The sequence below is a fragment of the Brachyhypopomus gauderio genome, unplaced genomic scaffold (genome assembly GCF_052324685.1).
Source record: "Brachyhypopomus gauderio isolate BG-103 unplaced genomic scaffold, BGAUD_0.2 sc34, whole genome shotgun sequence".
NCBI classification, from domain to species: Eukaryota; Metazoa; Chordata; class Actinopteri; order Gymnotiformes; family Hypopomidae; genus Brachyhypopomus; species Brachyhypopomus gauderio.
In genome coordinates, this window is record NW_027506866.1 from 436,286 (window position 1) to 508,374 (window position 72,089).

General features: G+C 43.7%; 3 protein-coding genes across 3 annotated transcripts in view; all 3 read left to right on the forward strand.

The window, feature by feature from the left end:
- Positions 1 to 1,523, forward strand: part of LOC143485487 (TOG array regulator of axonemal microtubules protein 1-like) — an 11,574-nt gene extending 10,051 nt beyond the window's left edge. Inside the window, exon 6 of the mRNA XM_076984934.1 lies at positions 1,497 to 1,523. Within this exon, the coding sequence (XP_076841049.1) occupies positions 1,497 to 1,523 (27 nt within the window). The remainder of the gene's footprint in view (positions 1 to 1,496) is intronic.
- A 38,715-nt stretch (positions 1,524 to 40,238) lies between these two features.
- LOC143485488 (uncharacterized) lies at positions 40,239 to 43,373 on the forward strand. Its single transcript, XM_076984935.1, has 7 exons — positions 40,239 to 40,246; positions 40,350 to 40,547; positions 40,866 to 41,030; positions 41,149 to 41,311; positions 42,911 to 43,018; positions 43,131 to 43,233; positions 43,360 to 43,373. Exons 1-7 carry the CDS (start codon positions 40,239 to 40,241, stop codon positions 43,371 to 43,373), a joined length of 759 nt encoding a protein of 252 aa, XP_076841050.1.
- Positions 43,374 to 49,748: 6,375 nt separating this feature from the next.
- Positions 49,749 to 50,994, forward strand: LOC143485489 (TOG array regulator of axonemal microtubules protein 1-like). Its single transcript, XM_076984936.1, has 3 exons — positions 49,749 to 49,822; positions 50,051 to 50,286; positions 50,766 to 50,994. Exons 1-3 carry the CDS (start codon positions 49,808 to 49,810, stop codon positions 50,992 to 50,994), a joined length of 480 nt encoding a protein of 159 aa, XP_076841051.1. The 5' UTR covers positions 49,749 to 49,807.
- The last annotated feature ends 21,095 nt before the right edge of the window (positions 50,995 to 72,089 follow it).

A 72,089-nucleotide genomic window follows, 5' to 3' on the forward strand; every position in this document is an offset into this window, starting at 1 on the left:
CGTTCCTGCCACACAATCTAATTGGTTAAGAACTGCTCTAACCGATCAGATATTTCACCATAACGCCACAGCTGTGATGAAGAATACAATAGTCGTCTTTATTTCGTGTCTGCATTATCACACACTGTTAACCCTAATAAGTCCAATCTACATTAAAAAACAGAGGTATTGAGTTGTATGGATACAATTCATACTTATATGATTTAAATAGAGTGAACTAATTAAAAGTTGAAATTACTCAATTTAAAATTACTCAGTTGCTTTTACTTGTTAATTTAACTACACAATTACAAATAACTTAAACTATTAAGAAAGAACTGCTTACAGTTAATACATCAAGTTTTTAATACTTTTACTTGTGAGATTTTTTATTATTAATACTTAATTGTTATAATTATTGTAAATGAACTTCACTGACAAAACTGGTTTCATAGATATGAACTTGTTTATTATCATTTGGCATCAAATAACATTTTAAACCATTACTGCTTTCAGTCAAAAGCAAAACAGTGTGCTTCATACAAAAGATCAAGTGAATGACAAGACATAGGCTATAACGTGACATGAACAGAGATTCTATAATAAAGTTATTTTTGAGCAATAAAATGCTTGCTAACGTTAGCAGCAAGCTAGCATTATCAGCAATCTCTCCAAATTAATACATTGCTAACACATCTATAAAAGAGTTAGTTCCTGCCACACAATCTAATTGGTTAAGAACTGCTCTAACCGATCAGATATTTCACCATAACGCCACAGCTGTGATGAAGAATACAATAGTCGTTTTTATTTCGTGTCTGCATTATCACACACTGTTAAATCACTCACTGCTTCTCCAAGTCACGTGTTTGCCAAAAGTTTAATAGACACGAATTAGTTCGGCGCCCCACACACAGGACGTATACGGTGTACATGTAATGTCACAGAAATTCAGTGGATAGAATTATTAGTAGGAAGTATCATGTATTGATTTTTTATTGCAAAGGCCCTAATGGAGAAAATACCTTTATATATTTCTAATCTACTTCCATTTCAATCTAATTTATCTTATTTATATAATACAAAATCACAAAATAAGTTGCTCTTAGATAGCCCATTAGAAAGAACAGAGTTGGTCATGGTGAGCGGTGTCGGCCAGAGGAGGATGGGTTCCCCCCCTGAGTCTTGGTTCCTCTCAAGGTTTCTTCCTCATGCAAAAAACTAGGGAGTTTTTCCTTGCCACTGTCGCCTTTGGCTTGCTCACTGGGGGCTAGGACTCGGCACTTGTAAAGCTGCTTTGTGACAACAACTGTTGTAAAAAGTGCTATATAAATAAAATTTGATTGATTGATTGATTGAGTTGGGGAAAATGGCTTTTTCATTGTATGCGCCTTATGTTTGGAATGAGCGTCAAGCTGTCTTAAACCTAGGCTTCTTACCCTCTCTGAAATTGTGTTGTGTATAGAAGTATTGTATGTCATTGTGTATAATTGTTTTGTTCTGCAAATATTGGCCAGGACTCCCTGGGAGAAGAGTTATTGTAACTCAGTGAGATTCCTCCTGGTTGAATAAATGTTAAATAAAAATAAATATATAAAACAGATGATGCATCTGAAATAAACATAATTTAAAAACAAAATACTAAAATAGGCTAAAACAAACAAAAATGGACTAACAAACAAGCAAAAAAGCCCAGACACTGCAGTATTGAAATTCTGTAATAAAGTCATTTTTTTCAGGTAAGAAGAGCCTGCTGAGGGGTAGTTCAAAGTCAAAGTCTACTTTATTGTCAAATCTGTGATACGTGCGGGACATACACAGGATTGAAATTACGTTACTCTCAGACTCCATAGTGCAGCGGTAAACATTTACTTAAAATTAACATTAACTAAAACAGTAAAAAAAGGAATAGTACAATAGTAACGGTAAGTACAATAGTAAAGATAAAAAATATAGCTGAGTTGTTTATATATATAATAAAATAAATAGAGGTCTCTGAAATTTACATTCAAGTAAGTGGCGTATGCAGCAGTAAGTAAACATACTGTATGTGCAAAGTGAATGTATGAGGAATCTGGTGTAATTACGATTAAAGTGAACGTATGCAATGAATTAGAAATATAATGTGCAAATGTAACAGGAGTGCAAATTGAAGAAAGAGCAGGGAGTGAGTTGATCCTCCTGACTGGTGGACTGGTGCCAGGGGGATCTGCCTCCTGAACTGTCATGAGATCACAACAGATCCTGGACCTGTAGGAGGAGCCAAGACACAAAATGGCAGTGAGATATCAATACTCCCAGCTGAACTACTCTCTGGACTACACCTGGTTGCAGCATGTGGATAAGACAACAGGGCGAAGATAAGATTTTCTATGGGGCAGTGTGAAGTGTGACGGCAGCTGCAGCGTGAGAAGGCAAACTGCTCTACAGACGCTCTACCTGGCTCAGAGAGGCTGAAACTTGGAGGACGCGGCTCTGTGTCTCTCGGCGCCGGGCAGGGCTGCTCTGGCAGAAGGCACAACCGAGGTCTTTTTGGACCATCCCGGAGGCCGCGGCGCTCGATTCTATAAGGAGATGCGAGACAGTGATCAACGACTGCGACCTGTCGACAGAGCCGGAGGGGAGGGAGAGGCAGAGCGCGTGGGACTCACCCGGTGGGATGACCATGGCCAGCGACTTGGGCAGGGTGGCGGCGTTTTCCACAAAGGTGGGCAGGCGCCTGGGGCTGAGCGGGCTGCAGGTGTCCGAGTCCCCCACGGTCACACAGCTGTTGACGTCCACCCGCTTGTTCACGCCGCAGCTAGGGAGGAGTGTTTAAATCCACAAAGTGAGCAAACAGAAGGGTGACCGTTTCAACACAGAGCAAACACAGAGCTCAGAGGCACAGGAGGCGGAGCAAAGGAGTTCGTGGGGAGGGCACCTGGTGGGCAGGATCTTGGCATTGTCCTTGCCCTCGGTGTCGCTGGAGATGGTGATTATTCTGACAGCGGGGTGGAGTGTGTCCGAGATGACGATGGGCTGAGATGGGTGCGTGGCAGAGGACACACACACAACCAACAAACAGGTCACATGTACTTAATGGCAAGACCCTTCAAACATAGCTGAAAAGCACATTTCCGGTGAGTAATTTCTTATCTGAACACCTGCAGTGTTTAATGTGAGCTGTAGGTTTGGGGATACTGGTGCAACACACGACAAGCTTGTGCTGGCAGGCCCACCTAGCTGTGTTGGTCGGGCTGGCTGCTGAAGGTGACTGGAAGGTTGGAGTTGGTGCTGGCCCCCGCCCCCAGCCCCGCCCCCAGCCACGCCCCCACTGCCGAACAGGCCTCTGCTGCCGTCGAAGCCCGTGCACCTCCGCTTACAGATCTCCATGTTCTGGAAGCAAGACTTTACACTGCAAAGTGAGAGAGACAGAGAGTGAGACAGACAACGAGAGTGACACACAGAGTCAGTGAGACAGAAAGAGGTGAGTCACAGCACTGTGCTACAGCAAGTTACAATAAGATGGCGTTCCTTAAAAAGAGCTCTTTGGGGTTTTCTTCCATTTGCATGCAACTTTAGTGTGCTTCCAGTTGGAATTCTTAGCTCCTTGTCTGAATACATTTTACACGAAAGAAGCAAATTATGGAGCGCCCAGCCCTGCATAATGATCGACACGCAAACCATCCTGCCCGCGTCGGAGCTGGAACACAGGCTGGACTGTGTGAGACGGAGGCACGGCCCTGTACACACTCACTGTGCACTGTGAGGGTAGTGAGAGAGGTGAGCCATGGTGACTGTTGCAAGGACGGACGGCGGTGGAGTGGACAGAGATGCGAGGAAGCTTTTGTCCCCAAAGTAATGCGTATTTTATTATTTTTTTTCTTTTTGACCACTTTTCTTCAAACAGTGCATAATAATAAAGTCAAAAAAACAAAATGCAGACCAAACTAAATATCTCTGAAATACAAAAATAAACAGGCTTCAGGACTGCCAGGCTAAATCAAAACTAATGATCCTGAACAATTCTTTATACACAGCCAAGTCACCGTACCAAACACCACTCAACACAACTCCCCTGTTCTGGAGCCTCTCCTGGGCTTCTATACCCATAGCCCCTCCCACAGATGGGCCCATTTGCCCCAATAAATCAATCAATTTAAATAACATCATTTTAAATGAAAAATGACAACAGAAAAGAATAAACACAAAATACACCAACACCCAATATGTTTCACTAAAGAAAAATCCCCACTACACTTTATAAAATACATTTTCCCCCAAACTCATTAAAACACCCCTGCTAAAATGGTCTGTGCCGCCCAGAGCGCACTGACCCCCCTAATAAATTTCAACATGGACTGATCCCTCGGTTTCGCCCACAGAGAAGAAAATGTTTGGTGTGTTGGTGAGTCTATTGAACCTGTGATGTTTGTAAAGATTGCTTAAAACCATTAAACTTCAAACGGACCTGTGTGTAAGTGTGTTTATTACTGTACTAGGATTTAAATCAGATGGATGAATGTTTAGGACTATTGAAAATCTGAGTGGTGAAGTGAAAACAAATGGTACAAAATGGCGGTAGGCCTCCCGGCACAATGTAACAAATGTGAATTAAATGCTATGGAAAATGGTGAGATGTGGAATGCTTAAACCGGGTAAACAGGGACAGCAAACAGGAGTGTAAATGTAGTGCGACACACGCAGTAGGTCAGCCTAAGTTTTTAAAAATGCCGGCAGATAGCTGCCTCTGCGCCTGTGCGCTTGCGTGAATGGGTGGATGTGGTGCGTGTGCGTAAGCGTCACGGCTCCTCCGTGACAGTGACGAATGGGTGTTTGAGAGTCTCCAATGGCGTGATCCGTTTCCCTGCGTCCAGCGTCAGCATCTTTTTAAGCAGGTTGATGAACTCCCACCGGTCAGCCTTCTCCACCTGAACGTCTGTGCCTTCCAGAATGGGCATGTTGACCTGCATGGGAGACGAACGGGTAGGTCATATTATGTGCCAGCAGAGGGCGGCGATGTGCCTAAGACGCTGTTTCAGCAGCAACATTGCCGTGTCTTCCTCTGCATTTCACAGGCGCTGTTGTGACTTACATACACTTCTTATTATGACAGCACGAACCCTCGAACCCTTGAACTCAAAACCAAGACCTTGCTCTACATGCTCCACCAGCAGCTGGTGCGCTTTGTTCTTCATTTGCATGTCACAGCAGTGATGCTAAGCGTGCAATAAGGTGTACAAGAGCACAAATAACCTGCTTCATGTCATCGAGACGGTCGAAAATGTATCTCCTGGTCTCTTGGGACTTGACGCCAATCTCCACCTCATGCTCTAAAGGCGTCTGGGGAACATAGAAGGAGAAAAAACGTTCAGGTGTACTGTCAGGTGCCATTACAGATCTCTTATGAACCGAACACATGGCACAAGAAGGATGGGGGACCTTGAGTCTCCACAGATGGTAGCTGGAGCCAGAGCCCCTGTGGAAGAAGCATCTGGTCTTGGTTCCCGCACTCAGGAGGTTCTCTGCTGGAAGGCCCTGCGTCTGGGAGATGTACCGGATCTGCGGCGACAGCGTACAGGAGGGATGATTTTATGGTATGATGGGATGACTTTATTTTATGTTCATATATTGATCCTGAAGACGAGCTAGCAAAGACAACTACTCTATCCAAACCCTACATGTCCCTACAGCCACAAAGCCACCATGGGTCTGCACCTCTAACACAGTAAGGGCTTCGCTTTCCTAAAACACCTTGCACCAGTCAACCCTGTTGTACTGGGAGCTTCACCTGGACCCATCTTAGAATTCCACTGTCATGCAAACCTGAGATTTTTTCCCACTGCAAGACAGTATTCCTAGCACTACTGTAAAGAGCTCTTATTAGATTACCAATTATAGCCAGCAAACACATCTCAGGCCTAAAGGGCCCACAGATCACACTCTCAACACATTTGAGTTAATTGTTTTGTTGGTTCCCCAAAAATCATTCATAGTCTCTTCTTTGCCAGTCATTACAGAACAGCTAGCAAGCTGCATAGTTAGAATAAAGGTGGCCATCACTGTTAGCAACTCCACTCTTCTCCCAAACAAGATTTACATCTTTATTACACAGCGAGGAAGTTCTGGAAAGGAGGTGGGAAAGCAGACTCTAAATCAGCACTGTTCTTCGATGCTTCGTGAATAAAGACAGAAGCGTGAGAAAGGCGAGGTTCGGGTCCGAGGCCCGTGGGCTGACCTGATCGTATTCAGATGCTCCAGGATACAGGGGACAGCCCAGGAAGAGCTCGGCGATGACACAGCCCAGGGACCACATATCGATGGCCTCGCAGAACGGGAGACCCAGGATGATCTCGGGCGATCTGGACCAAAAAGACAAAAACGTCCATCATCACGTTTAGCATGATACTGTGGTTTGTGGTGATTCAAAGGTACTCACTTTAACACAGAGTGATGAATTAATGTGTGAAAATGTAAAAGCTTTAAGAAGTATTTTTTTTACTACCTGAAATATTCTTTTGGTAAATTGGTAGCACAATACTGGCCTGTGCATTACCCATCTACTACTGTAGTGTAACCTGACACTGACACTACACTGACACACTGACACTACATACTGATGTGCTGTTCTCCACTACGTAAATACAGAACAACACTGCCATGGTGTAACTACAATGGAGCAGTGCGGGTACCCTGTACTGATATTACCAAAGCCTGAAGCATAAAACAAACCAAAAAAATATTTTTATGTGTGCTGAGAGCATCTTAACTTCTCAGGCACTGAAGATATTAAGATATTCTTTGGTGTTTGGATAAATGACAACACTTACATGATCCAGTTAAAAATACATCATTTATAAATCAAATGGCAATCAAACGCGTTGCAGTTCATCGTAATGCTTATCACAATCTTAATGTGCAGCCGTGTCACCATAGCCATCCACAACGGGCAGTTCACCTCTCAAGCACACTCGAGCGGAAGCGATTCCCACAACCATGCATCTGTTTCCAATATGCCTTAGGCCGCGCCACTCACCGGTAGTATCTGGTCTGCAGGTAGGAGGAGCACACGGCCTTGGAGACGTGGGTGGCGGAGCCGAAGTCGATGACCTTGACCCGGTACGGCTGCCTGACGGGGTCCACCAGCATGATGTTGTCAGGCTTGAGGTCGGTGTGGATCAGGCCCAGACTCTTCATCTTCAGGAGCGCCATGGCCAACTGCTGCACTATGGGCCGGATGCACTTCAGCGGCAGCGGGCTGTGCTTGACGAAGTCCTGCAGGCTCTGCCCCAGCATCTCAAACACCAGGCATAAGTGGTTCCTGTGCTGGAAGCACTCGTACGAGCGAACAATGTTGAACTCGTCTACGTTCTCCTTGTTGAGACGGCTCAGGATGCTCATCTGAGCAGATGGGGGAAGATGGGACAGGCGTTAAGTTATGTGGGCACAGCATTCAAGGGCTAATATGCTACGTAACTTCAATAGCATCAGCCCAGTTACTGCATGGCTCCCTTCAGACATTTACTTTTGCTATATTTGGCAGATGCTCTTTTCCAGAGGGAAATGACCCCTGATCAGTGGCGGCTGGTGCACAAATAATTGAGGGGGGTGTAAACAAATTAAAAACAAATAAAGCAGTCTTATTGCCCTTTATTTATTTGAACATGAATTTTGCCCTAACGTTCTTCAAGTGAATGCTTTGTGAGAAGATTATTTTGTAAAGATAAAACTGAATTTTCTCTCATTTTGTATGAGCTGCTGCTCCAGCCTGCTGATATTCAACATGAACCGATTTACGTTGGAGGTTCGCGCGAGGTGGGCGGAGTCTCGCCCTACGATCACTCGCGAAAGTATAAACCAGCTTTAACGAACCGCAGCTGACTGACACTACCAACAAGAGTGGGTGTGTCCAACAAGAGTGGGTGTGTCTGAAACCGACCAATTAAACTGCAGCCTCAGATCAGTGCTTGGCAAAAGTTTATGCCTCTCCATGCACTCTCATTAGACCGGTGCCCCGCACACAGGAAGTGTGCACAATGTAACCAATTAAATACAATTATGTGTTTACACTTTTAATAAATTCAAACATGGCAATTAGACACACAGTGTCACTAAATAATTTCCTCACTATCGCAGTTTATAATGAACTCATTTTAATATCGGAACAATATTAAGGGGGCGGCGCCCCAGCGCCCCATATTGACCAGCCGCCACTGCCCCTAATTACAAATTGCAGTGTTAGCCAATATCAGCCTATTACATCTTATTAGAGCAGGAACAAAGCAACATCACAATCAGGGCTACAATTGTGTAACGCGGGAGTACAGGGAGGTACTTGACGTGTGAAAAGAGAAACAATATAAGCCGTGAGAGCATGGTAAAACAATAAACAAAACTTCAGACAGCTGAAACGGATCATTGCTGATTACGTCCCGCAACTCCTGGTGGTAGAGGGAGTGGCAGCCGAGCCAGCCCTGACACATTGATTCTCAAAACCTCTTTTAAATCTACCATAATTTCCCCACCTCGATCAGGCCCTGGCGGGCATAGGCAGGGTGATTTTTCAGGATCTTGATGGCGACAGATTGACTGGTGCCACGCTTCCAGCACTTGGCCACCTGGCCAAAAGTCCCGCGGCCAAGGAACTCCAGCACCTCGTATCTGTTGGAGGCAGAGCAGAGGACCTCGTGCTGCACTAGACGGTAGTCGTCCATGCTGAGGAAACTGCTGCTTGTAGCCATGGAGTCAAAGTACGCCATGGACCAGGTGGTAGAGATTTAACCAATCTGAATATCTTATTTAGTTATCTGGGTTAACTAACCTCAGAACAAACTTTTTGAATAAAAAGCAGAAGAAAACGACACGGAATTCATTCGTAGTCGACCGTAAATGTTCTGTTTGCACATCACTATGACAACGCGTAATGTAAACTAGCGGTTTCCATGGAAGCTCAATTCGAATTCTACGATTGTGACGTGGTAACAGGCACCACAACGCGCTACGCAGCGCTGCTTTATTAGCATATAAGATCAAATATAAGGTCGATTAATTTCAAAACAATACACAAAACAACAGCACTGTTTTAAATGTGCGTGTTTGGGTAGCCAGCTACAGTTTTGCTTTTTCTCTAATTCGCTCGCTAGCTATTACCTATCCACCCCCCCCCCCCCCCCCCCCAAACGATCACGTTGGCGTATTAATATGTAGTTAAGATATATGCTCGTTTGGGTAGGATTTAATCCAGTAGCTCTACCTTACCTAACAAACTAGCAATATTTTATTTAATGGTAGTTTATTTTCAAAGCACACAATCTTAACGTCTTAATGCACTCTCGAGTTTACCGCTGGAATTACAAGAGGTTGATACATTTCTTATGTATTTGTAACTTATATATTTGTAACGTTATATAAGCGAACCATTCAGTCAAATAGCTATTTGTTGCGAAACGAAACACAGTTCATTTCAAGCATCTTCAAATGCTTTAGCCAATATCCAACACTTTTTTTTAAATCTGAAAAAGCAACATTAAAATGAAAGTATTTCCAAGTATTTCAAGCAGTCGTACGAACCCTAAAATTGGGTCTGTCCACTACAAACTCCTTTATGCTTTTAATTCTTCAGCCGAACGCTTGGTGAAGGGGGTTGTATAGAAGGATAAACTGATAGCACATGTACATCTCAGAGACTCTGCTGGATGTAACACAGTTCGTCTGGAATACGTATTTAATAGAGCGCGTGCTCATCGCCAACACGTCTCTGATAGTCTGTGGTGGATCGTGAAAGACCTCCAGCAGCTGCATTACAGACCTACCTGGCTGCGTCATGATCGCGCCTGCGTCTCGGAGACGCTTATGAGATCTCTCCTAGACTATTTAATACGGCGTTTATTCATCTGTAGTACGTCTTTTAAACGGCAGGCTTGGATGCCAAAATGACGTTCATACGCTGCATTCCAGACTTATATGTACAGTATAGCTAAAATGCAGCATCTGAACGTACCTGAATGTGGCATTTAAAATCAAACCAGATTGAATTACATTTAAAGCTAGATTTTATATTCTTCTTCCTCCCTAAGTTAAAGCTATGAAATACACAAGCAGCGAGATCGTATTAGCCACTAAGAAGCCTAAAGACTCAAACAGAAATATACACTGGAAAATTATGCTATATTATTTTATGTAATTAATTAATATTATTATTATTACCACAAAACAAAATTAAGTGAAAGGGATTTTCATTTAACATGTTTATTTAACAGAAAATCAACAATATGCAACAAACGTGTAATTAACAAATTAAAGATGAGCGTCTTGCTGGTGCCAGGTGGAGGTAGTCTTTTAGGCATTTTTCAGCCTCTGCTTTCATGGGAGCGGGTAGCGCTGGGTTCTTCACTGCGGCAGCTGTGTCAAAATATTATTACTATTCTTGTTAAAGAGGCATAAGGGCTACACATTTATCAGCTATATTACCCTGAATACATTAATTAAACTGCATGTAAGAAATAAATCATCTAATGTATCTGTTATTAGGCTAGGCTTAAGGTATTAGGTTACAAGCATAGTAAGTAATTGGAGGAGGAGTAGTATTTTCCAAAATATACAAAGGTGTTGTTATTTACCGGTCATTTTGCCGTAAAACTTTAAAAACCACATGACCTATAAGAGTCCGTAAATGCTATGCGCTTCATGTTAAAGCTAAAAATGTAACATGTAAGTCGTTCCAATATACTCACCAATAACAAGCTGTCCACAGGCTGTCTGTTTTAATCCTCGCTTGTGTCCCCTGCCACACCAGTTAAGGCTTTTTGCCAGGTTTGGGGTGAAGACCTTGCTGGAGATCCACCATATCGTTCTCTTTATTGTGTGGCCTCCACTTAGTGACAGCATGTTGGTCTGAAATAAAGCACAATAAGAATATAAATGGATAAACAGCAATCTCACTGCACCAACTGCACCTTCATATGTCCTAGGAAATGTACATTGTTTTGCATTTTGTAATCAGGGTTCTTATTTAAAATCAGTTAATATCTTATTCATTGTATTGACTTAAAGTAAGTGATTAGAACGTTTTTGACTAATAATATAAAACTGTATACAGTCTTGGCTAAAATATTTGCACTTCTTTTTAGAAAATATTTAGATGCAATATTGACAGATTGGTGAACCTCTACCCATCTCTGGAGGGATGGAGGGATAGATAGATAGATAGATAGATAGATAGATAGATAGATAGATAGATAGATAGAACGAACGAACGAACGAACGAACGAACGAACGAACGAACCCATCCTCCACTGGGCGGCCCTTTAGCACAAGTCCATATTTGTGGAGATAGAGAGTTGGTGGTAGCTAGATTTGATTTACAGTTTTTCTCAGTCGATTTGGTACATTTCTTTCATCATGATTTTCAAAACAGTTGCAAAGCACATAATTCACTCAAAATTCTTTGTTTTTGCTTCAAAAGCAAATATTTAGGTCAGTCAATTTGTCAGTGCCATCAGAGTATCTAGTCTGTGTGCCACTGCCTATGAACAAGGCAGTCAAAATAATTAGTCATGTTGTCAGTGCAACTATAAGTCAAAGTCAAATTTATTTATATAACGCTTTTCACAACACATGTTGTCACAAAGCAGCTTTACAGGATTTACATGGTTAACAATACTATGGGTCCATATCCCTAATGAGCAAGCCAAAGGCGACAGTGGTGAGGAAAAACTCCCTATGATGGTGGGGAATAGGAAGAAACCTCGGGAGAACCAAGACTCAAAAGGGAACCCATCCATTGGGCGGCCCGTTACAGTCACAAGTCACAGTCAGTGCAGACTGTAAGTACATTCTGATGGAAACTAGCTAAGCTTTTGATTTCAAGAATGCTGCACATGCTGTGGTATATCAAATGAAACAATACATTTTACACACAAAATACAAAGTTACACAGAACACAAAGTTACACATGACTGCATGTGGGAGACTGATAGAAAGAAATTGGGCTGGAATCAATTTTGTACAGCAATATTGTTTGACTGTATTGTTTGCACTGCAATTTGTTGACAAAAACAAATCTGATTGAAATTCAGAAAAGACAGACAGCTGACTGGAAAAACTGCAAAATTAGAAGAAACTTATTCTACACATTCAAAACAACCTGAGCACATACAGCCTCCAGAGAATATACACATTTCTGAATTTACATACATTTTCTCTATGAAATGTTTGAACAATTGAACACAGACACAGTTGTTCTTCCAATATTCAGCTGCACCCAGTGACCAGCTTCAGCCATTGTAAAACCATGACTTACATGTACAACATGGTCCACAATTGTTGCCCTTATTTCACTGTTTTGTCCCCTCAGCCTTACACCACACAGTCTTACTCCTCTTCTTGGCTGTTCACCCTGCACATGGCCTTGTGTTTCCATTATGAGACTTTGTGATACTGCAGTGTTTAGCCTCTGCAATAATGTTTGCCAATTACAGTTAGGGTTCATGAGACGCACCTCTGACCTGTAGTTGAGACCATTGGTTGATCTAAACCTTCACAAATTCCCTTTTTTACTGTATCTGAATGTTCACCTGCGAATAATTTAATCAAGTTAGGAAAAAATTACCAAAATGTAACGACAAAAAAAAAAGAAGTAAAATGATGCCTTAGAGATTATGACGACATGTTCAGCACTTTTGCATCTAATGACCCAGGCGTTGGGTCTAAATGTTTTGGAGAGTAAGACAATTCAACAGACAATACGTACAACACATTTTGATAAACATGACATAAGCAATAATGTATTTGTTCTGTCCCGCACACTTGCAGCGGGATTTGTTAGTTTGTTTAATCCCAGTTGGTGAACATTTTAATTCTCTTTTGCGCCACAAGGGGGCAGCCTTGCTACATTTGTGCTCCTGTTTTTGTTTAAATCGCGCCATCTAACGGTTAGTGGCTATAAGCAGCAAGGAGATTAGGAAACAGCCATTCGAGCACAAAAAATCCAACTAGAGATAGAAGGGCACCAAATTACCTAGGTGACTACGTAACTGAAGACGAGGATAGTGATGGAATGCATATCACAGTAGACTACTGCTGTAGAGCAGTGTGTGGCATTCCACAGACTTATGATGAAGCAATGCAATCAGACAATTCAAAAGAATGGAGAAAAGCAATGGATGAAGAAATCCAATCTCTAAATGAGAACAAAACCTTCACCCCGACAACACTAGCAGTGGGCAAGAAACCCGTGGGGGGTAGGTGGGTTTACGCAATCAAGTCTGGTGTAGATGGAAATGACCAATACAAGGCTCGATTTACCGCTAAGGGCTACAGCCAGAAAATGGGAGTAGACTATGGGGAAACGTTTTCACCAACAGCAGACCTAATGAGTAATAAGAGTTGTGTTACAAAAGGCAGTACAGGAAAATTTACTGGTCCACCAGATGGATGTGAAAACGGCGTTCTTACAGTATATAAGCTGGAGAAATCACTTTATGGACTCAAACAGTCTGGACGAAATTGGAATAGGGTTTTACATAATTGTTTAACAGAAAATGGATTCACACAAAACCAAGCTGACCATTGTGTATATTCTCAAGAGTCAAAAGAAGGGAAAGTGATCATAATTGTATGGTTCTATGATCTAATCATCGCTGCAAGGGATGGAAATTAATTGAAAAGAGTGAAAGGGATGCTTGCACAGCAATTCAAGATGAAGGATTTGGGGCAACTCAAGCATTTTCTTGGTATACATTTTGATTTTTCTGGTGGGTGTATTAAGATGTCACAAGAAAAGTACATGAACAAAACTCTACAGCGTTTTAACATGTCAGAATGTAGGGTAAGAGAAACTCCTTGTGAGCAAAAGCTTGAATACAGTGATGATGCAGTTAAAATGACAGACATCAGAATGTACAGAGAGGCCGTGGGCAGTCTGATATACCTGACAACCTGCACTAGGCCTGACTGAGTTTTGTGGTGAGCAGGCTGTCACAGTACCTAGCTGAGCCTACACAGGAGCAATGGGTCACTGTGAAACATGTCCTGCGATACCTTAAAGGTACATCAAACAAAGGTTTAACCTTTAGGAGAAACAACACTGAGAATCTTGGTATACAAGCCTACAGCGATGCAGACTGGGCGGCTGATACCAGTGATCGCCGCAGTACAACAGGATACTGTGTGAGCCTAAGTGAGATACAGCGCACTTATTTCATGGAAGACGAAGAAGCAACCTACTGTTGCACTTTTCACATGCGAAGCAGAGTATATGGCACTTGCTTCTACTGTTCAAGAGTGTCTTTACCTAGAACAATTACTGGGGAATATGGAAAGTTACAAATACACACAAACAATAATACATGAGGACAATCAGGGGACAATGGCATATGTGCACGCTGTTAAGTGACGTAATTTCTGCTAAAAGTTTAGGATGGTTGTTGACATCCGGTAGCCATTGAAAGCGTACACTGTGCTAGCTATTCACCTCACCAGTCTTGTAACGAGCATATTTACCGTTATTTACTTGGAAGTTTCCTTCATCTCCTGTCCGTTTACGTGTCCTAAACATGACAGTTAAACAAAAAAAAGTATCGTTTCAACAACGTACAGACAGCAGGTCCAACCACCACTGCTGTGTACCATTGTGCACAGCATCGACAAGGTGTAATTCCTACCTGAGCTTCCACACCTTTCCAAAGGACTCAGAACTGCAGAAACAATGGGTGGTTAAGATCAGGAGAGATCATTTTATTATCACGAGTACTTCCCGTGTGTGTTTGCGATATTTTATCGCTGCTCGAACCTCCCAATCCTACTGGACGACGACGACTGCGACCTGGAGCTTTTCCTGTGCTATTTCAATGGAATAACTATACTATTCCAACTCCACGACCTGGAGTATGGGAAAGAACAGAGCGTCCACCCAACACTGATCTAACAGAGATGCAGACTGACCATGATGATGATGACCCCTTACCGTGTCATGAACATGACTACTGCGTCAGTAATGAGCCTGCTGCTCTTGATCTCTCCCTCAATGAAAATGAAGAGCTACGCGAGGAGATACCAAGGCTCCGAAAACAAATCGAAGACTTAACTGTCAGCAGCAAGTTCTGTTTGGAGCGGTTTTCTGCCTCTGATGATGACATACGATTCTTTACCAGGTAAATAAAAAATATGGCAGGACACAGTACACGGATGGGCCTTCTCTGGTGTCTGAAATACATTGTGAATGAATTAGCCATTATATAACTTTATATATAACTTTTATATTCCACAGATTTGCAAGCCATGCCCACCTCATGGGCTTTTGGAAGCAAATAGAGCCAGCCACCCACATCATACGGGTTACAAGAGCACAGACTGTTGAGAAGACTGATCAGGTCCCTCACTCTGCCAGTGCAACGGTAAATGTTTTCGTCTTGTCCATACAAAGCATGTTATGTCATCATTTTCAAATTAATCTTTACATCAAAAGAAGTTTTGATAGTCATAATGTAATATGACAATAGGATAATGTATTTTTTCCCCAGGTTCTTCAACCAATTGATGAGTTTTTTCTCTTCATGAACTACCTGTCATTGGGACTGATGCAAAAGGATTTGGCCCACAGATTTAGAATACATCGGTCAACTGTTAGTCGTATTATTAACACCTGGGCCAACTTCCTTTATACTGTATTGGGAGCTGTTTCTATTTGGTTAGATGTGGACACTGTGAAAACTCACCTCCCAGATGTGTTTCAGGACTATGCTGACACTCAAATAATTTTAGATTGCACAGAACTGAGATGTCAAACTCCAAATTCCCTTCTCCTCCAGAGTGAAGTGTTTTCCACTTATAAATCACACTGTACATTCAAAGGGTTGATTGGGATAGCCCCTCATGGCGCAGTGACCTTTGTGTCTTCTCTTTATCAAGGTGCTATCAGTGATAAAGAGATCTTAAAGCAGTCTGGCATTGTGGCCCTCCTTGACCCATCTATGGCCATCATGGTGGACAAGGGTTTCCTTGTTGAAGACTGCGTTCCATGCAAAGTCCACATACCCACGTTTCTGTCAAAGAGAGCTCAACTGTCTAGGTCAGAGATCAGAACGTCACAGTCCATTGCAAGACTGAGAGTCCATGTTGAGCGTGTGATTCGCAGAGTCAAAGAACATAAAATATTCAGCACAGTGATCCCCCTTTCAATCACAGGGAGCATAAACCAAATTTTTTACTGTTGCCTGTCTTTTGGTGAATTATCAAAATGGCCCCTTGGTAAAAGCCTGGGCAAACAATGGCTAATCTCAATCCAGAATTAGACAGATGATGTAATGTGAATGATGGTGATTTATTATTATTTTATATTTTCTCCAACCTTAAAATTATCCCTTTAAGGTCAGGGGTCGGCAAGCCGCGGCTCCAGAGCCGCATGCAGCTAAGCTTTTGAATAGAATTAATGAGTATTTAATTAACGTATATTATTTTTGAGACTTAAAAAATGTTCGGGTGGAATTTCACAAATGTCCAGTATTTAGTTTCGGTTCGCTTGAGTGACATGTCATCGTCACTGAAATAAATTTCCAATTATTTTGCTTTTGTGGCTCCGAGTCAAAAAGCTTGCCGACCCCTGCTTTAGGTCATGCTAGTCTGTAAATATTGGCTGCAATGTTAAGGTACAGTGCAATATGATAAATAGTATAAAATGCTTTCACTTTTATATGTAAAATTGACAACACAATACAACATTATGTATTTCTTAACTTTTACTGTATTTGTAAAAATGAAATGAATACAATAGTAATACAATTGACAGAATAATTTGAAATTGTTTTAATTGTTCATGAGTTCATTATGATTTTCTATTGCTTGGGCATAGAGAGGTATTTTGGCATGTAAGTGTTAAAGAAAAACATGTGACACCTCCTTTTCACCTCTTCTAATACACTGCTATCTCTGTAAACTCGCTGCACAAAAATATCATCATGGGCACAGATAACTAAATCACACCACTGCATACCAGTAATCAATAACTGGCCCTGGATTTGCCAATAATAACAATGGCTCTCCTTCAATCTGTGTAGGCCTTGTGCCACTTTGAGGAATTTGCAGTCTACATAGCTTTGTGCATTTGGGCACTTAATTTCAACAAGCCCAAATGATGGACGCTCAAGTGGGTCAAGTTCAAGTTTTTCAGAACTGCATAGTCCTTTAAGGCCCCCGTTTCCATTTCAAGTCCCCTCTTCATGTGTGCTGTTTGTCGTGTCCCTCGGATTATCCTTTCTGCCAGGCTTTCTGCAGAATGCAGAGATGTTCATTGTGCAGATGAGTGGAAGAGAATCTGCTTTCATTCCAGCGTAGACTGGTCCAGGATTGAGGGTGGCCCGGTGTGGGAGCTCACCGCTGTAGCCCTTGAAAAGTGTACTAAAAGAAGAGTGAATAACATTTATTTTTACACATTGTAATCTGTTCACCAGCACAACTGATTGTGAATCACATATCACATGTCATCTGAAGTACAACGAGGCTAAATTAAATTTTGAAGAGAACAGGGTCTTATCAGATGATCAAAAGCATTTATTTTTTTACCACACACTGTAATCTGCCTATTAAATTTGGTACTACATACCTAACTCCACTGGCTGTAGTAGCACCTGGTTTTGGCTTTAGGACAACCATGGCATCCACGGGTCCAGGCTTCACCCCCTATTAATTTAAAAGATGGTGTTAGTAAAGTGACTGTGATACATTAACTAACATTAAATAATGAAATAAGACAAACCATTGTTGGTGGTTTATGCCACTTCTGTTCTGTCTGTGTGCATGAAAGGACAGGAGGCACGACAGACATGCCAGATTCAGAATAATGAGCAGTCTGGAAAAGCAATGCAACCAAGTGGTTGCAGATTCCGCAACCAGCAACACAAGAGCAGTTGCTGTTAATGAGCACAACTGGCATTGAATCACGTAATGTCATCTGAAATACACAAGAGGCAAAATGTAATATCTTGAAAAGAAGACTTCAGCAATGTCAATAGGCGCAATTTCTGTCCCATCATGTTGTTAGTGGTGAATGTCACTTGTCTATTGTCTCATGTAACGTTTGTGCTGTTTTGCATCACTCTTAAAACACTTGGCTATACTGTCTTTCTATTCTACAGTGTTGTGCATGGTTCAATCTACTAGTTCACTGAGCAACTATAAACTATAAAATATATTTTAGATTTAAACTTCATTTTCACTCCAGATGAAATGCTTACACATAGGAGTGAAACAGGCCTACTTATATTTATATTATTTTGTTGTTTCCACCACCAACAACAGAACAGTGCAGGTTTTACTTCAACTGCTTCTTGAAGAGTGTTATCAGAATATGTTAATATGGTATAAGTGTTGAAGCCATATGTTAATAAAGAAGATAAAAGATTTGAAACACAGATTGACAGATTTGAGAAAATGCAGTTTGAAGAATAGCTGAGGTGGACTATATTCTGCTTTTGAGTCATAGAAGTAGATAACAATAGCTCGAACTGTAAAATAAACTCCCATTTGTTTACTATAGGCAAAACAGACTGCTAATGATTCCCACTCAGCTACTCTGCATTTGGCTACCATTGTAAGCTTTGAAAACCAATGCCTATGGCTATCACAGCTTACGTGAAGTAAGAGCAAGGATAAAAGATTGAACTTGTGTTGAACTAACTTTTGAACTTGTTCAGCAGAACTTTGAACGTGACACTGAACAGAACTCGTGTCATTTTAACCAGTCCTACTCTCAGCTGGTGTGGTGTATCTGTTTTCTTCATAGATCTGTAGCAGTGAGCCCTCACTGTTATCTCGTTAGCCTTACTTTTGCCTGATACTTCCATCAGAAATACAAACATGTTTTTAAAAGGCATTTCTAGTACTAGGACAGGTCGGTTCGTTACTAAAAACAACATCACTTCATTAGACTGCCACCTCAGGCTAGCTAGCTAACTAGCGTCAGCCACTTACCTTCAAAATTGCAGAGGTAGGATGAAACGTAGAACTTGAAACCCTTTTCAAGTTTACTCTGTGGCGTTGTACTTGATGCTCTGACAATACGACGCACATCGTTGACGGTAAACTTCGGGAACTCCAACAGGCACCTTGTGAATTTCATAGACTCGGCCATAAACATCTGCACTTCCGCATACCAACCGGAAATATGGTTACATCCTTACACCAAACGAGAAAGTGGTGCGTGCACCTAGTTTCAAATGACAGTAAAATTGACCAATCATATCTTCCCTCTTAGTGGGCGGGCTTAACTGTATGATAATTTCCGCCCGCTGTGGCGACGCTAGCTGACGTGCGCGTTGTTTACAAAGAGGATCACGGAGCTGTGGACCATATTGTTGGAACCTTATTTTGCTTAAAAAGTTATCTAGTACAGATATTATTGTTTATTGCGTTTCTAAAGCTGTACTGTCGTCTCAGTTTTTTATTTTTTATTTATTGCAGTTAATTAGTGTGAGAGAAATTATTGATTATTGATTAATAACTATTAATTAGATTATGTTTAATTATTATAAGAGATCATTATGAACTTTATGATTTAGGACATGTCCATTCTGACTAAGCAGAAGGACTACAATAATGAAGTAGTGTGATTCAGTGTAACCATGTTAAGTTCATATTATGCATGTGTGCTATATGTGACCCAGGTCAGGGAGAGTGCTGAGGGTAAGAGCACTCTGTTAACTGGTAGTCACTAGGCTACTAGTCTTGGGTCATTTAGCTTCCTCTGTGTTGAACTGATACATCAGTTGCTTCCGCTAACTCTAGGGAAGTCCATATTAGGAGATACACACATGTGAGACAAAGTAGCCTGCTGGACGCCTATGTTTTGGAACATGCTGTGCTAAAGATAACCTGCTGTTAGAACTGCTGAAATGTGTTTAAGATTGTATATAAGCAGGGGGAGCGCCCCCCTGCCTTCAGAGTTGTCATGCTTGAATGAGACTCTCATGTCTGTGTCTGTCTTGTGTCTGTCTTTGTCCTATTTATATATATTTATATTTTTGTAATAAATTAATCATTTAACCACGTCTGAGTCCTCATCCATTTATTAGAAAATTTCCACGACAATTTGGCGTCACGAACAAGGGTCGGCGAGAGGCACCCCGGAGAGGAGGTGACTGATCTTCGAGGACGCTCCCCGGGGGATGAGATCCCTGGCTGGGCTGGGCAAAGTGGGAACCCCACGAGCAAAGGGAAAGTACCTATCCAGGGAGTGATGTCACCGCCAGTCTCCGGTGGTGTTCTCCGCCCGATCAAACGAAAACCGCAGTAAGTGGGAATTTTCAGTTTAATTTCTTAGTTTAAGTGTTAAATATCCGCCAGTGTCCGCCCGCCGGATGATCTCTGTTATACGATAGGGATATAGTGAGATATCGCCTACAGGAAGTCTATACAGTGGGGATACTGCGGTATTGCCCAGGCGGGATAGGACTTAGCCTAGCGCCCGTCAGTCTGGCCAGAGATCCAGCTGGGCAGAAGCGCACTGATTAGACGTAATACAGTGTTGGCTAGCACCGGAGCGGCAGAGATATCCCCCAGGGGGGGAGGGCACTGTTTGCTTCGTTGGTATGAGGAGCGGATCTAAATTTTGAGGACCTTCTTTGACGTGTTTAATTGATTTGGGATTTTTTTTCTTTCCTAATTTTTTATTTTTTTTTATTTCTTGGACCCCACACAAAAAAAAAAAAAAAAAAGTGTGAAGGGTCATCTTTGGGATTATTTGGAATCATGGGTAAAACACAAAGTAAATTACAAAGTAAACCATCGGAGACTCAGAGTAATGTAGCCTACCAAATGACTAGAGATTATGGGGAAGATGTAACTCGACATGTGAATTTTTGGGCTAAGCATTATGGGTTTGGTTCAAAGGGAACATTAAGTGTAGACTATCTGCGCCGACTAGTTGAGAGAGTAAAAACAGAGCCCAAGGGCGCAGATAGAAAAACGCGCAAGTATTTTGTTAAACATAAAGCAGATATGGAAGAAAAAGCAAAATGTTGGCTTGAAGAAGCCGAGAAAAGGCAAGCATGACAGGTAGGGATTAAAAAGTGTACTAACAAAATTCTTTCAGTGTGTTGTTGTAGCCGCCCAGACCTCGACGCTGCCTCGACGAGATCTGCGCCAGCCATCCCGGCTCAGCAACTGCACCAACTGCAAGATGCACCCACAGCCGCTACCCCTGCGTCCCCCACCTCCACCTCCAGTTCACCCACAGCCGCTACCCCTGCCTCCCGCACCTCCACCGCCAGTTCACCCACAGCCGCTACCCCTGCCTCCCGCACCTCCACCGCCAGTTCACCCACAGCCGCTACCCCTGCCTCCCGCACCTCCACCGCCAGTTCACCCACAGCCACTACCCCTGCCTCCCCCACCTCCACCACCAGTTCACCCACAGCCGCTACCCCTGCCTCCCCCACCTCCACCGCCAGTTCACCCACAGCCGCTACCCCTGCCTCCCCCACCTCCACCGCCAGTTCCAGCGCCACCAGCTCTGGAACTACCCCGCCAGACGATGGAATGCATCAACCGAACGATGGGAAGAGACTTCCCCAACACCACCATCACCACCACCACCACCCCCGCTGCGCGCACAGCCGCCACCACCCCCGCCGCCAGATCCACCCATGGCAACACACACAAGAAGCCGTGAGAAGCTCGCCACAGAAAGAAAGGGTCAGGTGATGCTTGAACTGACCACCCCAGGGTGCGCAACGACCTTTCCGATGGTCAAGGTTGCAGGCCCTGAAGGAGACATCATGGTCCAGGAGATCACTGGACAGGAGATGACATCATGAAGGCGGCGGTGGGCCTGGGTAAACCGACAGAGATGGGAGGTAAGCGCTTCGGCGAAGAACTAACAGCTTTTGTTCAGTCTTGTCATCCAGTCAAACAAGATAGACCGAGACCGGACACCAGGAGACGTCCATCTCCACAACACTGAGTGGGAACCGCCAGCAGCTGGACAGGAGGATCCAAACGGGCCCTACAGAGAGATTGTAGGACGCCTGGTCGCGAAGCTGGAAGCTGCACACCCAGCCACTATCAACACGTCCAAAATAGCTGCATGTAAACAAGAAGACGGAGAACCTGTCAGCGACTTCCTCATGAGACAAGAGTTCACACTGACCACAGCGGCCTCGTCCCACCAGCACACGAGCGGAGGCCGGCGGAGGCCAGCCCATGGGAAGCCCACCTGAGAAACAGCTTCCTGGTAAGCATGAGAAAAGACATAAGTGACCTCATCAGAGCCCAGTGCATTGGGTACAACAACGCTACCCTGAAAACCATAGAAGATCATGCCAAGCATCACGAGGCACAGCTGGCATGGAGAGTGAACAAGAAAATCCAGAAGCAAGCTGAGACCATGGTGCAGAGAACTCCCAGAGAACGCGGGAGGGGCCACGTCAGAGGCTGAGGAAGAAGACGAGGTGGATGGGGACGAGAGAGTTACCCCAGAGGAGAGGTGGTGAATGTTACAACTGTGGAAAACTAGGACACTTTGCAAGAGATGGTCCTGAAAATAAAGAAAATGCTGAGCAGAGAAACAGAACTTTCAGAGATTGACGGGCAGCGGAGAGGCTGGACGGTACAGGACCACTGGAAGACGACAAAAGGAAAGTAACTGGTTTAAATTATCATTTAATTTATCAATGCTTGCAGAAGATTAGTGTAGGGCCGCAGGGCCTGCCTAAAATAACACTGACTGTAAACTGCACTAAAATAAAAGTTTTTGGTTTATAGTGGTGCCACCCATTCAAAGAAAAAAAAAAGAGCCTCTCCGATGTAAATGAAATAATACATTTGAACATGAATTTTTAATCTTAACTGCTATGGGTTTTGATTTAATGTGTAAGTTGGGCCTGAGTAGCAGGCCTGAGGGGTTGTTTATGTGTGAGTTAGCTGTGTTGGGGTTCAGTTATCAGCAGGAGTTCCACTGTATGCTTATGAGCTGCAGAGTGCAGGAGGAGAGTGTTGGGAGCACTTCATGTGTGAAGTGTGTAGCCAGGTGATTTGATGTTGAGGCCGTAGGGGTCACTGCACTGCACGCTGCATGTGAGTGAGGGCCCCGATAGAGGTTTTGAGGATAAATTTGATGTTGGAAAACATGAGTGCTAGGTTGTCACTGCTATTGTGTGGGATTGCGTGTGGGCTGCGGCAATGGTGCAAACCACATTAGAACAAGAAGACCTGTTCTCATTTCCTCGATCTAAACCACACGTGTCACTAGCAAACGTGTGCGAGGAGCCACAATGGCAGGACGTTGGTGAATGGATGACAGAGATGTCTGACATTACCGATTGGGAGAGAGTTCCTGGCAGGAACACCATGTTTAGCCCTAGCAGGAGGGCGTGGATGCAGCCGGCGCCGTGCTGGCTCCCCTGCAGGTGGGGAGTGGAACTGATTAACCCCCTTGGTATTTTTTAGCCGCCTCCCTTACCCTCTCAGAAAAAAAAAAAAATGAGAGGAAGAGGAACTCAGAACTGTTCCTGCAGCATTATGGGCACCAGGTAAGAGCGATGTTGGGGCTCATACGGGGGGTGTGAGCCCATACACATCACCCCAAAATCTTGCTATAGGCCAAAACAACATCAATACCCTTTGAAGCCTGAGGCGCTCAAAGGAAATTAGGCCAGTTTTTCCAATCACTTAGGCAAGCTGGAGTGATCGTACTGTGCCCTAACTCACCCGTGCACACTCCAATTTTTCCAGTTAAGAAAACAGGGCGGGAAGAATGGCGATTTGTGCAGGATTTGCTGGCTGTCAATGCAGCAGTACACGTTAGAGCCCCAAAAGTGCCAAATCCTCACAATATTCTTTCCCAGATTCCCCCAGATAGCCAGTGGTTCAGTGTAGTGGCCCTAGCAAATGCATTTTCGTGCATCCAGATAGCCAGTACTGGTTTGCATTTTCCTTTGAAGTAAAAAAAAAAAAAACATACACATCACCCACCATTTACAATGCAGCGCTGCGAGACAGTCTGGCCTCTCTGAAACTTCCAGAGGGCATTGCACTGTTGCACTACGTAGATGTTCTGATACTCTGTGTAAACACATGAGAAGTATGCAAAGAGAGCCATAGTGGCATTGCTACATCACCTAGCAAGGGAAGGCCACAAGGTTCCTAAGCAAAATTGCAATATTGCTGAAAAAAGTGCACTTCCTGGGTCATGACCTAGTATGTATTGAAATTCTGACACAACAAACAGAGATAAAAATAACATTTGTTAAAGAGAATAAGCCCGCTTGAACAAATGAGTCTGAAATAAAAGTTCTGAGTTTCTGAGTTTTGAATTCTGAAATAAAAGTTCAGAATTGATGTGTGTGTTCAGTGTTCGTATGTGTTTGGGGAGTGTTGACGTTAAAGGACCAGTGTTTTGACTCAAGCCCACAGTGACAGACAGTAGCCTACTTTTCAGGAAAACTAGACCCCGGGGCAGCCTGGGTGTGGGCACTGGTAGCATTCAGAGATATAGTGGGGTACGCTCAACTCGCCCTTTGGGTCAAACATGCTGTTTCTCGAATTTTAAAGGACCAGAAAAAAAAAAAAAGCACATTTATCCACACGGAGGTTTTGGAAACAATATCACTCCCGCCACATTATTCTGCCCAAGCAGCTGAGCTCACCATTCCTTACCAGCTCAAGGTCAAAGATAAAGCACCAACTAATTTCACAACTGCAATCATCAAATGTGCCGCACACACCAGAACAGGCGACACAGTAGCAAAAGGCAATGCCTTCACAGACTCCACAGCCCAACACACAGTTTTGCAGGCTCCAAACACACAAATGATGCTAACGGATCACAGTAACAGAGAAGACACACCCTTAACAACCAGAGCAATACAAACACAAGCCACAATGTAAGACAAACAGAGATGGGCAAAAGGGGGGGTGCAAAACAATGGGGGGAGTCTGGACACACACACACGGAGACAGGTAAGCCGTGTGTCCCTACAGCCTACATGAGAGGACTGATTGAAATTGCTCATGGGAGGAGTCACAATGAGCAAAGGGGGGATAGTGGCATGCACTAGCATGCACTAAGAATAACCACACTCACCCAAAATTTTTATACACGATGTCTGGTATCCCACCACAGGGGGATAACAGACCTAAACATGCACCCGCCGGACACCTGCCGCCGACCGAACCCTTTCAACACTGGCAAATTGATCTTGTTGAACTAACACCTGTTGAAATACAGGCTTGTGTGTATGTATGTCTAGCAAATGGATGGAGGCCTTCCCCACCACAAAGCAGAATTCAGATACGGTGGCAAAGATGCTACTAAGGCAAATAATCCCACGATGGGGGTTACCCAGGAGCAGTGCAGAGAGCCAATGGCACAATTAAGGGGGGGCTTTCTAAACTAACTCAGGAAACAGGATTGAAATGTCTGCCTCTGGTTTTGTGGCAGAGCAGCACTCTGCCCCAAGCTCGCACAGGCTTATCAGCCTTTGAGATTGTGTTTGGAAGGCCTCCAAACATGGAAGTAGTGCCGCCGGAATGGGACACACACACACACACACACACACACTTGTTGAGCCATTAATATGTTATCCTGCACAAGTTTGTCTCTATTTTGTCTGAGCAGGTCAAAGCTGTCAGAGGTGTCAGAGAATCCACTGCACGAGCTCCAGCCGGGAGACTGGGTGCTGATCAGAGATCCACGTGCTGCTAACAACCAACACAGCTGTAAAGACCAGCGGCCGAGCCACGTGGACACACCACACCCACTGCAAAAGAGCTCCAGAGCAGCCGCCAGAATGAATGTTATGCTGTTGTTTTTTACATGATGCTTTTCTCAACAGGAGGGGCAACTGTCATCTCCCCCACACCGGAGGAGAGGTGTGAGGGAAAGAAAGCATGTGTAATGTCCAATGTCACTGCTACTGCAGTGAAACCAAACCAGCCCTGTCTGGTTTGCCATCCTTTCCACATGCCGTGAACACCAACACTAATCACTTATGAAATGGCTACAATGTTAATTAACAGACCCATATGCGAGATTGATAGGTTAACAGGTCAATTCTACAACATGTCTCACGCTATCATTCACAGTGGTAAGGTTCCTGATTGGGTAGGTGATGATGTTGCAAGTATGGATCATAGGAAATAAACGACTGCGACTCGAATGACGAGGTGTCACGAGCCGGCATTCGCAACATGACATTTGACACCGCCCCTGTTGAGGGAGAGTGGTGTCTATGCTCAGAGGAGGCCTTGAAGGCCATCTTTGGATAGAGCACACCAAGTGCCAGGTTGATCTGGTAGCAACAGCCAGAGATGAATCAACATGCACCATTAGACTAAATAACTCCTCTGCAAAATGGAGTTTCACCTCCTGTCATGGCATCGTGAACCCAGTAACAGATTGGGTGACGATGTGGGCATGCAGAGAGAAAACCTACTCTGCTCTACCTGAGAGATCATACAACGGGGGTCACTGTTCCTCGGAGGAGGAACTGCAGCAACAATGAATAAGATCAATGGACTTGAATGGCAAGTTCTGACTTTGGCTTCTCGTACTGAGACTGCCCTGGACCTATTAAACAAGAAGTGAAAGAAATTAGACAAGTATAGGTCCAGAATAGACTAGCTTTAGACCTCCTCCTCAGAAAAGAAGGAGATGTGTGTAAGAAAATCAATGTTTCATGTTGTTTCAGCATTCCAGATTACTATGATAATATTACTGATTTAATTGATCACATGAAGGCCGAGGTTCAAGAACCTGGTTTGGGTGGATCACTTCATGGCTAGGCCCATGGGGACATTGGATGCTGACTATGATTTTACCAATTGTAATAATCATTTAGCTGTTGTTGTGTTTAGTGCCTTGTATTTTGTCTTGCTGTTCGTCGTGGCTTACTGGCCTTATGCGTCAGCATTTTCAGATGGCCTTGCACGACGACTTAAAGGAGCCTGAGATAGCAGACTCCTTGGGACGTCTGTTTAAGGAAGACGTCTGGGACGACCTGGCGACTGGCTGGGTTGTGCCCGATGGCCCTGAGCAGCTTAACTGACTCTAGAGCCTGTTTTAAGTTGATGATTTATGATAGAATTAATGATTTATTATCTCCTTTTTAATGATTACACAGAATCAAAGGGGGGAAGTGTGAGAGAAATTATTGATTATTGATTAATAACTATTAATTAGTGTCACGGTAGGCCGGCCCGGAGGCCGCCAGAGGGCGCCCAAACACACACCTTCGGTCACACGCACACCCACAACCACACGCAGCACACCCTCGCAGCCTCGATCACTCCCACCTTCCCAATCACCAGAGTACTAGCACCTGTCTCTAATCAGCTGGGGTGTATTTATTTCCACAGGTCGCGCCGTCCAGTGCTGCGCATTTACCTGGCTACCCCGTCTCGCTCCGTGGGAGAAAAGAGTGTTACTCGCCTGTGTGCCTTAGTCCTCGTTTATCTCTTGTATTCTACTTTTCTTTTGCTATTCTGTTTCTACTGCCTTGGTGCCTGAGTTCCTAAGTTTCTATGGAGAATAAAACAGGTCACCCTCAGCCTCTGTCTCCTGCTGCTTCTGTCCAAACGTCACAGAATGCGCAGCCTTCAGCAGCAGGAGCAGAAGAGCTATCTCCCGTAGAGATCCTAACTCTACACGGGAGAACAATAGGTAGGCAACAACAGGAGATCGAGGAGATGCGGACACTTATGCAGATGATGTCCAGTTGTTTGCAGAGTATCACGTCCCAAGCGAGGACGCCCGCATCTCCCGATTCCGAGGAGGATAAGGTCCACATTGCACCACCAGAGCCCTACAACGGAGACCCAGAGAAGTGTGAGGGCTTCTTGATGCAGTGTGGGCTCTATTTCACATACCACTCCACACGGAGTGACAACGCGAGGGTAGCGTATGTACTTTCCCGCCTGACCGGTAAGGCGTTGGAATGGGGAACCGCGCTCAGTAAAAGCGCATCACCTCTCCTGTCGGCTTATGATGCGTTTGTCGCCGAACTGCGGGAGGTCTTCCATCATCCTCGGCAAGGCAGCACCTGCGGGCAGAGCCTGTTAAAGCTCCGGCAGGGCGCGCGTTCAGCTGCGGAGTACGCGCTGGACTTCCGCACGTTGGCGGCCAGCACAGGCTGGAATGACGCCGCCTTGGTGGACGTCTTCATTGCCAGCCTTCGTCCGGAGTTGCGGGCCGAGTTAGCCTGCAGACAGGAGGGGCAGAACTTTAATCAGGTGGTCCGGTTGGCCGTTACATACGACCGCCTCGTACAGGAGAGAGGTGGTCGCGCGTCACAAAGTCCGGCTCTGGGGAACCCCACACAGGATAGCCCTAAGACCAACCAGACGGTGGAGCCCATGCAGATAGGGGAGACTACAGCCGTCAAGGATCCCGCTCACCCGAGCGGTGGCAAAGCTCGGGTGAGTAACTCCTTGCTTGGAAAATTGCTCTCCATCAATGCTGTGATTTCTTATAAGGGCTGTTCTGTGGGGGTTTCTGCCCTAGTGGATTCGGGAGCGTCGGGGAACCTGATGGACCGGACCCTGGCAGAGCGTCTCGGAGTTCCTCTCAGGCCATTGGAGGAACCGAGGCGCGTGCATGCACTGGATGGCCGGCCTGTGGGCGGGGGGTTGATACAGTTTCGCACAGCACCCATAAGTCTCACTATCCAGGGTCACACAGAGCACATTTCATTTCATGTTTTGTCTCATTTACGTTACTCCCTCACACTCGGTTTGCCCTGGCTCCGTCTGCACAACCCTCAGATAAGATGGTCCTCTGGTCGCATACTACGCTGGTCGACTCCGGGTAGACGCGCCTACCGTAGAGCCCCAGTTAGGCTTTTGACTACCAGTATAGAGAGCCCCAACGTCGCTAACCCCCAAGCGATCCCCAGCCAATACCGGGACCTTCAGGAAGTGTTCAGCGCCGAGAGGGCGGCTATGCTACCACCTCACCGTCCTTGGGATTGTTCTATCACCCTGAGGGAGGGAACGACTCCCCCCAAGGGCAGAGTGTATCCGCTGTCCCAGGAGGAGAATAAGATCATGGAGCAGTACGTCAGGGAGGCCTTAGCTCAGGGTTATATCGTTCCCTCCACCTCGCCCGCCTCAGCCAGTGTTTTCTTTGTAAAGAAGAAGGATGGTGGTCTGAGGCCATGCGTGGATTATCGAGGGCTCAATTCCCTCCTAGTGGGCTACTCCTACCCTCTGCCTCTGGTGCCGTCGGCGCTGGAGCAGCTGCGGTCAGCGAGTGTGTTCACTAAGCTGGATCTGCGCAGCGCCTACAACCTCATACGCGTGCGCGAGGAGGATGAATGGAAGACGGCGTTTAGCACGACCACGGGTCATTACCAGTACCGGGTCTTGCCGTACGGCTTGGCCTCGGCTCCGTCGTTCTTCCAGGCGTACATTAACGAGGTCCTGCGTGAGTATTTGAATAAATGCGTCGTCGCCTATATTGATGACATCCTCGTTTATTCACCCTCCATGGACCAACATGTACGTGACGTGCGCGCCGTCTTGGGCACTCTCTTGCGCAATAGGCTCTATTGCAAGCTAGAGAAGTGCGAGTTTCATCTCACCGAGGTAAGCTTCCTGGGTTACATCATCAGGCCAGGTTCGGTGCACATGCAAACTGGCAAGGTGGAGGCGGTGATGGGATGGAATAAGCCGCACACACGGCGCGAACTACAGCGTTTTCTGGGTTTCGCGAATTTTTACCGGCGTTTCATCCGGTCATATAGCCGCATAGCAAGGCCGATTACTGATCTACTGCGTGGGGGGGTTAAGCGGCTGCAGTGGACCGCTGCGGCGGAGCAGGCTTTCGAGGCTTTAAAAAGGGCATTCGCTACGGCTCCTGTGTTGCATCAGCCCGATCCTAGCAAGCCCTTCATTGTTGAGGTGGACGCTTCGGATGTGGGAGTGGGGGCTGTGCTGTCCCAGCGTTTCAAGAAGCACAGCTCTCCTAAGCCGATCGCTTTCTTTTCTAAGAAGCTGAGCTCCGCTGAAAGGAATTACGGGGTAGGTGACCGTGAGCTGTTGGCGATGAAGCTAGCCTTTGAGGAATGGAGGCATTGGTTAGAGGGAGCGAGACATCCCTTCAGTGTTATCACGGACCACAAAAATCTGGAGTACCTGAAAGCCACCAAGAGAATGAACGCACGACAAGCCCGCTGGTCTTTATTCTTCTCGAGGTTTCGTTTTCAGGTCACCTACCGCCCCGGGGTTAAGAACACACGAGCCGATGCCCTCTCTCGGTCCTTTCCTGAGAGCAAGGAGTCCACGGAGGAGGAACCCATACTCCCTGCGGAGTGCTTTCTCAACTCTGTGGAGTGGGAAATCGACAGGGCGATCTCCGCGGCTAATCCGCATCCCCGATGTCCTCCACATCGCAGGTATGTTCCCCCGGCACAACGCACTCCCCTCATTACCTGGGCGCATTCGTCTCTTGGCACAGGACATCCCGGGTCCACCCGTACGTCGCAGGTGCTGGGAGCCCGTTACTGGTGGCCCGGTATGCACCGAGACGTCTTGCGTCACGTTGCGTCATGCACCGAGTGCGCGCGGAGCAAAGTGCCGCGCACTCCTCCGGCTGGCAAGCTACTGCCGCTTCCAGTTCCCAGGCAGCCCTGGACGCACATAGCTGTGGACTTCGTCACGGACCTGCCTGTGTCGGAGGGTAACAACACCATCCTTACCGTCATAGACAGGTTCTCTAAGATGGTGAGGTTCATAGCGCTTCCAGGGTTGCCAACAGCGTGGGAGACAGCGGAGGTGCTGCTCCGCGAGGTGTTTCGGCTGTACGGAATCCCAGAGGACATCGTTTCCGATCGAGGACCACAGTTCACCTCTCGGGTCTGGAGGGAGTTCCTCGCAAAGCTGAACATCACGGTCAGTCTGACATCCGGCTACCACCCACAGGCTAACGGGCAAGTAGAGCGCGCAAACCAAGAGCTGGGACGGTTTCTGCGTGCCTATTGCAGTGAGTATCCCGACACCTGGAGTTCGCTGCTCCTGTGGGCTGAATACGCTCAGAACTCCTTGGTTCAGTCCAGCACCAGACTAACCCCCTTTGAGTGCGTTCTAGGGAGACAGCCGGCTCTATACCCCTGGAACGCTGCCACATCCGACCAACCGATTGTGGAGGACTGGTGCAGGAGAAGCGAGCGAGTGTGGGCTGATACGCACCGTAAGCTGCAGGAGGCGGTGCGACGCTTCAAGGCTAAAGCTGACCGGCGGAGAAGCGAAGCCCCGGAGTACCACGCAGGGGACAAGGTTTGGGTGTCAACCAGCGATGGCCGTCTCGGGCCGAGGGGTAAGCTGACAGACCGTTACGCGGGGCCCTACGTCATTGCCCGACGCGTTAACCCCGTTACATACCAGCTTCGACTGCCGGGGGACAGAAGAGTGTCCAGGGCCTTCCACGTTTCAGCCCTGAAGCCGTACCGGGAGGGTCCTCTGAGCGCGGAGGCCAGACCGAGACCGCCGTCTCCGTTGCAGCTGTCAGACGGACCTGCGCACCACGTTAGTAGGTTGCTGAGCTCTCGGCGTCGGGGTGGAGCGCTGCAATATCTGGTGGACTGGGAGGGCTACGGTCCTGAGGAGCGGTCGTGGGTTCCGGCTTCTCAGGTGCTGGACCCCTCCATGCTCGCCTCCTTCCATCGAGAGCATCCCAGTCTTCCTGCTCCGCGCCGTCCGGGACGCCCGAGGAAAGTTCGGCTGGAGGGATCCTTGGGGAGGGGTTCTGTCACGGTAGGCCGGCCCGGAGGCCGCCAGAGGGCGCCCAAACACACACCTTCGGTCACACGCACACCCACAACCACACGCAGCACACCCTCGCAGCCTCGATCACTCCCACCTTCCCAATCACCAGAGTACTAGCACCTGTCTCTAATCAGCTGGGGTGTATTTATTTCCACAGGTCGCGCCGTCCAGTGCTGCGCATTTACCTGGCTACCCCGTCTCGCTCCGTGGGAGAAAAGAGTGTTACTCGCCTGTGTGCCTTAGTCCTCGTTTATCTCTTGTATTCTACTTTTCTTTTGCTATTCTGTTTCTACTGCCTTGGTGCCTGAGTTCCTAAGTTTCTATGGAGAATAAAACAGGTCACCCTCAGCCTCTGTCTCCTGCTGCTTCTGTCCAAACGTCACAATTAGATTATGTTTAATTATTATAAGAGATCATTATGAACTTTATGATTTAGGACATGTCCATTCTGACTAAGCAGAAGGACTACAATAATGAAGTAGTGTGATTCAGTGTAACCATGTTAAGTTCATATTATGCATGTGTGCTATATGTGACCCAGGTCAGGGAGAGTGCTGAGGGTAAGAGCACTCTGTTAACTGGTAGTCACTAGGCTACTAGTCTTGGGTCATTTAGCTTCCTCTGTGTTGAACTGATACATCAGTTGCTTCCGCTAACTCTAGGGAAGTCCATATTAGGAGATACACACATGTGAGACAAAGTAGCCTGCTGGACGCCTATGTTTTGGAACATGCTGTGCTAAAGATAACCTGCTGTTAGAACTGCTGAAATGTGTTTAAGATTGTATATAAGCAGGGGGAGCGCCCCCCTGCCTTCAGAGTTGTCATGCTTGAATGAGACTCTCATGTCTGTGTCTGTCTTGTGTCTGTCTTTGTCCTATTTATATATATTTATATTTTTGTATTAAATTAATCATTTAACCACGTCTGAGTCCTCATCCATTTATTAGAAAATTTCCACGACATTAGGAAAGGGGGGCCCACTTTTAATGGTCACGGTTCGCTACTGATATATATACGGTCTCTGGCATGAACCCTTTGGGTACAAGCCAGGCTGCATCAGGTTATTGTAGCAGCCTGGCTGATTTGGTGTTTTGGTTAAAAAAATAGGAAATTGTGATATGACGTGCTACTCAACTTTGGAATGTTTGGATTAGAATGTTTGGTTGGGAAGGTGGAATGTTTGGATTTCAATTTCGATGCTGAAAAGCTGAGAAGTAGTCGCATGACATTTTGCTGTGATTTACAATACTTACAAACATTACAAATCTTACAAATAATATTTAATTTACAATCCCAGATCTGTCTATTTGTTGTATATCTTTCTATCTTTCTATTCTTTCAAATTTTTTATCTTGAGAATGAGTTTTTTCCACAGGAGAACCGACCAGCCAAGGCCTGGACAGGAACAGAAGAACTTCATAGACACACCAGGTTTTACCACTCATGGTGAGAAAAATACATTTTCATATACTATACATAATTTTATACTTCTATGTAAGACAGTATATTTAGTTCTTATGAGTTTCCATAGGCTTATTCATAATAATTAAAAATTAAATATACACATTTATGTAGTAGGTTTCTAAGGTTCAGAAAAATAACATGTATATTTATTCTACTGTCAACTGTCAAGATCTTTATTTTACATTTACACATGGTACAGGATAATATAATTAATAGACCATGGGTTATTTCTTTGATTTCTTTGACCATGGAAAAAGCAAATAAAAATAAACATTTTTAAAAAGAAACAGATTTCTAACATGACATCACAAATTCTTAAGCATTCTCCCCACATTCTGATGACATCACATGGCACCATAGCCCTTCTTATAATCACTTGTTCATTGGGAAACAATTACAAGGCATTTGAGCCTCACTGGGACGTGTGCTGGGTTTCACTTTACCTGCTGTGGGATTTTCAGGTGTGCCCTACAACCAAGCGACAGTGATCCACACGGATCCCTGTGGACCAGCACCCTTCCCTCACAGAAGGACGGCGGGACCCTCAGATGTCGGCCATGTTAACACCCCTGTAGAAGGACCACTCCACACTGGTACTGTGTAACACTGAAGATTTCATGCGTATTCAACAAACCAAATAACCATGCATGATAAAGTAGAAAAAAACATTTATTACATTTGTTTGTAAGGACTGGCAGAGGTGCAGAACCATCAGCTTTCTGCACATGACCTGACCAGTAAAACATCAGTTTTATCAGAAAATATGACATGACATATTCTTCAACATTGTAATGAATTCAAATGGCACTGTAGCCCTTCTTATAGACCTGATGATCTTAACAGTACACATTCCTCTGTGCCCTGGGTTGGTGTTTTGCATTTAGGCCCTGACATGGAGAGGCAGAGACACCTTGCTCAGCCCCATGTTCAAGGCGAGGTCCTGAGACAGATGGATCCAGTCAACCTCCAGCCTGATGGTGGGTATTTGGGTATTTTGGGTATAACGTTGCTTTGTGTGGAATGCTACGGTTGCTATGGACGCTATTATTGCTATGGAATTCTATTATTGGCTAGTTAGTTAGGTTAGCCTAGCGAACGGTACCACGGAGAGTTTAGAGACAATATGGCGAGGTGATCTGTCTACTCCACTGTTATTCATAATCTTTTTCTTAATGTTCAATCAACATGACAGCAGATGCCCTTCAGAGACCAGTTGGAGACCAGTTGATCCTGGAAGAGGATTATGATGAGAATTATATCCCATCTGAACAAGGTACATTAGCTGTCGCATACTACCTGTTACAGTTTAGGACCCCGGATAAAACTTTAACAGAGCCGGAGTGGCTAATCGGGAGATTCGGGAGGATTCTCGATGGGCCGGCTCATGTCAATCTCTAGTTTGGGCCGATTGGGATGGAAAAATAATTTTGTGCATGAAACTCCCGGGCTGAAAAAGTGGCCCTGAACTCCGGCCCTGAACTTTAATATATGTTACTGAAATGGTATCATTTAATATCCACCATTGATAAAGTCTACAAGCTACAACAGTTCCATCATTTAAAAACTAAATTATAACATTGACATAATAACTTAATAATATATAATAATATTATAATATATAATAATAATATTAACAACACAGTTCCAGTTGGGACTCCTGTATGTTCGTCCAAGCTATAGCTACACTTTATAACATAGAATCAATCTCCATGCATTATGGACTTAAATATTTGAATTTGTGGGATTTTGTCTTGATTTGAAAATATCATACTGATTGTGGGTATATTCTTCTTATCTGTATTGCTCCTCAGATATCCATGATTTTGCCAGACAAATTGGCATTGACCCTGAGAGGGAGCCAGAGCTCCTATGGCTGGCCAGAGAGGTGGCTGTAGCCCCACTACCTCCTGAATGGAAACCCTGGTAGGACAAGCTCATTCTCATACAGTCACCCATAATGAAACAGTTTTCTTATCCTTACACACAGAGCAGTGAGCGTTGGTGTGAGCGTTGGTTCCTTTTAGAAAAATCCAAGCATACTCTAATGTGCCCTTAATTGAGGAATGGCTTCCATTCCAAGAACTCTACGTCTCATTCATGCTGGCTCGTTCATTCAGGTTCTCGATTACCTGACGTACCAAGGCCCTTTGTCCCCTGTAACTCAGTTATAATTTTAAGTACCATTTATAGAGGTAGGATGCATCAGGACTTTATTGTGAGTGTCATAATGTCACACGGACTCTCTGGAAGCTTGCAAGAAGTGGGCATTAAATCACTTATGACCTAGGTGATTAGATGAGCAAATTAGACAGCCCAACTTTTTTTTAAAGACCATGGAACTGCAAGTCTGGAGAAGACTGAATAATTTGACTGGGAAATAAGATTGGGCAAGAGAAAATATAACAGGCAGAAGATGATTTTTTTGAAGTTGGGGAGTTTGATGTGACATGAAAGATCAGACACATTTTAACATATGAAATCATTTTTGGATTCTGTATTCAAATGGTTTGGGGGAAAGTATGACCTTATTGTCAGGTGTGACAGTGGTGTCAGTACCTTCATAGATAAAACACACAAAGACAAGATCCAGGAGATATTTAATGTTAGTTGTCCCCGAAACTAACAATTGCAAAGTATATAATTAATATTTCATCACTCTATGCAGCAGATTTGCTTGTAGACTTGGCCTTCTGGCACTATTAATCTGAGCAATGAGACCCAGAGCACCACTCAGTGTTTCAGATGTTGTCCTGTTGACACCTTTGTGGACAGTCCTGTGCTGGAGAACCTAGGCTTGTCTACATGTCATGTGTTTTTATGTGTGTGTTTATCTATGTGATGAGCTTGTCTCCCTTTCCTACTCTCCAGTCAGGATGTGACTGGAGAAGTTTATTATTTCAACTTCTCCACGGGCCAGTCCACCTGGGACCACCCCTGTGATGAGCACTACCGCCAACTAGTGGCCCAGGAGCGGGAGCGTGCTCACCACGGCCGGACTGCCTCTGCCATCTCAGGCTCCGCCTCCACAGGAACCACAAAGAACAAGGAGAAGAAGAAGAAGAAGAAGAAGGAGAAAAAAAAGAAGGAACCAGAGGGACTGAAGGCCCCAAGAGTGAGTTTGGATCTGTGTACCCTAAAATGTATTTTGTTACACAGCAGTTATATTTGTCACACTTTCTCTTCCATTCTACACATTCTTGACTGCTGTGTTTCTAATAACACTGAAATGAATTGAACAATTATTTGCTCATCGAAGTATATCAAAAGATTTAGGACAGCAGTCGCCTAAAGTTGAGCAGAAAGGAGAAAGAAAGCTAAATTGTGTGTGCCATTCTGCTAAAGCTCTCTCTCTCTCTCTCTCTCTCTCTCTCTCTCTCTCACACACTCACACACACTCACTCACTCACTCACTCTATCACTGTCTCTCAGCTGCTGGCTCCTCTGGCTCCACTGAGAGGGATGTGTGACCTTTCAGTTCCAGGACTGCGAGGTTCCCTGGGCAACTCCACAGACCTTCATCCTTTAAAGTCCTCACTAGGGGTAAATGTACGGTCTATATCCTCTAGTAGGGGAATGAAACCTCATTGTATACTTTTATAAGGTGGTGTAAGAACAAACCCTACATACGTCACTGGAGGTAAAAGAACACGTCACTCCTCTGCAAAGTTTAGCTTTTACCAAATTGACTTTGAAGTGATGGAGGTCTGAGTTCATGGCAGAGGTGCAGAGCGTATGATGATGTGTATCTTAGGATGTATCCGGAGCAAATTTGCATTCGCTAAGAGGACGACAGCTGGAGAGTCTGGCTCCGCCCATATTTAATTCAGATCTGGAGGTGGATGAAGAGGAGGAGGATGAAGAGCAGAAGGCGGCGTCTGTCCATGAGGTGAAAACACCTGCTAGAATATAATGCTCTGATTTTTAGCTCACTGTCACCATTGTAGTCTTTACAGTGCCGTAAAGTATGAGGAATGATTTTCTGTATCCGTGTTGCGGTGTGTGTTTGTGTGTACGTAGAGTCTGCTAGGGTCATCAGACCTGTTGCAGAACATACACTTGGACCTGGACATCCTGAAAGGGGGACTGCAGTATGAGGTGGCCACGATGTTCTTCACTCTCCCTCACACACACATTATGTTCCCAGCTTTTCACACACATTTATACAGCGCCACTAACATCACTGTGTGTGCTCATGTGATCTTGGTGTTACTGTAGCACCTTGCTCTACCTTACACACACACACACACACACACACACACAATGATCTTGTGAATGTCTGTACATGCATGTTCATGCATATGTGTTTGCATGTGTTGGTGTGTTTGTCTGTGTATGAGCAGGACAGTGAAGTCAGTGGCAGTGCTCCTGTGGAGGAGAGATCCGAACCAGAACGCCAAGATCTCGCTCCGTTAAGAGACCACAGCCCTGACCCATCCTTGCAGGTACTCATTAACACTCACACTGCCTCTCTTCCTATATGTCTCTCCCTCCCTCCCTCCCTCTCTCTGTCTGTCTGTCTGTCTTTCTCTACAAACACTATAGCAGTGGTATAAGTGAGGGGACCTCAAAGTTTATTTGAGGTTAGGGTTTTATTTGAGGTCATGCGCCAGAGTGTTTCTTTCTTTCAGTGTTTCTTTTTGTCTTCTTCCTTTCCGTCCATCCATCCATCCATTTATCCATTCGTCTGTTAGTCTCAGGATGAGAAAGATGGAGAGAGAGAGGAAGATGAGAAGATGAGACCACAAGTGGCAGAGAGGTTGGTCTCACTAATGCTGTTGATACCAGAATGTGGTCAACACACGCACACACATGCATAGACACACACAGCTTTTGATAATTCAACTTCAATTCAGTTCAAAATTTGGACATCGTCCATGAACATTTTCATATTTAATCTTAAATCTACTTCTGTCGTGCAGTCAGATTGTGTGACTTCCAAGTCAGAATGCACAAATGCTCACAAGTTCAGCAAATTGACTCGGAGAATTTGACTTTGTTTCAATAAATTGTTTTAAGTGAGGAAATCACAATTGCATGTTTCTACTTTCAAGATACTGTATAATATCACTGAGGTGTGAACGTTTTCCATAAATTTCACCTGAAAGCCAAACATGTCTATAACTTTGTGAGTAGTGTGTGTGTCATGATTGGTAACATTACACTGTTGGGTGTTACAGGATGATGTTGGAGCCTTCCTCGCCTCCATCCTCTTCCTCACTCTCCAAACCCTCTGGTGGACTGCAAGAGCCACTGAAGAACAATAGCGCCCTCTGCTGGCTGAGGCCGGAGACGGTTCGCGGGACAGCGAGCAGGAGCAGCGTGGCAGAGGAGACTGAGCTGGACGTGGAGGAAGAAAAGACAAAGAGAGAGGAGGAGTGTGTGTGTGTGTGTGAGTGTGGTCAGCTGTCTGGTCTGTTGCAGGAGGTGAGGGAGGAGGTGCAGAGGGAGCACAGCAGGAAGCTGGAGCAGCTGTCGCAGGAGCACCAGGAGCAGCTCCTCACCCTCAGACACGAGCACCTGGAGGAGGTGCGGCAGGGAGAATTCATTTACTCACAGCTCAGTGATCACCTGAGAGGCCGAGCCAATGTGTGTTCATCACACGGTGTGTGTGCAGGAGAGCGTGGAGAGGGAGCGCTTGTTGAGGGCTCATCTGGAGGAGAGAGAGAGGATGCAGGATTCACACACATCCCAGCTGGAGCAGCTCAGACTACAGCTCGACTCTCAGCTCCAACACACCCACAAAACACACATGCAGAAAGTAAGATCCCACACCCACACGATACGCACGCGCAAAAACGCCTCTTCTGCCGTACCCAGTCGGGTGTTTATGTGTATAAAGACGGTGAGAGTTGTTTGTATTTGTTTGTTTTTCTTGTGTGTGTGTTTAGGAGTTAGAAGTGCAGAAGATGATGGAGCAACTGGACATGAAATCCAAAGAGCTCAAAAATCAGGAACTGCTACTCCAAACTCAGGTACTTTACCTGCGTTATTTGAGTGTGTGTGTGTGTGTGTGTGTGTGTGTGTGTGTGTGTGTGTGTGTGTGTGTGGGTGTGCTACTCCAAACTCAGGTACTTTATTTAGTGTTAGTTACTTCTAACTAAATGATAGACACGGAGAGTCATATTTGGATGCACGCATGAAGCTCCACTTTATTCAAGTCCCCTGTAAACTATATCCCCCACCTAACCACAAGGGGGAGTATAATACCATGTAACCTATAAATGCATCATTGCTACAATTTACCTGCTTTATTTGAGTGTGAGTGTGTGTGTGTGGGCGTGTGTGTGCTACTCCAAACTCAGGTACTTTACCTGCTTTATTTGAGTGTGTGTGTGTGTGGGCGTGTGTGTGCTACTCCATGCTCAGGTACTTTACCTGCTTTATTTGAGTGTGTGTAGGTGTGTGTGTGCTACTCCAAACTCAGGTACTTTAGCTACTTTGAGTGTGTATGTGCAACTGGTACACTGAGCTCCATTGTATTAGGTGCCCTTATAGCTGTACTTATAAGTTACTAATCATTCGTCAGTCAGTTCTTTGTGCTGAGAAGTAGTCATTGACCTGTTTTGAAGAAAAATAATGAATAGGTCATGTGTGGAGTGTGTGTGCGTGTGCGTGCATGCATGTGTGTGTATCTTCAGTCCAGTCACTCAGCTGCCTGATAAAATGATCTGTGTGTTCGTACTGTTGGTCTGTAGGCTGCAGATTTGAAGAAGAGGAGACAACAGCTGAGTGAGGAAGAAGATGATGTTGAGAAGGGGATAGAGGTGCGTGTGAGTGTGAGTGTGTGTGTGTGTGTGTGTGTGTGTGTGTGTGTGTGTGTGTGTGTGTGTGTGTGTGTGCGTGTGTATCTGAGAGTGTGTGGCCAGGTGTTTGTGTGTGTGTGTATCTCTGAGAGTGTATGGCCAGGTGTGTGTGTGTGTGTGTGTGTGTGTGTTTGTCATTGTGAACTATTATGCTAGGTTGTGTGTGTGTGTGTGTGTGTGTGTGTGTGTGTGTGTGTGTGCGTGTGTATCTGAGAGTGTGTGGCCAGGTGTTTGTGTGTGTGTGTATCTCTGAGAGTGTATGGCCAGGTGTGTGTGTGTGTGTGTGTGTGTGTGTGTGTGTGTGTCATTGTGAACTATTATGCTAGGTTGTGTGTCTGTGTGTCCCCCAGGCTCTCTCACGTGTCCTCAGAGAACGGGACAGTCTGCGTGCGGAGCTGGACAGACTAAGAGATGAGAGGAAGAGAGAAAGGGAGGAGCTGGAAAAAGAGAGAGAGGAAAGGAGGAGGGAGAGGGAGGAGAGCAGAAGGATGATGGAGGAGAGAGAGAAGCTACTGAGCAATACAGTGCTTCTACAGGATAGATGTGATGAACTCCACAGAAGGCTCAGGTAACACACACACACACACACACACACACACCCATATACACACAAACATGCTATAATACACATCCTGAAGACTTGGGTAATGTATACGTATACCAACTTCTGTCGATGCGCTGGAAGTTTAGATAGTATACACACGCATACACATGTGCAGGCACACACACTCACTCACACACACACACGCACACACACACACACACACACACACACACAGACACACTAGCTTTGACCGAGTCAGTACTGGTCTCTGGTGACACAAATACACGGTACACAGAGTGTGTACATGTACAGATCTGTGTTGGTGTGGTTTGTGTCTGTCAGCGAGGTGGAGCAGAGAGAGCATGGAGACGATAACCTGGAGAGGAAGAAACAGGAGGAGGGCAAGGAGAAGAGCAGAGAGAAGGAGGGCTCCCTCGGAGTGGAGGAAATGGAACCTCCTCTCTCCCCTGTGCCCACCTCCCACAACAACCACAGCAGCATAGACGAGTATGTGGGGGTGTGTGTGTGTGGGTGGGGAGGGAGGCTGTCCGATTGTATGTATTTATCATATGTTTATATACTCGTTTGTAATCTCCTCTCTCTCTCTCTCTCTCTTTCTCTCTAGCTTGCGGGAGTATATCTCGTGTGAAGGTGTTTCTCTGCAGAGAGCAAGACAGTTCTTAGAGAAAGAGACCAGCTGTCTGAGAGCGAGACAAGCGGCACTAAGGACGGCCCACCCCAGCCCGCAGAGGTCCGCTGCAGGAGGTTCTGCTCAGCCTCTCTGCCAGGTCCGTCAAGTCTAGTCAGTTTTATTTATAAAGCGCTTTTTACAAAACATGGTGTCACAAAGCAGCTTCACGAGCGCATGGGTCCAGATCCCTAATGAGCAAGACGGGGGCGAGTGTGGCAGAGACAAACTCCCTAGGTGGATTAGGAAGAAACCTTGGGAGGACCAAGACCCAAAAGGGAAGCCATGCTCCATTGGCCCAGCAACTTTAAGTTCATATTTATAGTCCTGTGTCTATCTGAGCAGTCACAGTCTCTCCAATATGGATGCTGGGCCTCAGGTAGGATGCTGGCCGTATTGGCACATGCATCCACAGCATCAGCACATCCACTGGCAACCCAGAGCATCTTCTAGCTGCTTTATGGAATTGTCTTTGTAGAAACATGTAGTCAAGATACAGAATGCAGGTTAAATATGTAAAATCAAATTAAACTTCCATATATATAGTAGACGTGCCAGTGATTTAGCATGTGGCTCCAGCAGGCTTATCCCTAGCAGCATAACTAAAGGGAGGGGCCTGGAGGTGACCACAGGCATGAGGGTACTGAGACATTACTCTGCCTTCGGCTGTAATCTTGTAGTTTTCGGAGCTGAGCGCATTTCTGCGCTTTGAGAGAGCAGCAGGTGAGATGGATTATGGTATGCAGTGAGTTAACTCGGATATTGTGGAGGACTATTTAATGCTTTATAGGCCAACAGAAGAATTAAAAAATCAGTTTGATATTTAACCAGGAGCCAGTGCAACGCTGAGAGAGTAGGACTAATGTGATGGACTTCTCAAGGCCTAGTTAGGACTCTGGCTCTTGGATTCAAATGCAGCAAGTTGGACTTTCTTCAGGGACTGTTTAGAGCATCCAGTTAAAAGAGAGTTACAGTAGTCCAATCTTGATGAGATTGTGGACCAGTTTCTCTGCATCTGATACCGAACGTACATGTCTCAGCTTGGCAATATTACATGAAGTTGCAAAGGCAGCATTAGTGACATTGCATATGTGTGTGAAAAATGAAAGATCCAAATCACTAGAGACACCTAAACTTTTAGCAGGAGATTCAGGTGTTACTGAAAAGCCATCTAGTGTAATAAGAAGATTCGACCAATTGCTTCTTGCAGTCTTGGATCCAAGAAGTAACACCTCAGTTTTATCAGAATTTAGAAGAAGAAAATTAGACACCATCCAGTTCTTTATTTCTTGGATGCAGTTGTCAGTTTTGGTAGTAGTATTGACATCATCCAAATTAGAAGATATATATAACTGAGTATCATCTGCATAGCAATGGAAGCTAATACCATGCCTACAAATGCTTGCTAGCCTATATAATGAGAATAACATGGGACCCAATACAGATCCTTATGAGTATTCATTATTTTCAAGTACAAATTGGTAACGATCGTTCAGGTAGGATTTGAACCAGGAGAGTGATTGACCTTTATCTGAGAATATTAAGAGATTTTAAGACTACTTTAGACGGTTTCAGTGCCGTAGTGGGTCTAAGCACGTTAGGTCTTGCAGGGCCTACAGCCATGTAGCCAGGTCAGATAGGAGACAGTAGGAAGCATGAGTGTAGTTCCTCTTAGATGTTCTGCTCCCCTGTGCTGTAGGAGGTGAGTGAGCAGGAGAAGCTGAGGGAGACAGTCCAGAAGGACCACACGCTCCTGAGAAAGAAAGAGGAGAGACTCAGCCAGCTGGAGACGTCACTGACAGAGGAGGTAATACACACACACACACACACACACACACACACACACGTATGCCTGCACCCACACACTTACGTACAAACCCACATTAATACCTACCTGGGCTTTACAATGTTTTTCTCAGCTGTCATGTGATGAAGGCGAGCGGCTGGTGGGAGATCGGAGAGTCTCATTTGATGTCAGAGACTCAGAGACGAGCAGAGACGAGTATGGCCAAGAGGAGACGAGTGAGAGACAAACTCTGAATGCACAACACGCACACACGGGTAGACATTTTGAGAAGGCACTAATTTTGGTTTTCACAAAGTTTACTACCATAGTTTTTTTATGGTGGCAATTTGTATTGATTCTAGATTGTGAAGAGTGATTAGATGAATTGCAATTAATTGCAAAGTCATTCCCTGTGATGAAAATGACCTTTTACAATACAAAATTACAATACAAAATTATTGCATTACGGCTCCTCCATTTCAGTTAATGGAGATCATTTCAGTGATGATCTCGTTAGCTCAGGAGATAAAAAGTTGATGAGGATAAGACAGCTGACATCAATCCGTCATGCTGATTAGAAGAGAAGACTGGTTGCTTTAAAAGGGTAGTGGTGCGTTTACGTTTTCTCCTGTTAACCATGGTCACCTCCAAGGAAACACGTTCAGTCATCATTGCATCAAAAGGGTTTCACAGGCAAGGACAGTGTGGCTTGTACGATGCACCCCAATCAACCATTTATCCAGTCACTAAGGACTTTGGGGAGAGTGCTTCAAGTTGCATGAAGGAGGCTTCAGGGAGCGTCTCCTACAGGAGCGTCTCCTACAGAGGAGGCAGCTATGAGCCTCCTCACACCATCAAAGTGTGGGGTCACTCCCAATGTTGCCTAAGCAAAGCACAGCCATAAATAAGGGAAGGTATCAAAACATCCTTCCAGAACAACTTCTCCCAACGATTCAGGAGCAGTTTAGCAACAAACAATTATGGACTGTTAATAATTGTACTTCATTATATCACATAAACATTTGACAAAAGGTTCTTAAAAAAATAAACTGAGGAAGCAAACTGTGAAAACTAAAAATTTGCCCACAACTGTAAGCAGCTCTAGAGTCCACTCTGGTCTTGATGGTTCATAGTTGTCTGATGTTTTTATCTCTCTAGCAGTAATACACCCAAACCCTGGTCTTCCTCTCTGTTTCAGCACATGCAGTGCCAGTGAAAGTGCAGCAGTTAGCAGAGTCCCTGCAGCAGATCTCTGGCCAGCTGAACACAGTGCTGGGTGCACTGGGATCTCTCACTGGGAGGACCGTCCAGCCCCTCCCTCAGCCACCTCCGTCCTCCTCCTTCCCTCCTGCCCTGTCCTGGGCATGGACACCAAGCCCCGCCTCCTCTTCATTGGCCAATCAGAACAGTTTCTTACACTGTTCTGTCCCAAAAACACACGGGTCTGACCTTCATTTGAACTCCCACTGGAGCAAACTCTTCCCTGGTACGTAGAGACAGACACTATGGAAGAAAAATAGTTCCATCGGATTTTGAATTCGTATTTGAAGCACTGAATTTGTTTGCCCTTGAATTTGAAGCTCTGATTTTTTTTTGCACTGAAATTATGCATCTGAATTTTGTTGCCTTTGAATTTAATGCTTATTAAAATACAATGAAAAAAAATTCGGGCGTTAAAAAATTCAAAAGATTTTTTTTCAAGTTGCTCGAATTCGATTGGTCAAATTTGGCTCACAAAATACGCGTGCAAAATTTCGCGTGCTAAAATACGAGTTCAAAGATATTCAGAGTAAACATCCGGGACACAAAGGATGAGCAATCGATTCAAGACTCCAATCGAACCAAATCCAACCAATCACGCTCCACTGGTCACGGCGCTGTTTGAAGCCACAGGCGGAGAGAGAGTTATGTCGGCGCACGGGATCGGCTCCTCTTCGGTGAGTGTATTTACTCCTTTATTTGTCTATTGTGGTGTTTTTAAGATTCAGTAAGATACAGTAAACGACGTGTTGCACATCAGAGGTTTGCGCTAGACTGATCTTTTTTTTAACTCGCTATGTAGTCAACATAGCTGCGTATGTGTGTGTCCGTCAGTCCACACTGTGCTTTATGATATTATATTTATCATAAAATCATTACATTCGTTTATTACTTCCTTACCAGTCGAGTAGTTTACAGTTGTTTTCAACTGTCTCCGTGGGGTAATGGTTAGTGACGAAAGCTTCGGACAAAACAGGCCTGGGTTCGATACCCGCGACTGATGAGCGATTTGTTATAATTAATATTTTTTATTCATTTATATATATACTGGACCGGTGCCAGGACATATTCAGTGGGGGTGGCGGCGTGTGACGATTGTTGAGCGAGCGAGGGGGCGGTAGCAATAGTAAAATAAATGGGTCTTATTATTTAAATTGAGGGGGCGGGACACCTCGCCTGAGGGGGCGACGCCCTTTTTTGAAGTAGAAGTTTCAGAACTTGAGTGCAAGTTGTTTTGTTATTTTTAATACAAGGTATTTCAGTTTGATCATATTCCAGGATTAAAAGGCTGTGGTGAAGTCTATGGGTCGTTGTAACAAGCATCTACTATGATGTTCTCCATTACCTTGAAGGAGAGGGCTCAACATTTCCAACATCACACACATCTTCTGTTGCCACTATGTGTTCCTACCATGCCTGCAGGAAGACCTAGATACTTTTTGTAGTGGTTGGGACAATCATCCAATAAGAACAGAGAGCCACATGACCCCTAATCAACTGTGGGTGCTGGGTCATTCACATCACCCAATTCCTGCAGCAGATAGCACAGAGGTACATGCAAGTGTAATATGATTTTAACAAATAGTGTGGTTTATGTATAAAGTTTGGAAGTGGCTATTTTATCCACATAAGTGTATACAACTTATTTGTAGGGAATGGAGATTCCCAATATTGAGTGGGACAACAACGGACTTCCCATTGATGACCACTCAAAAATCATTGTCCCTCACACAGAATGCCCACTGACAGATGAACAGATGACAGCTTTGAGAGATGCAGTTAACCTAGGAGCTGCATCCCAGTCCTCTGGCTGTGATCTTTACATTTCTGCTGTCCAGTTTTGTGAGAATTTCCTGTCTATTTGAAACAACTGGTCTGAGAATTGGAATAAAATAACACATCTTTACAAAGTTAAGACCATATGAATGAAAAATTAATGGCAAATTTTGTCATCAGTTTTAGTTTAGCCCTATCCGGACGGGATTAGTTTCTCAGGGGGTCCTGGGGTAATTTTCTCTTTTACGGGGGGTCCTCTGTGATTTTAATCCCGTCCGGAACGAGCATGTCCGTGTTTTTCTCAGACGTCCTCAGAGAAAATTACAGGCGGAATTACCTACTGTTTTTCGCTGTACTCCGTGGTCGTCTGGTAATTTTAGTCCCGTCCGGATCCACATGTCTGAGTTTATACATGCAGACATCACCTCGCGTTTAATAAAACAGCTATATGTCCACTGCCACGCACCGTAGTTACACGTTGGGCGCGCGTTTTCACGGAGATCCACGTAAAGACAGCGGCGAGCAAAAATGGATTTACTGGATTTTTTTATGGATTTATTTTATTTTATTTAACGGATTTATTTAGCTATTTACATTCATTAGCGATTTTTTATAATGTGTTTTCTGTATTGGTTTAACAAAATAGCTTAACTTAAACGGAGATCTTAAATGCTGAACTGAACAGTAGTAAAGTTAAAAGTTAAAAAGGAATCATCAGAGTTGGCAGTGTGACGTTATTAAACATGCTATCACGTGACAAGGCGATGTCATGTGACCGAGAAAGCCAAAAACTCACGGGTCCTCCTGTTTTTTCAATTGCTGTCCGGATGCAAGAGTTTTATCACTGAGTACAAGGGTGAAATATTTTTCACAGACGTCCCCCTGAAAAACTAATCCCGTCCGGATAGGGCTTTTGAGTAATAAAAAAAACAATAAAAAACTGAGATGCAGCTTCATTACTTTTTTAAATTATTTACAGTGTAGGAGACATTGCAGTAAATGGATACAATCAAAAGTTGTTTGATTGCCCAATTTTGTTATTCTGATGTTTGACATAAAGGTAAAAATTATACACCACAGAAAATAAAACTAATTAAAACTCATGCTTGACTCACTTTCATTTTATTAAGAGTTGAAGTTTTCAAAAATGATATCCCTTCTGCCTCTTTTGGAAAAAGCAAGGCCACTGTCAGGTCGTCGAGTGAGCACTGTCCACATTGGGGATTCTTTAATCCCTCGTCTAATGCCCGGTTCACACTACACGACTTTTCAGTCGTCAGGTTTTTGTGCCGTCCGCACTACTATGACTGATCGGCGACGCGGGCTCACGAATTACACGACTGGGGAACTGGGGAATCGCCGACTCATCTGGCTGCCGTCCAAAAACACGAGAACACGAAAACGAAACTCTCGCCAGAACCAGCAACACCACATAGAAGAAAAAAACAATGTACATGTACTCCACATTTTCGTTATTATAATTTTTTTTTTACCGTTTAAACACTCCATAGTCCCAAGTTGCCAGAATTATTTCATCTCTCCGTTGCAGTGAACATAGATATAATCAATCGCACTATTTCTCCAGTGCTGTCACAATAACTTAAACACAGTGTTGTAGTAAAGTTGTAAGAAAGGTGAGGAGTTTGTGTGTTTGCTGGGTTACTGTTTTGAAAGCATTCTTGAAAGTTTTTTACATTCTTCAGAGATATCTTCAGCGGTGCCGCGGTTCTCTCTCCGCGTTCCCATTGGCTGTAGCTAGACGCTGCTGCCGACTCTCAGTCGCCGACTGCTAGATATTAAACATGCTAGATATCTGCCGGTCGTCTGCGACGAGTCGGCGACGGCTCGGCGAGCGTCTTTCAGCAGTTCACACGACTGATCGCCGATTTGCCTCCGACCACAGTTTCTGTCGCCGATCAGTCGGCGACTGAAAAACCAGCCTAAAATCGTGTAGTGTGAACCAGGCATTAACTGCTTGATCTGTCTTGTTACACGTCCAACTACCTGTTTAGAGTAATAAACAGAAGAGAAATTGAAAAAATAAATTCCTTATCCAAAAGTAAACTCAGAGAGAAAGATTTTATACATATAATAATAATTTAAAAAAACAAATCGCTCGTCAGGCCCGTTTTGTCCGAAGCTCTCGTCACTAACCATTACCCCACGGAGACAGTTGAAAACAGCTGTAAACTACTCGACTGGTAAGGAAGTAATAAACGAATGTAATGATTTTATGATAAATATAATATCATAAAGCACAGTGTGGACTGACGGACACACACATACGCAGCTATGTTGACTACATAGCGAGTTAAAAAAAAAGATCAGTCCAGCGCAAACCTCTGATGTGCAACACGTCGTTTACTGTATCTTACTGAATCTTAAAAACACCACAATAGACAAATAAAGGAGTAAATACACTCACTCTCTCTCCGCCTGTGGCTTCAAACAGCGCCGTGACCAGTGGAGCGTGATTGGTTGGATTTGGTTCGATTGGAGTCTTGAATCGATTGCTCATCCTTTGTGTCCCGGATCTTTGAACTCGTATTTTAGCACGCGAAATTTTGCACGCGTATTTTGTGAGCCAAATTTGACCAATCGAATTCGAGCAACTTGAAAAAAAATCTTTTGAATTTTTTAACGCCCGAATTTTTTTTCATTGTATTTTAATAAGCATTAAATTCAAAGGCAACAAAATTCAGATGCATAATTTCAGTGCAAAAAAAATTCAGAGCTTCAAATTCAAGGGCAAACAAATTCAGTGCTTCAAATACGAATTCAAAATCCGATGGAACTATTTTTCTTCCATAAGACACACCCCAAACATTAGCAGTGATGAGCAGTGGTCACCTCTGTGGGCTGCAGTAACTTTCACTAATGCTTCATTTCTTCATCACTCGTAAAACCTTTAAAATACAAATAGAAAACTTCTGCCTCTCCCTCAAGCACAAACCAGTCACTGCTGGATTTATAGCCTTTTTTGCATAGTTGATGACCTCCATTGATTTTCTGTGCTTGGATAATGCCGATCTTTTCCAGTGCAAGTGTGATGCAGTGTAGAGACCTGCTTCAGATTAGCTTCAATCTAAACCGCACTACCTGTATTAAGACTGCTCTGATTTTAGGAGTTTCCATGGATACCAGTGCCCGCTATCCCATGAGGGCTACCAGAGCATATAGTGGATACACTCCAGCAAGGTGACTACACACACTTGCACACCTGTGCAGGCTCGCTCACAATCTCTCACTCTCACTCACAGGGTCAGTGCTGCTGTTGATTTTTGAAGGAAAATTGATGAACTCATACAGTGCTTTTCCATTATGTGTGTGTGTGTGTGTGTGTGTGTGTGTGTGTGTGTGTGTGTGTGTAGTCTCTCCTCTGAGCTAGATAGCCAGAGGCTGCAGAGACTGATTGAAGACAACAAAAGGTGGCTGGAATCACAACGCAAAGACCCAAATGTGTATCCTTTCACAATCTCTCTCTCCCCCTCAGCTTATACACATGTACGTATCACACACAAACCAGTACGGGAACAGAATGCATCATATTTTCACACACACTCTCTTGCACCCTTGTACTCTCCTGAACCTCTGCCCAGGCCTCTCTTCACACGCTACCCAGCTGCCCCACCCACCAATGGGCTGGTCCAGCTCGGCCTGGACGAGAACAATCAGATCAAGGTCTACCATTACCGAAGAGGCACAATCCACTGATGTCCGTGTATGTCCAATGCAAACATCAGTGGATAGACAGAATACAAACATGCCATCAGCATGTACACATTACAGGTGATGTTGCTGACAAAGTCAAGTCAGATTTAGCGTAGTACTTTGAAATTCTTTTTTGATAAAAACATTTCTCATCTAATTGAAATTCAGATGGCATATCTAACTGTAATTGGTGATTAAGGTATTTCTGCCTACATAACACATTGCAGTGGTGGATTATACTTATTAAGATGGCGGTGGCAGTGTTGGATGTGGCTAAAACGAGCTGGAACGTCGTCTTTCCTGCAGGTGCTGAACCTGCGCTCTGGCGTGTCCCGCATGGCGGTGGTGTCCTTGAGGGAGTTGTACTCCAGCCTGCAGAAAGGGATGGACCAGGAAGTGGAGGCTACAGCTAAGGTCCTCCTCCACAAAGCAGCGGAGTCCAATGCCTTCATCAGGCAGGACATGGACACAGCTCTGGACAGCATGGTGCAGAACTGCACCCCCATTCGGAGCATGAACGCCCTTCTCGCTGGAGGACTCTGGTCAGTTAGCCTGCAGTGAGCTTTAAACTGTGGCTTTCAGATAGCAACAACAGTCACAAGAAACTAACACAGCACTAATTTTGGCTGCTGTTTTTACCTCTCCAATGTTCTTTCAAAATATTGCCCTGGCCTATATCAATATTTTTAGTTATTTATCCTCTTATATGTTATTTTTATTGCGTTCCATCTCCGCTCTGCTGATCCAAACTGCCCTTCACAATGCTTAAAAAATAGGCTAGTTAGCTAGCTCACAGAGGACATACAAACATTTTCTGTTTAAAAATACACATGTACACTAACTGGTGCAAGCTAAGCAATCGAATAGAATATGATCATTTGATTGTGCACTTAGATCATACATAAGGGTTTTAAGTTTCTTTATAGAAGCTAAAAGTTGTACTGTATACATTGATTGGATGGATTAATAGTTATTACTATTATTATAATAGTTATTTTTTTCCTTCTGTTTTCCTCAAAAGTAATCTGAATGCTGCAGTAAGAAAGTGTACTGCTCGGCACTTGGCTACTTTGGTAGAGAAGATTGGTGCTGGCCGCTTATTGTCTGGGGCGAAAGACGTCACACCGCGAATTATTCCTGCAGTCTCCAAGTTGGCACAGGACTCTTCACAAGAAACCAAGTTAGTACTGGGATCAGAACGAGAATTCTACAAAGCTTATTCAGTTTCCCAGATAGTAATATTTTGCTGATTCTTTTAGTCTCCTAGTCTGATACTCTGAAGTCAGCAAATGCTGCTAAATTGTAGAGTAATAGATACACTATCGTGTTTTCTAGACACAGACAGCCTTGTAAAATTGTGCTGGTAAGATAAATGGTCAGTGTGCTGTGAGTTACAGGTCCCTCACGGTTCTCTCCTGTTTTGGGGTCTGTTCCTCGTCTCAGGTGCTTTGGCCGGCGTATGCTGCTGTTCCTGTCCTCCCACCACGACTTTGATAAGATGGTGGAAAAGAACATCCCTGCCAAAGACCTGGCAACCATCAGGGACACTGTCCTCACTCTGAAATCCAAGGTAGCGATTCATGATTGGATAAATGATGAGGATTTTTTATCCCATCCACTATGCCCCATGTTAACTCATTAAACAAATGTATGTGTAGACATCAAAAAACTATTCTTTCAGAAAGTCATTCCACTGATATGCTAAGAGATGCCAGATATAAAAAAGATAAAAGATTTACCAGAAATACTATAATTCCTATATTCATTAATAATATTTATAATATTGATAATAATCATTCCAGAGAGTTACCATAGTTACCAAATACTGTCACTTTAATTGAATGAAATCTTTCTAGTTTAAGAAAATGCTTCTGTAATAACCCAGTGCTGTCCAGGGTTGATTTATTTATCATTGTTCCTTTTAAATGTTCTTTTTATAGAGCTGGTTAGGGAACTCTACCCCTGCAAGCCACAACTGGTTGAGCAGAAGGTGCTCCCTCTGCTCTGGTAGCTCCTGGGGACCTCCAGCAACAGTGGTACGGTCCACGGGAGGGGTGGAAGCGTGAGAGGGGCCACTGTCCACCTATGCCAAGCCCTTCATGCCCACATGGGTCCGGCGCTGCTGGACTGAGCTGCTTCCCAACCTTCCAATATCCGCAAGAGCCTAAGAGAGTTTGTGAAGAACCTCCCGACCACCTGAGAGCTGCCAGCCAGACCTCCAGACCAAAATAAAGCCCAACATGGATTCTACTTGAGGATGGAGATGTTTGTGCATTTCTTACTGTGCCTGCACTCTAAATGAAAGAGAGAGGAAGAAAGTCAAACGTTTTTAACATTTTGAATTAGCAGAAAGCTAAATCCTTAAACTCAGAAGTCCTTTTAAATAAGGAGCACAGATTTTAGTGAATCACATCAGGTTTAACACACCTAGGAGCTCTGCTCTTTTTGCACTTTGATATACTAACACTTATGATAACTGTTGTCATGGTGACTGTAGATATATATTGTTCAATGATTGTTATTTTCTGTTGACATATCCTGAGGTAACTGTGCAGAATGTAATTTATCACATACACAAGAAACAAGGATCTGGGGGGTATTCCACGAAGCGAGCTAACTCAGTAAGCCGGGCTTTTTAAGACAAGCCTGGCTCATTTTGCTCAAATTCGGTTCCACAAAAGAGGCGAGACTTGAGCCTCGCTCAGTTACTACAGCAACATATACGTTTGAACTAACCTGCTCTGTACCAGGCTAGAGTTGAGGCTTAGCTTAGCGGGACCGCTTCTATTGGCTGAGCAGCGTGATGTCAGTCTCGCCATCCGGGAAACTGAATTGAGGAACAAGGTTCCACTGTAGTTCTATCCATTAAATTGCTGTGGATGTAGCATATAATATCATATCTTTATACATTTAATTGAGTACTTTAATTATTAGTTTGGAATGATTGCAGGTTATTATTATCAAAATTTTATAATTATATTTCCAAATGCAATATATATTTCGATCTTAAGAGTACATATTCATTGTTAATCAGTGAGGTTTCTGCACATTTTAATGTGTTGGTTTAATCTTCACAAATTCAGGTCAGTGTAAAATGGAATACAGTGTCTAATCGCAGTTATGGTGCAGAAACATACATTAGTATAAACTCTATCACAAAAAATACAATTCTTTGTACCTGAGTATTAATAATTATTAATACTGAGTAATTTAGGTGAAGATACTTTTAGGTATATATTTATCCCCATACTTCCTCTTTTTGTTCAAATTACAAGCAAATCATATCACTCTGCAATTTATATATGTTCAGTATAAATAATGTAAATGTGTGGTTAACTTAATGGTGCAAAATGGAAATGGACACAGACAACTACCTTACCAAGATTTTCATACAGGTGATACAAATAATCCAAAATGTAGGCTATAAAAGAGCAGCTAACAGTGAAGGCTGAAGGCTGATTGACCATGGCATGCCCATTTGTAGAGAATCCAGTAGATGAGGGAGCGTGTATAGTGTGCAGAGCATTCATGCTACCAGCTCCAAGGTCATTCCAGGACAGGACAGATCCACTGGGCTTTCCAGATGACTACTTATTTGTTCAGAAGACACAGTATTATATATCTTTGTAAATTACTGGGGCCATATATTGAGAAGACCACTAGACGTAGTAAAGCTCTTACCAAACCCCAAACGGTCTGTATCGCTTTGCGCTTCTTTGCCAGTCGTGCATTTCTGTACAGCGTTGGGGATGCATAACATCTTAGTAAGGCAACGGTCTGCCGCGAAATTCGAAAGGTTTACCTTGCGCTTAAGCGCTTCCTTAATATATTCATCAAATTCCCTGGTCACAGAGGCATCCTTCCCATCCTTTTCAGAACAGCTGGCATGTATTCATGAGAAGTAGTGTTGGTTTGATCAGTAACTTGGAGTCAATCAATCAATCAAATTTTATTTATATAGCGCTTTTTACAACAGTTGTTGTCACAAAGCAGCTTTACAAGTGGCGAGTCCTAGCCCCCAGAGAGCAAGCCAAGGGCGACAGTGGCAAGGAAAAACTCCCTAGTTTTTTTGCATGAGGAAGAAACCTTGAGAGGAACCAAGACTCAGGGGGGGAACCCATCCTCCTCTGGCCGACACCGGTCACCATGACAACAACAACAATTTAGACAGAAAGAAAATAAAGAAAAGGAAAAGATGTAGTAATGTCCATCATGGTGTAGGTTTATCCGGTCAGGCAGTAGGGGGCTGGCACTGGAGTTAAATGTATATGACTTTAACAGATGCTCTTATCCAGAGCACTTACCAAAGTGCTTTGTATTCATCTTAATCAACTATTTCATGCTAAAATTCATTCAATTCAAAACGCATTGAATTCTCTAGGATTTTCAAATGTCATTGGTGCTATAGACTGTACTCACATCTGGATAAAGGCTCCATCTGTACCCATGGAGGCAGACTATGTGAACCAAAAAATTATTTCACAGCATCAATGTACAGGTACATGCAAGTTTTGCCTACCCAACAGAAAATGTAAAGCATGTCAGTTCATGGGTTTGAACAACTTTCACCCTTTGTCACTTTTGCCATTGTTCTAAATGGTTTGCACCAGCCAATTTCTATTCTCCAACATTGAGGTAAAATGGCCCGGCTCGGTGCACAATATTTCGTGCCTCCTCACTGGCACAGAGGTTTGCCCAAGGTAAGAACACTCCAACCACACAAAATAGTGCAGATTTGGCCTCAGTGTTTAACTCTTCTCCTTATAATTGTAGGTGCTTTTCCTGGCTTATTGCTTAGGGATAGGGGTTACCCCAGCCAACCTTTTCTCCTTACCCCATATGCAGACCCTACAACAGATGCAGAGAGGAGGTTCAATCGTGCACATTCTAAGACAAGGGCATGCAGTGAGATGGCATTTGGACAGTTAAAGAGCAGATTTAACTGCTTACGCCATCTCAGAGTCACCCCTGAGAGAGCCTGTGATATCGTAGCACCCTGTGCAGTTTTGCACAATGTGGCAATACTGCAAAAAGAAGAAATGCCAAGAGTGCAGTTGGAGCAATGGGAAGATGGTATTTTAATTGCAGACCACATGGATGGTAGAGCTATGAGGGACATGTATGCAAACACTTACTTTGGTTAAGGGAATATTTTGTTTGCATTTGTTCATTAACACTATTAACATAAAACAAGATGGCTTTTTTTTGGAAAGAGAAATTTATTAATTGTCTTGCTGAGCCTGTGGACAGAAGAAACTTTGATTTACTTATCTTGCAAAAACAAGCATATTAAAGTGAGACCTTTTTGCAAATACTCACATTTTTCTCCATTTTCTTTATTTCAAGCTCCAACTTCCATATTTTTAGTTTTTTGTATTGCAGATCTGCTTTTTTACATTCTATATCTTGGAGCAAGAACCTTTTGTAGATCTCACTAATCTCAGATTCCTTTAAGACTGAAGTATAGTCAAGATTGAGAAGTATTTATTCATGTTGAACTGCATAACTACTACTCACGTGTTCTCTTGCAGAGGTGTGAGCTCTGGACATGGAGGCCTGAGGGTCTTCTCTCTGTTCTTCCATTTCCTTTAAATACAACACAAATCATGAGATCACACAGCACATTAACAGACAGATACATAGACACACACGCCTTACAGAACAGGCAGACACTGTGTCCTCATTCTCCTGTACCATCCTGGATGGTCCGGCAATCTCCCCCTGCAAACAACAAATTAAGACACATAAATGTTAACGATCCTCAGGGTTCAGTCATAAGAAATAGGCTGGTTTATGGTACTCACATCATTGTCAAATACAGGAGGGTCTAAAAGAGTCCGCACACCCCCCACCACTGTAGTCATCAAGAATACAATAATACTATGATGTAGCCTGTAAGAACAAACATGTAAAATCTGAGAAACAACTGAACCTACCTTTAACATAAGGCTGTGTATCATGAGGACAGACAGGATCAGATGATGTTCCTCCTTCAATTCCCACAATGATGGGGTGTCCGCTGTTTTGCTCTAAAGCAAGGTCTTCTGCAGGAGTGAGGGCTGCTACAGGAGGCCCACCACCAGCAGCAGCAGTAGCAGTAGCAGTTTTCTTTCTGGTTGCTAAAATATTTTATATAGTTATTTAATATGGTGTTTTACCTTTTCCTGCACATTGGACTAATCAACTGTACTTACCATTCTGGAGTATATTTTTATATTTCACCTTGACCTGCTGCCACGTTCTCTTAACCCTGCTCATGTTACTTTTAAATCATGAAATTATTATTAACATTATTAATTTACTATAACACTTTTAAAATGCCAATGAATGGATTAAATTACACTACCGTTCAAAAGTTTGGGGTCACTTAGAAATGTTCTTATTTTTGAAAGAAAAGCTGTTTTTTTTTTTTTTCAATTTAGCTAACATTAAATGCATCAAAAATACACTCTATACATTATTAATGTGGTAAATGACTATTCTAGCTGTAAACATCTGGTTTTTAATGCAATATCTACATAGATGTATGGAGACCCATTTCCAACAACCATCACTCCAGTGTTCTAATGGTACATTGTGTTTGCTAACTCTGTAAGGAGGCTATTGGATATTTAGAAAACCCTTGAAAACCCTTGTGCAAGTAGGTTAGCACAGCTGAAAACAGTTTTGCTGATTAGAGAAGCTATAAAACTGACCTTCCTTTGAGCTAGTTGAGAATCTGGAGCATTACAATTGTTGGTTCGATTAAAATCACAAAATGGCCAGAAAAAAACAACTTTCAATTGAAACTCGACAGTCTATTCTTGTTCTGAGAAATGAAGTCTATTCCATGCAAGACATTTTGCAAGAAACTGAAGATTTCCTACAATGGTGTGTACTACTCCCTTCAGAGGAGAGCACAGACAGGCTCTAACCAGAGTAGAAGGAGAAGTGGAAGGCACCGCTGCACAACTGAGCAAGAAGACAAGTACATTAGAGTCTCAGGTTTGAGAAATCGACGCCTCACAGGTCCTCAACTGGCAGCTTCATTAAATAGTACCCGCAAAATGCCAGTGTCAACGTCTACAGTGAAGAGGCGACTCCGGGATGCTGGCCTTCAGGGCAGAGTGGCAAAGAAAAAGATTAATATGGGCAAAATAACACAGACATTGGACAGAGGAAGATTGGAAAAAAGTGTTATGGACAGATGAATCAAAGTTTGAGGTGTTTGGATCACACAGACGAACATTTGTGAGACGCAGAACAACTGAAAAGATGCTGGAAGAGTGCCTGACACCATCTGTCAAACATGGTGGAGGTAATGTGATGGTCTGGGGTTGCTTTGGTGCTGGTAAAGTGGGAGATTTGAACAAGGTAAAGGGGATTTTGAATAAGGAAGGCTATCACTCCATTTTGCAACACCATGCCATACCCTGTGGACAGCGCTTGATTGGAGCCAATTTCATCCTGCAACAGGACAATGACCCAAAGCACTCCTCCAAATTATGCACAAACTATTTAGAGAAGAAGCAGGCAGCTGGTGTTTTATCGGTAATGGAGTGGCCAGCGCAGTCACCAGATCTCAACCCCATTGAGCTGTTGTGGGAGCAGCTTGACCGTATGGTACGAAAAAAGTGCCCATTAACCCAATCAAACTTGTGGGAGCGGCTTCTGGAAGCATGGGGTGAAATTTCTCCAGATTACCTCAGCAAATTAACAGCTAAAATGCCAAAGGTCTGCAATGCTGTAATTGCTGCTAAGGGAGCATTCTTTGACGAAAGCAAAGTTTAAAGTAGAAAATTATTTCAAATTTAAAAAAAAAAACATTATTTCTACCTTGTCAATGTCTGGACTATATTTCTATTCATTTTGCAACTCATTTGATAAATAAAAGTATGAGATTTCAGGGAAAACACAAAATTGTCTAGGTGACCCCAAACTTTTGAACGGTAGTGTATATGCTCACGCATTTAATCTGTCTGCAATATTATGCCAAGCAGCTTCTCTGGCTTTATTAATACAGGATGTGTTGCCTTTCTTCATAATAACGTGTTTATATTCCTCATAAAGATGTATGAGCAGCTCCTGTTCAGCAGAAGAAAAAAAAAGCTGCTCGTTTCTTCAGCTCTTTCGACATTTTCTTGCCTTTTCGAATATCGATTAGTGAGGCTGTGTAAATACTGTGTGCACGCGCATGATCGCCAATTACAAAAACCTGGCTTGAATTAGCGGGAATAGGTTGCGTCTGGATTTCGTTAGTGGAACGGAACTAGACGGAAGTGAACTGTTTGGCTAACTCAAGCGAGGCTCACTCTAATAAGCGCCGCTTTCATAAGCTCGCTTCGTGGAATAGCCCCCTGGTCAGCTAACGAGCTATCCAAACGCTAACGCAAATCATCCAGGATAATCCAGTCACATAAGAGGAAATATAATTAACTATACTGATAGGCTACCAAAAAAGTAGGCGTGTCCCGCGTGTCTTTGCTCCCCACCGCAAACTTCAAGGCAACCAATTAACCCTAATAAGTTCAATCTACTTAAAAAACAGAGGTAACTCGTTGCCTCAAAAAAATTTAGTAATGGCTTCTGTCAAAACTAATATAATTGAGTTGTATGGATACAACTCATACTTATATGATTTAAATAGAGTGAACTAATCAAAAGTTGAAATTACTCAATTTACTCAATTTTAAATTACTCAGTTGCTTTTACTTGTTAATTTAACTTTTGTTATGATTTTGAGTTTTTTGCTTAGCACTAGCATTAGCAACAATATATTTTGCTTACCCTTTAAACATAATATAGGAATTAAATGTAACTATTGTTTTAAATGTGTCCGAGCTGTGAACCCGAGAGAGGGGCCTTAGGAAATCATGATGCGTAAGGAGTTTAAACGAGAAGGTGATTGCTCAAGCAGAAGTGGTGAACTAATAATGCTGACATGGGTGAAACATGAATGTATGACATCCTGATGTATGGTGACCTCGGGTCAAGCAGACAGTCCAGAGACAGGAACCATATGTATAAGAGATGTTAGGTTTGGAGACAAAGAGAGAAGTCTTGTTTGTTCGAACAACAATACCATGTAAGGCATAGAAGCAGATCTGTGAGTTTGGGGCGTGGAGAAATCGTATATAAAGACGGCATGTACAAACACTTGTTGGGTCTCTCTGATGTTAGAATGTGAGATCCCCAGAGATATCTCTGTTTTAATAAAGGCATTTTTGCTATTGCTATAATTTTGGTATGTGGTTCCTGCTACAGTATTAATCACTACACAGTTACAAATAACTTAAGAGATACTTATGAGATTTTTTATTATTAATACTTAATTGTTATAATTATTGTAAATGAACTTCACTGACAACACTGGTTTCATAGATATGAACTTGTTTATTATCATTTGGCATCAAATAACATTTTAAACCATTACTGCTTTCAGTCAAAAGCAAAACAGTGTGCTTCATACAAAAGATCAAGTGAATGACAAGACATAGGCTATAACGTGACATGAACAGAGATTCCTCAAATCAGTGCTTTTAAGCAATAAAGTTATTTTTGAGCAATAAAATGCTTGCCTTGCACAACATAAAATTAGAGAGAGAGAGAGAGAGAGAGAGAGAGAGGAAGCATTTTCATTTATTTACTTCAAACAAGCTAAAATAAACACCAACTTTACATCCTGCTGGTAGTGAGTGTATTTCTAACTAAAATTTCTGCTAAATTCTAAGAAATCCTTTAGTTTTTTTACGACTGCTAACATGCGTTTCCCAATACTTGAGATACATTTTTAAAACTCTAACACAGCAACACATTTACTGAATGCTAACGTTAGCAGCAAGCTAGCATTATCAGCAATCTATCCAAATTAATACATTGCTAACACATGTATAAAACAGTTCATTCCTGCCACACAATCTAATTGGTTAAGAACTGCTCTAACCGATCAGATATTTCACCATAACGCCACAGCTGTGATGAAGAATACAATAGTCGTCTTTATTTCGTGTCTGCATTATCACACACTGTTAACCCTAATAAGTTCAATCTACATTAAAAAACAGAGGTATTGAGTTGTATGGATACAATTCATACTTATATGATTTAAATAGAGTGAACTAATTAAAAGTTGAAATTACTCAATTTAAAATTACTCAGTTGCTTTTACTTGTTAATTTAACTACACAATTACAAATACCTTAAACTATTAAGAAAGAACTGCTTACAGTTAATACATCAAGTTTTTAATACTTTTACTTATGAGATTTTTTATTATTAATACTTAATTGTTATAATTATTGTAAATGAACTTCACTGACAACACTGGTTTCATAGATATGAACTTGTTTATTATCATTTGGCATCAAATAACATTTTAAACCATTACTGCTTTCAGTCAAAAGCAAAACAGTGTGCTTCATACAAAAGATCAAGTGAATGACAAGACATAGGCTATAACGTGACATGAACAGAGTTTCTATAATAAAGTTATTTTTGAGCAATAAAATGCTTGCTAACGTTAGCAGCAAGCTAGCATTATCAGCAATCTATCCAAATTAATACATTGCTAGCACATGTATAAAAGAGTTAGTTCCTGCCACACAATCTAATTGGTTAAGAACTGCTCCAACCGATCAGATATTTCACCATAACGCCACAGCTGTGATGAAGAATACAATTGTCTTTATTTTGTGTCTGCATTATCACACAATGTTAAAAAGCTTCTCCAAGTCACGTGTTTGCCAAAAGTTTAATAGACACAAATTAGTTCGGCGCCCCACACACAGGACGTATACGGTGTACATGTAATGTCACAGAAATTCAGTGGATAGAATTATTAGTAGGAAGTATCATGTATTGATTTTTTATTGCAAAGGCCCTAATGGGGAAAATACCTTTATATATTTCTAATCTACTTCCATTTCAATCTAATTTATCTTATTTATATAATACAAAATCACAAAATAAGTTGCTCTTAGATAGCCCATTAGAAAGAACAGAGTTGGTCATGGTGAGCGGTGTCGGCCAGAGGAGGATGGGTTCCCCCCCTGAGTCTTGGTTCCTCTCAAGGTTTCTTCCTCATGCAAAAAACTAGGGAGTTTTTCCTTGCCACTGTTGCCCTTGGCTTGCTCACTGGGGGCTAGGACTCGCCACTTGTAAAGCTGCTTTGTGACAACAACTGTTGTAAAAAGTGCTATATAAATAAAATTTGATTGATTGATTGATTGATTGAGTTGGGGAAAATCGCTTTTTCATTGTATGCGCCTTATGTTTGGAATGAGCGTCAAGCTGTCTTAAACCTAGGCTTCTTACCCTCTCTGAAATTGTGTTGTGTATAGAAGTATTGTATGTCATTGTGTATAATTGTTTTGTTCTGCAAATATTGGCCAGGACTCCCTGGGAGAAGAGTTATTGTAACTCAGTGAGATTCCTCCTGGTTGAATAAATGTTAAATAAAAATAAATATATAAAACAGATGATGCATCTGAAATAAACATAATTTAAAAACAAGATACTAAAATAGGCTAAAACAAACAAAAATGGACTAACAAACAAACAAAAAAGCCCAGACACTGCAGTATTGAAATTCTGTAATAAAGTCATTTTTTTCAGGTAAGAAGAGCCTGCTGAGGGGTAGTTCAAAGTCAAAGTCAACTTTATTGTCAAATCTGTGATACGTGCAGGACATACACAGGATTGAAATTACGTTACTCTCAGACTCCATAGTGCAGCGGTAAACATTTACTTAAAATTAACATTAACTAAAACAGTAAAAAAAGGAATAGTACAATAGTAACGGTAAGTACAATAGTAAAGATAAAAATATAGCTGAGTTGTTTATATATATAATAAAATAAATAGAGGTCTCTGAAATTTACATTCAAGTAAGTGGCGTATGCAGCAGTAAGTAAACATACTGTATGTGCAAAGTGAATGTATGAGGAATCTGGTGTAATTACGATTAAAGTGAACGTATGCAATGAATTAGAAATATAATGTGCAAATGTAACAGGAGTGCAAATTGAAGAAAGAGCAGGGAATGAGTTGATCCTCCTGACTGGTGGACTGGTGCCAGGGGGATCTGCCTCCTGAACTGTCATGAGATCACAACAGATCCTGAACCTGTAGGAGGAGCCAAGACACAAAATGGCAGTGAGATATCAATACTCCCAGCTGAACTACTCTCTGGACTACACCTGGTTGCAGCATGTGGATAAGACAACAGGGCGAAGATAAGATTTTCTATGGGGCAGTGTGAAGTGTGACGGCAGCTGCAGCGTGAGAAGGCAAACTGCTCTACAGACGCTCTACCTGGCTCAGAGAGGCTGAAACTTGGAGGACGCGGCTCTGTGTCTCTCGGCGCCGGGCAGGGCTGCTCTGGCAGAAGGCACAACCGAGGTCTTTTTGGACCATCCCGGAGGCCGCGGCGCTCTATTCTATAAGGAGATGTGAGACAGTGATCAACGACTGCGGCCTGTCGACAGAGCCGGAGGGGAGGGAGAGGCAGAGCGCGTGGGACTCACCCGGTGGGATGACCATGGCCAGCGACTTGGGCAGGGTGGCGGCGTTTTCCACAAAGGTGGGCAGGCGCCTGGGGCTGAGCGGGCTGCAGGTGTCCGAGTCCCGCACGGTCACACAGCTGTTGACGTCCACCCGCTTGTCCACGCCGCAGCTAGGGAGGAGTGTTTAAATCCACAAAGTGAGCAAACAGAAGGGTGACCGTTTCAACACAGAGCAAACACAGAGCTCAGAGGCACAGGAGGCGGAGCAAAGGAGTTCGTGGGGAGGGCACCTGGTGGGCAGGATCTTGGCATTGTCCTTGCCCTCGGTGTCGCTGGAGATGGTGATTATTCTGACAGCGGGGCGGAGTGTGTCCGAGATGATGATGGGCTGAGATGGGTGCGTGGCAGAGGACACACACACAACCAACAAACAGGTCACATGTACTTAATGGCAAGACCCTTCAAACATAGCTGAAAAGCACATTTCCGGTGAGTAATTTCTTATCTGAACACCTGCAGTGTTTAATGTGAGCTGTAGGTTTGGGGATACTGGTGCAACACACGACAAGCTTGTGCTGGCAGGCCCACCTGGCTGTGTTGGTCGGGCTGGCTGCTGAAGGTGACTGGAAGGTTGGAGTTGGTGCTGGCACCCGCCCCCAGCCCCGCCCCCAGCCACGCCCCCACTGCCGAACAGGCCTCTGCTGCCGTCGAAGCCCGTGCACCTCCGCTTACAGATCTCCATGTTCTGGAAGCAAGACTTTACACTGCAAAGTGAGAGAGACAGAGAGTGAGACAGACAACGAGAGTGACACACAGAGTCAGTGAGACAGAAAGAGGTGAGTTACAGCACTGTGCTACAGCAAGTTACAATAAGATGGCGTTCCTTAAAAAGAGCTCTTTGGGGTTTTCTTCCATTTGCATGCAACTTTAGTGTGCTTCCAGTTGGAATTCTTAGCTCCTTGTCTGAATACATTTTACACGAAAGAAGCAAATTATGGAGCGCCCAGCCCTGCATAATGATCGACACGCAAACCATCCTGCCCGCGTCGGAGCTGGAACACAGGCTGGACTGTGTGAGACGGAGGGACGGCCCTGTACACACTCACTGTGCACTGTGAGGGTAGTGAGAGAGGTGAGCCATGGTGACGAATGGGTGTTTGAGAGTCTCCAATGGCGTGATCCGTTTCCCTGCGTCCAGCGTCAGCATCTTTTTAAGCAGGTTGATGAACTCCCACCGGTCAGCCTTCTCCACCTGAACGTCTGTGCCTTTCAGAATGGGCATGTTGACCTGCATGGGAGACGAACGGGTAGGTCATATTATGTGCCAGCAGAGGGCGGCGATGTGCCTAAGACGCTGTTTCAGCAGCAACATTGCCGTGTGTTTCTCTGCATTTCACAGGCGCTGTTGTGACTTACATACACTTCTTATTATGACAGCACGAACCCTCGAACCCTTGAACTCAAAACCAAGACCTTGCTCTACATGCTCCACCAGCAGCTGGTGCGCTTTGTTCTTCATTTGCATGTCACAGCAGTGATGCTAAGCGTGCAATAAGGTGTACAAGAGCACAAATAACCTGCTTCATGTCATCGAGACGGTCGAAAATGTATCTCCTGGTCTCTTGGGACTTGACGCCAAGCTCCACCTCATGCTCTAAAGGCGTCTGGGGAACATAGAAGGAGAAAAAACGTTCAGGTGTACTGTCAGGTGCCATTACAGATCTCTTATGAACCGAACACATGGCACAAGAAGGATGGGGGACCTTGAGTCTCCACAGATGGTAGCTGGAGCCAGAGCCCCTGTGGAAGAAGCATCTGGTCTTGGTTCCCGCACTCAGGAGGTTCTCTGCTGGAAGGCCCTGCGTCTGGGAGATGTACCGGATCTGCGGCGACAGCGTACAGGAGGGATGATTTTATGGTATGATGGGATGACTTTATTTTATGTTCATATATTGATCCTGAAGACGAGCTAGCAAAGACAACTACTCTATCCAAACCCTACATGTCCCTACAGCCACAAAGCCACCATGGGTCTGCACCTCTAACACAGTAAGGGCCTCGCTTTCCTAAAACACCTTGCACCAGTCAACCCTGTTGTACTGGGACCTTGACTGGACCCATCTTAGAATTCCACTGTCATGCAAACCTGAGATTTTTTCCCACTGCAAGACAGTATTCCTAGCACTACTGTAAAGAGCTCTTATTAGATTACCAATTATAGCCAGCAAACACATCTCAGGCCTAAAGGGCCCACAGATCACACTCTCAACACATTTGAGTTAATTGTTTTGTTGGTTCCCCAAAAATCATTCATAGTCTCTTCCTTGCCAGTCATTACAGAACAGCTAGCAAGCTGCATAGTTAGAATAAAGGTGGCCATCACTGTTAGCAACTCCACTCTTCTCCCAAACAAGATTTACATCTTTATTACACAGCGAGGAAGTTCTGGAAAGGAGGTGGGAAAGCAGACTCTAAATCAGCACTGTTCTTCGATGCTTCGTGAATAAAGACAGAAGCGTGAGAAAGGCGAGGTTCGGGTCCGAGGCCCGTGGGCTGACCTGATCGTATTCAGATGCTCCAGGATACAGGGGACAGCCCAGGAAGAGCTCGGCGATGACACAGCCCAGGGACCACATATCGATGGCCTCGCAGAACGGGAGACCCAGGATGATCTCGGGCGATCTGGACCAAAAAGACAAAAACGTCCATCATCACGTTTAGCATGATACTGTGGTTTGTGGTGATTCAAAGGTACTCACTTTAACACAGAGTGATGAATTAATGTGTGAAAATGTAAAAGCTTTAAGAAGTATTTTTTTTACTACCTGAAATATTCTTTTGGTAAATTGGTAGCACAATACTGGCCTGTGCATTACCCATCTACTACTGTAGTGTAACCTGACACTGACACTACACTGACACACTGACACTACATACTGATGTGCTGTTCTCCACTACGTAAATACAGAACAACACTGCCATGGTGTAACTACAATGGAGCAGTGCGGGTACCCTGTACTGATATTACCAAAGCCTGAAGCATAAAACCAACCAAAAAAATATTTTTATGTGTGCTGAGAGCATCTTAACTTCTCAGGCACTGAAGATATTAAGATATTCTTTGGTGTTTGGATAAATGACAACACTTACATGATCCAGTTAAAAATACATCATTTATAAATCAAATGGCAATCAAACGCGTTGCAGTTCATCGTAATGCTTATCACAATCTTAATGTGCAGCCGTGTCACCATAGCCATCCACAACGGGCAGTTCACCTCTCAAGCACACTCGAGCGGAAGCGATTCCCACAACCATGCATCTGTTTCCAATATGCCTTAGGCCGCGCCACTCACCGGTAGTATCTGGTCTGCAGGTAGGAGGAGCACACGGCCTGGAGACGTGGGTGGCGGAGCCGAAGTCGATGACCTTGACCCGGTACGGCTGCCTGACGGGGTCCACCAGCATGATGTTGTCAGGCTTGAGGTCGGTGTGGATCAGGCCCAGACTCTTCATCTTCAGGAGCGCCATGGCCAACTGCTGCACTATGGGCCGGATGCACTTCAGCGGCAGCGGGCTGTGCTTGACGAAGTCCTGCAGGCTCTGCCCCAGCATCTCAAACACCAGGCATAAGTGGTTCCTGTGCTGGAAGTACTCGTACGAGCGAACAATGTTGAACTCGTCTACGTTCTCCTTGTTGAGACGGCTCAGGATGCTCATCTGAGCAGATGGGGGAAGATGGGACAGGCGTTAAGTTATGTGGGCACAGCATTCAAGGGCTAATATGCTACGTAACTTCAATAGCATCAGCCCAGTTACTGCATGGCTCCCTTCAGACATTTACTTTTGCTATATTTGGCAGATGCTCTTTTCCAGAGGGAAATGACCCCTGATCAGTGGCGGCTGGTGCACAAATAATTGAGGGGGGTGTAAACAAATTAAAAACAAATAAAGCAGTCTTATTGCCCTTTATTTATTTGAACATGAATTTTGCCCTAACGTTCTTCAAGTGAATGCTTTGTGAGAAGATTATTTTGTAAAGATAAAACTGAATTTTCTCTCATTTTGTATGAGCTGCTGCTCCAGCCTGCTGATATTCAACATGAACCGAGTTACGTTGGAGGTTCGCGCGAGGTGGGCGGAGTCTCGCCCTACGATCACTCGCGAAAGTATAAACCAGCTTTAACGAACCGCAGCTGACTGACACTACCAACAAGAGTGGGTGTGTCCAACAAGAGTGGGTGTGTCTGAAACCGACCAATTAAACTGCAGCCTCAGATCAGTGCTTGGCAAAAGTTTATGCCTCTCCATGCACTCTCATTAGACCGGTGCCCCGCACACAGGAAGTGTGCACAATGTAAGCAATTAAATACAATTATGTGTTTACACTTTTAATAAATTCAAACATGGCAATTAGACACACAGTGTCACTAAATAATTTCCTCACTATCGCACTTTAAAATGAACTCATTTTAATATCGGAACAATATTAAGGGGGCGGCGCCCCAGCGCCCCATATTGACCAGCCGCCACTGCCCCTGATTACAAATTGCAGTGTTAGCCAATATCAGCCTATTACATCTTATTAGAGCAGGAACAAAGCAACATCACAATCAGGGCTACAATTGTGTAACGCGGGAGTACAGGGAGGTACTTGACGTGTGAAAAGAGAAACAATATAAGCCGTGAGAGCACGGTAAAACAATAAACAAAACTTCAGACAGCTGAAACGGATCATTGCTGATTACGTCCCGCAACTCCTGGTGGTAGAGGGAGTGGCAGCCGAGCCAGCCCTGACACATTGATTCTCAAAACCTCTTTTAAATCTACCATAATTTCCCCACCTCGATCAGGCCCTGGCGGGCATAGGCAGGGTGATTTTTCAGGATCTTGATGGCGACAGATTGACTGGTGCCGCGCTTCCAGCACTTGGCCACCTGGCCAAAAGTCCCGCGGCCAAGGAACTCCAGCACCTCGTATCTGTTGGAGGCAGAGCAGAGGACCTCGTGCTGCACTAGACGGTAGTCGTCCATGCTGAGGAAACTGCTGCTTGTAGCCATGGAGTCAAAGTACGCCATGGACCAGGTGGTAGAGATTTAACCAATCTGAATATCTTATTTAGTTATCTGGGTTAACTAACCTCAGAACAAACTTTTTGAATAAAAAGCAGAAGAAAACGACACGGAATTCATTCGTAGTCGACCGTAAATGTTGTTCTGTTTGCACATCACTATGACAACGCGTAATGTAAACTAGCGGTTTCCATGGAAGCTCAATTCGAATTCTACGATTGTGACGTGGTAACAGGCGCCACAACGCGCTACGCAGCGCTGCTTTATTAGCATATAAGATCAAATATAAGGTCGATTCATTTCAAAACAATACACAAAACAACAGCACTGTTTTAAATGTGCGTGTTTGGGTAGCCAGCTACAGTTTTGCTTTTTCTCTAATTCGCTCGCTAGCTATTACCTAACCACCCCCCCCCAAACGATCACGTTGGCGTATTAATATGTAGTTAAGATATATGCTCGTTTGGCCTACCTTACCTAACAAACTAGCAATATTTTATTTAATGGTAGTTTATTTTCAAAGCACACAATCTTAACGTCTTAATGCACTCTCGAGTTTACCGCTGGAATTACAAGAGGTTGATACATTTCTTATGTATTTGTAACTTATATATTTGTAACGTTATATAAGCGAACCATTCAGTCAAATAGCTATTTGTTGCGAAACGAAACACAGTTCATTTCAAGCATCTTCAAATGCTTTAGCCAATATCCAACACTTTTTTTTAATCTGAAAAAGCAACATTAAAATGAAAGTATTTCCAAGTATTTCAAGCAGTCGTACGAACCCTAAAATTGGGTCTGTCCACTACAAACTCCTTTATGCTTTTAATTCTTCAGCCGAACGCTTGGTGAAGGGGGTTGTATAGAAGGATAAACTGATAGCACATGTACATCTCAGAGACTCTGCTGGACATAACACAGTTCGTCTGGAATACGTATTTAAGAGCGCGTGCTCATCGCCAACACGTCTCTGATAGTCTGTGGTGGATCGTGAAAGACCTCCAGCAGCTGCATTACAGACCTACCTGGATGAGTCATGATCGCGCCTGCGTCTCGGAGACGCTTATGAGATCTCTCCTAGACTATTTAATACGGCGTTTATTCATCTGCAGTACGTCTTTTAAACGGCAGGCTTGGATGCCAAAATGACGTTCATACGCTGCATTCCAGACTTATATGTACAGTAGGCCTATAGCTAAAATGCAGCATCTGAACGTACCTGAATGCAGGGTTGCCAACTCTCACGCATTGAGCGTGAGACACACGCATTTGACCGTTTTCACACGCTCTCACGCCACACTTCCGATATCTCACACAGAAAAAAAATATCCAGTTTATTTACCCCAGATCCACATATATGATTCAATACGTTACTAGTTCGCTAGCTCTGGCGCCATCCACCGGCGATATAACACTGAATCTGTGTCCATTTTACGTTCGCCACCCCCCCCCAGCTCATAAAACTTTCGTCCCCCCCCCCCCCCCCCCCCCCGCTCTACAAAATACACTCGCCACCGGCTCCAGGTTAAAATCTCACTCCAAACGAACGTCAAAAGTTGGCAACCCTGTGAATGTGGCATTTAAAATCAAACCAGATTGAATTACATTTAAAGCTAGATTTTATATTCTTCTTCCTCCCTAAGTTAAAGCTATGAAATACACAAGCAGCGCGATCGTATGAGCCACTAAGAAGCCTAAAGACTCAAACAGAAATATACACTGGAAAATTATGCTATATTATTTTATGTAATTAATTAATATTATTAATATTATTACCACAAAACAAAATTAAGTGAAAGGGATTTGCAGTTAACATGTTTATTTAACAGAAAATCAACAATATGCAACAAACGTGTAATTAACAAATTAAAGATGAGCGTCTTGCTGGTGCCAGGTGGAGGTAGTCTTTTAGGCATTTTTCAGCCTCTGATTTCATGGGAGCGGGTAGCGCTGGGTTCTTCACTGCGGCAGCTGTGTGTCAAAATGTAGAATATTATTACTATTCTTGTTAAAGAGGCATAAGGGCTACACATTTATCAGTTATATTACCCTGAATACATTAAGTAAACTGCATGTAAGAAATAAATCATCTAATGTATCTGTTATTAGGCTAGGCTTAAGGTATTAGGTTACAAGCATATAAGTAATTGGAGGAGGAGTAGTATTTTCCAAAATATACAAAGGTGTTGTTATTTACCGGTCATTTTGCCGTAAAACTTTAAAAACCACATGACCTATAAGAGTCCGTAAATGCTATGCGCTTCATGCTAAAGCTAAAAATGTAACATGTAAGTCGTTCCAATATACTCACCAATAGCAAGCTGTCCACAGGCTGTCTGTTTTAATACTCGCTTGTGTCCCCTGCCACACCAGTTAAGGCTTTTTGCCAGGTTTGGGGTGAAGACCTTGCTGGAGATCCACCATATCGTTCTCTTTATTGTGTGGCCTCCACTTAGTGACAGCATGTTGGTCTGAAATAAAGCACAATAAAAATAGAAATGGATAAACAGCAATCTCACTGCACCAACTGCACCTTCATAACATATGTCCTAGGAAATGTACATTCTGTTTTGCATTTTGTAATCAGGGTTCTTATTTAAAATCAGTTCCTATCTTATTCATTGTATTGACTTAAAGTAAGTGATTAGAACGTTTTTGACTAATAATATAAAACTGTATACAGTCTTGGCTAAAATATTTGCACTTCTTTTTAGAAAATATTTAGATGCAATATTGACAGATTGGTGAACCTCTACCCATCTCTGGGGAGATAGATAGATAGATAGATAGATAGATAGATAGATAGATAGATAGATAGATAGATAGATAGATAGATAGATAGATAGATAGATAGATAGATAGATAGATAGATAGATAGAGAGAGAGAGAGAGAGAGAGAGATAGTCAAGTCAAATTTATTTATATAGTGCATTTTACAAAACAGATTTTCAAAACAGTTGCAAAGCACATAATTCACTCTTTCACATAATTCACAAATTCTTTGTTTTTGCTTCAAAAGCAAATATTTAGGTAAGTCAATTTGTCAGTGCCATCAGAGTATCTAGTCTGTGTGCCATTGCCTATGAACAAGGCAGTCAAAATAATTAGTCATGTTGTCAGTGCAACTATAAGTCAAAGTCAAATTTATTTATATAACGCTTTTCACAACACATGTTGTCACAAAGCAGCTTTACAGGATTTACATGGTTAACAATACTATGGGTCCATATCCCTAATTAGCAAGCCAAATGCGACAGTGGTGAGGAAAAACTCCCTATGATGGTGGGGAATAGGAAGAAACCTCGGGAGGACCAAGACTCAAAAGGGAACCCATCCATTGGGCGGCCCGTTACACTCACAAGTCACAGTCAGTGCAGACTGTAAGTACATTCTGATGGAAACTAGCTAAGCTTTTGATTTCAAGAATGCTGCACATGCTGTGGTATATCAAATGAAACAATACATTTTACACACAAAATACAAAGTTACACAGAACACAAAGTTACACATGACTGCATGTGGGAGACTGATAGAAAGAAATTGGGCTGGAATCAATTTTGTACAGCAATATTGTTTGACTGTATTGTTTGCACTGCAATTTGTTGACAAAAACAAATCTGATTGAAATTCAGAAAAGACAGACAGCTGACTGGAAAAACTGCAAAATTAGAAGAAACTTATTCTACACATTCAAAACAACCTGAGCACATACAGCCTCCAGAGAATATACACATTTCTGAATTTACATACATTTTCTCTATGAAATGTTTGAACAATTGAACACAGACACAGTTGTTCTTCCAATATTCAGCTGCACCCAGTGACCAGCTTCAGCCATTGTAAAACCATGACTTACATGTACAACATGGTCCACAATTGTTGCCCTTATTTCACTGTTTTGTCCCCTCAGCCTTACACCACACAGTCTTACTCCTCTTCTTGGCTGTTCACCCTGCACATGGCCTTGTGTTTCCATTATGAGACTTTGTGATACTGCAGTGTTTAGCCTCCAGCGATGCAGACTGGGCAGCTGATACCAGTGATCGCCGCAGTACAACAGGATACTGTGTGAGCCTAAGTGAGAACAGCGCACTTATTTCATGGAAGACGAAGAAGCAACCTACTGTTGCACTTTCCACATGCGAAGCAGAGTATATGGCACTTGCTTCTACTGTTCAAGAGTGTCTTTACCTAGAACAATTACTGGGGAATATGGAAAGTTACAAATACACACAAACAATAATACATGAGGACAATCTGAGGACAATGGCATATGAGCACGCTGTTAAGTGACGTAATTTCTGCTAAAAGTTTAGGATGGTTGTTGACATCCGGTAGCCATTGAAAGCGTACACTGTGCTAGCTATTCACCTCACCAGTCTTGTAACGAGCATATTTACCATTATTTACTTGGAAGTTTCCTTCATCTCCTGTCCGTTTACGTGTCCTAAACATGACAGTTAAACAAAAAAAAGTATCGTTTCAACAACGTACAGACAGCAGGTCCAACCACCACTGCTGTGTACCATTGTGCACAGCATCGACAAGGTGTAATTCCTACCTGAGCTTCCACACCTTTCCAAAGGACTCAGAACTGCAGAAACAATGGGTGGTTAAGATCAGGAGAGATCATTTTATTATCACGAGTACTTCCCGTGTGTGTTTGCGATATTTTATCGCTGCTCGAACCTCCCAATCCTACTGGACGACAACGACTGCGACCTGGAGCTTTTCCTGTACTATTTCAATGGAATAACTATACTATTCCAACTCCACGACCTGGAGTAT

What these genes read in the sequence shown, in the direction of transcription:
- LOC143485488 (XM_076984935.1), top strand. An exon ending in CTGCTCAGCCTCTCTGCCAG is followed by an intron (nt 41,312 to 42,910) that starts GTCCGTCAAGTC and finishes CCTGTGCTGTAG; the next exon opens with GAGGTGAGTGAGCAGGAGAA. An exon ending in AGACGTCACTGACAGAGGAG is followed by an intron (nt 43,019 to 43,130) that starts GTAATACACACA and finishes TGTTTTTCTCAG; the next exon opens with CTGTCATGTGATGAAGGCGA.
- LOC143485489 (XM_076984936.1), top strand. An exon ending in CTTCTCGCTGGAGGACTCTG is followed by an intron (nt 50,287 to 50,765) that starts GTCAGTTAGCCT and finishes TTTCCTCAAAAG; the next exon opens with TAATCTGAATGCTGCAGTAA.